Here is a 67,915-nt window from a genome sequence, read left to right as displayed (position 1 = left end):
GAGAGGGAGGGAGGAAGGAAGGAAGGAAGGAAGGAAGGAAGGAAGGAAGGAAGGAAGGAAGGAAGGAAGGAAGGAAGGAAGGAAGGAAGGAAGGAAGGAAGAAATAGTACCCTTTAGTCTGTATTCAGACAATATCAGGTTTCTCTAGAGGTGGAATGCACATTTCTCATAAGTCGTTTGGAACTGTCTTGGATCACTGTATTGCTGACAACAGTTAAGTCATTCACAGTTATACAATATTGCTGTTACTGTGTACAGTGTTCTTGGGTTCTGCTCACTTGACTTTAAATCAGTTCATGTAAATCTTTTCAGGTTTTTCTGAAATCATCCTGCTTGTCATTTTTTATAGTACAATAATATTCCATCACGATCATATACTACAATTTATTCAGCCATTCCCCAGTTGATAGGCATCCCCCAATTTCCAATTCTTAGCCACCACAAAAAGCTGCTACAAATATTTTTGTACAAACAGGTTGAGGCCAATTTTTAAAAATGTAATCCAATGTCATTTAATGTTTACATTTATGTATTGATACAAGATGTGCAAAACTTTTGAAATGTTTTAATATTTCATAGAATTCTCATTGTTAGATGTTATTATTATCCCCATTTGCAGATGAGGAAACTAAGCTCAAAAGATTAAGTGACTAGCTCACAGAGAGGGTCTGAGGAAGGACTGGAACTCAGGTCTTCTTGACACCAAGTCCAACTCAGTCTATCACCAGACCACTATCACAGCAAGCACCCCAGCACACCCAGGATGGCCTGCTAGCACAGGTTCTTTGATCTGCTTTTCTAGGAAAGACTGCTCAAAAAAGGGTTAACAATCCCACTTTTAATTACATTCCCTAATTCAGGAGAAAGGTCATCACCCTGAATGGCAAAGAAAAAAAAGCAGAGAAATTAGCATAAAGACCAATAGACAGGGTTCTGCCTGAATCAAAGCAATATTGCTATACCCTTTACATATATACGACTGCATAGAGAGCCTTTACATCTGAGCAGTTGAGGGATTGGGGGTGGGGTCTGAACATACGGCTGGCTACTCAAGAGTCTAGACCAGGAAATCAAATGGGCCTCATAAGCCAGCCCCCAAAACAAAATACCAACTCAGAGTATATATACACTTCTCAGAACCAGAAGGCATCACAACTCGCTGGACTCTGTGCCCAAAAGGTGTGAAAGTCTTCCTACAAGCAAGCCTCCCCCTAAGCAAGTTCCTCCTTAAGCAAGTTCCTCCCCATTGGGCTCTATGTGATTCAGGATGTATCATAGCTGGGCACATGGGCCTATTAATGGGCAGGGAAGATCTTTTATCCCATTAACCTTACATTAGGCCCTAAGATCTTATACGTCCATTACAAAGGCTGATGGAACTTGAGGGGCAACTTGTATCTGGATAGGCATTAATAACTACAATGTAATTCCCACAAAATAAACACATCATATTTGGAAAATATATAGCAACATAACAACTTATTACCAAGGTGGCCACATGGCCTTAAACAAACAAAAAAGTATATACATTCTTTTGGGGTCAAAATCTTTGCGGAGTGAGCAACCAGGTCCTCCACCCTCAATCCCAAATAAAGTTGTCCAAGCAAAAGTCCTCTTGGGGGTGTGTCCTTCTCCCCACACTGCCATTGCAGGATTCCTCCTGACACTCTCAGGTGCATGATCTAATGAGTGTTAACAGTGTTCCATCCCCTGCTACCAAGTCCTGAAGGGAGGCTGGGCAATAAAGTCAACACTGTAGGTCCTAAGGGGTCCACAGCACTTCCCTCCACCCACCACAGATAAATCCCCAATCCCAAACCATCCCAGGGAGATGCAGCAGGAAAGCACACAATGCTCCTTCCTTGCCATAAAATTTTTTATCTTACTCCAGGGCTGAATTCCTAGCTCCCAGGTTCTTCTTCTTGCAGGGGCAGACTACTCTGGCCCTTGCCTGGGTCTGCATGTGGGCAGCTTTCAGCTCCTGCTTCATGGTTCACCTCACCAAGGTCAGTAAGCAGCTACCCCCCTTCCTCCTCTCATTTTTCAAGGTCTTAATGCAGGTAGCTCTCTGCTACTGTCCCAGGACTCCATTCCAAGCTCTGCATCTCCTGCCTGGGCTCTGAATACAATAAACTTTCAGGGCCTGCACCCCTCCACCCCTTCACCCCTCAAAAGGGGCTACTCCACTCTGGCCCTGGCCATTCCCACCTCCCACCGGCTTGTTTTATTTCCACAGCTGCAGCTCTGACCTCTCTTCTCAGGAGTGCTAAGTGGAGTAGGGAGCGGGGAGGAGAGGCTATCTCCTAGGGGCTCTGCTCTGGGCACCAGGGAAAGCACTCCCATCATTGCTACTGGTTTGTTTCCCCTCAGGCTGCTGCTGCGCCTAGGGCTCCACAGAACCATGGCCACCACAACAGTGAAACAACAGACAATTATCAAAAACTAAACCCCATACTTTACTTTAGGCTAAGCAGATTCTGATGACTATGCCATATGTAACAGCAAACACCTAGCACACCCAGGATGGCCTGCTAGCACAGGTTCTTTTGATCCACTTTATGAAGGAAAGGAAGCTTTCAAGGGGTTAACACATACATACATACATATATATATGTATATGTATATATATATAGGAGGGCATATGGGCATATGAATACATATGTGAATGTGTGTATATATGTTTACAGGTATACATAGATAGAGGGCACAGGACCAGTTTAATGGGAAGGGATGATACTTAAAAGGTGAAATTAAGAGGTGAGAGAGGAATATAATGAGAAGAGATGGAGAGAGACAGAAGGGGGTAAACGATCTCATACAGAAGAGGTAAGGGAAAATGGTTACGATGGAGGGGAAGAACAGGAAGGCAAAAGGGAATGGGTCAACCTTATTCTCATTGAATTTGGCTTAGGGAGGGAATGACATACACACTAAATAGGATATCTCATCCTACCGGACAGTAGGGAGGAAGGGGATGAAAGGGGAGATGATGGAAGGGAGGGCAGACTCAGGGGGAGGGAAGTTAGAAGCACCTACTTTTGAAAAGGGACAGGATCAAAGTAGAGAATATAACAAGTGGGAGGTCGGATAAGAAGGAGAGAAATATAGTCATTCTTTTACAATATATCTACTATGGAAATGTTTTGCATAGCTACACATGTACAACCTATACTGAATTGCTTATCTTCCCAGTAAGGGTGAGTGACAAGGGAGGAAGGGAATGAATCTGGAATTCAAAGTTTTAAAATCAAATATTTAACAATTTTTTTTTTGCCTTTTGGAGGGCGATTGGGATTAAGTAACTTGCCCAAGGTTACACAGCTAGTTTTGTGTGTGTGTGGATGTTAAGTGTCTAAGGCCTGAACTGAACTTGGGTCCTCCTGACTCCGGGGCCAGCGCTTTACTCACTGCGCCACCTAGTCGCCCCTAAAATCAAATGTTTAAAATATATATATATATATAAAATATATATATATACATATATATATATGTACACTATTATCAATATTATTTTACATGTAACTGGGAAATAAGATATACAGGCACTGGGGCACAGAGATCCACCATGCCCTACCAGAAAGTTGGAGGGGGTATAGGAGAAGATATGGGAGAGAGCAGATTGGAGGAGGGGATATCCAGTGGGATCGCTATTTTGGGGTGGTATGTAGGGGAAAAACAGGGAGAAAATTTGTAACTCAAAATCTTGCAGAAATGAATGATGTAAATTAGAAGTTAATAAAGCATTTGATTAAAAAAGAATGAAAGAAAGAAAAAATAGATCCATAGAACCCATGGCCAAAAAGGAATTTATTTTCTTGTTCTCAGGACCTCTTAAAAATTAATGAAGACCCCTCCCCTGCAAAGAACTTTTGTTTATGTAGGTCATATATACTGATTCATTTCTAATTCATTTATTGAATTAGAAAATAAAACATCTTAGTGTTACTATGAAAATAATTTTGACCGCGAAGATTCCATTCCTGAAAGGTTCTTGGGGACCACATTTTAAGAACCAATGGTAGAGAGAATTTGTGGTGAGTCAACTATGTACCTCTTAATACACAGCTGCAACAAGAGTTTCAAATTGTGGGAGGTGGAGTCAAGATGGTGGAATAGAAGCAGGACCTCCCCACTGCTCCAGCTTCCACCTTCCCCAATCCATGTAAAAAGGGGACTCTAAACAAACTTTGAAGCTACAGAACCCACAAAATGACACAGAGAAGCTAACCTCCCGCTGAGGACAGCCCAGCAGGCCGGCAGCAAGTGGCCAGTGCAGCGCTCTGGGAACCGAGCCCAACCCCACACCAAGGCTTTAGCCCCAGGGCGGGCCTGACCAGCCGCTGGCCAGAGGGACTCCAGATCAGCAGCAGCTGTGGCAGTTTCCAGATTTATCAACACACAGATGCGAAGGACAAAGTGAGAGGTCAGTGCAGCCTGGACTTTGGGACCCAGGAAGTGGGAGTGCCGTGGCTTTTCCCCTGGGGCGAAAAGCCTCTGAGACCCTGCACAGCCAGACAGCGCCACCAGGCAGCTTCATCTCCTGGCCTGCAGAGGGTAGGGGGACCAAGAGACCAGTCTGAGGGGTAAGTGCTCTTGCTTTAACCTGCTTGGATCTGGATTGCAGTCTAGGGTGGAGGTCCTGGGGGGCGTGTCCAGATTGCCAGAGCATGTGGAGGAGACCTCAGAGGGGGCACTCATCTAATACCTCTGGCAGCTAAGAAAACCCCAGTGTTTGGGATGAAAGCTCCCCTGTCTGGTGGCAGAGTCCTACTGTGGCAAAAAGCCCAGGGGTCAAGTGACTGAGGGGCGACATGACCAGGCAAAGGAAACAAAGCAGACAGAAGATTCCAACATTAGACTCCTATTTTGGGGACAAAAAGGAGAAAAGCATGGAACAGAAGGAAGACAGTGAAGTCAGAACTCCTGCACCAAAAGCTTCAAAGGAAAATATGAGCTTGTTACAGGCCATAGAGAACCTTAAAAAGCAGATAAGAGAAGTGGAGGAAAAATTGGGAAGAGAAATGAGAATGACGCAAGAAAATTATGAAATGAAAGTCAGCAGCCTGACTGAGGAAAATAATACCTTAAAAAACAGACTAACTCAAATGGCAAAAGAGGCTCAAAAAGGCAATGAGGAGAAGAATGCCTTAAAAAGCTGAATTTGCCAGATGGACAAAGAATCTCAAAAGCTCAATGAGGAGAATCATTGCTTCAGAATTAGATTGGAGCAAATGGAAGCTAATGACTTTATGAGAAATCAAGATGCTTTTAAACAGATCCAAACAAATGAAAGAATAGAAGGCAATGTGAAATAACTCATGGGAAAAAACACTGACCTGGAAAATAGATCCAGGAGAGATAATTTAAAAATTATTGGACTACCTGAAAGCCATGATCAAAGTAAGAACCTAGAAATCATCCTCCAGGAAGTTCTCAAAGAAAACTGCCCTGATGTTTTAGAACCAGAGGGCAAAATAGAGGTTGAAAGAATCCACCAATCGATCACCTCCTGAAAAAGATCCCAAAAAGAAAACTCCTAGGAATACTATAGCCAGGTTCCAGAATTCCCAGATTAAGGAGAGAATATTACAAGCAGCCAGGAAGAAACAATTTGAATATTGTGGAAACACAATCAGGATAACCCAGGATCTGGCAGCTTCTACACTGAAGGATTGAAGGGCTTGGAACATGATATTCCGGAGGTCAAGGGAGCTGGGATTAAACCAAGAGTCACCTACCAAGCAAAACTGAGTATCATGTTTCAGGGGAAAATATGGTAATTCAGTGGAATAGAGGTCTTTCAAGCATTCTTGCTGAAAAAACCAGAGTTGAATAGAAAATTTGACATTCAGATACAAGAAGCAAGAGAAGGATGAGAAGGTAAACAGGGAAAAGGAATCATAAAGAACTTATCAAAGTTGAACTATTAACATTCCTACATGGAAAAACAATAATTATAACCTATGAAACCTTTCTCAGTAGTTGAAGGGAATAGAAATATATATTTCTATATATGAGGGTGTATGGGCATATGCATACATATGTGAATGTGTCTATATGTTTACAGATATACATAGATAGAGGGCACAGGACCAATTTAACAGGAAGGGATGATTCTTACAAGGTGAAATTAAGAGGTGAGAGAGGAATATAATGAGAGGAGATGAGGAGAGATAGAATGGGGGTAAACTATCTCATATAGAAGAGGCAAGGGGAAAATGGCAACAATAGAGGGGAAGAATAGGAAGACAAAAGGGAATGGGTCAACCTTATTCCCATTGAATTTGGCTTGAGGAGGGAATGAAATACATGCTAAATAGGGTATCTCACCCTCCAGGAGAGTAGGGGGGAAGGATATGAGAAGGGGGATGATGGAAGGGAGGGCAGGCTGGGGGGGAGGGAAGTTGGAAGCACCCACTTTTGAAAAGGGACAGGATCAAAGCAGAGATCAGAACAAGTGGGAGGTGGGATAGGAGAGAGGGAAATATAGTCAGTCTTTTACAATATATCTACTATGTTATTGTTTTGTATTAGCCATACATGTACAACCTATACTGAACTGCTTATCTTCCCAGTAAGGGTGGGTGACAAGGGAGGAAGGGAATGAATCTGGAATTCAAAGTTTTAAAATCAAATATTAATACTATTTTACATGTAATTGGGAAATAACATATACAGGCACTGGGGCATAGAGATCCACTGGAAAAGTCAAAAGGGGTATGGGAGAAAATATGGGAGAGAACATATTGGAGGAGGGGAGAAAATTTTTAAATCAAAATCTGGCGGAAATGAGTGATGTAAATCAGAAGCTAATAAAGCATTTGGGAAAAAAAAAGTTTCAGATTGCTGCCTGGGACTCTGAGAGGTTAAATGGCCTGCCTGAGGTTACAAATCCAATGTGTGTCAAGGTGATAATAGAACCCATTCACACTCTATATCTACTATGCCTCAATCTTACAGGGAAGGACCGTTATTATTATTCATTAAAACTAGTAATAATGAATAATAATAATCTATTATAGTATCTGTAAAGTATCACAAGAATACTAACTACATAAGCATGGAGAATTCTAATATTAGGTTTAGAGGAAATCAGACAAGAATGTAATTTAGGGAACAGCATTTTGTAGATGCCAATTATACACATACACACACACAAATACACCTTATATACACATTATATATGTATATGTATTTTTTTTAGCAAAATATAATTACAGATTGTAGTAATGGCAAATAGAGCTAGAAAGTTAAGTGTAGGTGCCCAAAGGCTTCATTGAGATGAAATTTTGTTTTCTAATAGGTATAATGTATATTGAAACTATAACAGGTATCAATATTAATTTTTTAAACAAAGTTGGGTACCAAAAATGAAAATTTCTTTGTGATATAATCTCTAAGAGCATGCTTGGATATTTGTGATAACCCACATTTAAAATACTACACAACAATGCACGTTTGCATCACCCCTTTATTTCATAACCAGAAACAATACAGTTCCATAGGGTAAATCATCAATAAATAATGGTTGTTTAATCATTAAACATAAAGCCCCACCACTCTTTGGCATCTGACAGTATTTTATTTCTTGTCAAACTAATGACTATATAGATATATAGTTTATCTTGGAGATTATTTCCTTAATGCAGTTAAGTTTTAAAAGGTGCAATTTACTTGAAAATGTACAAAAGCTGAAAATGTTTCCAGCAAAACAACTCTGATCAAATCAGCAGGATGTAGGCAAACTATTCCAAGGCTCTTTACTGTAGCTTACTACAGCGGAGGTATAATAAAAATGAGTGGAAAACATTCCTGGTATTTTATAGCCATGCTTAACTCCAGAGCTTGCTGGTTAATCTGGCTAATGAATTGCACCAGGAATGACCAATTCATCAATTAAAAGATGTCCCTATTTTATAAACAAGGTTCCTAACCCTGAAATCATTCACCAGCTTTCCAAAATAAAATGTTAAATGCTGCCAGAAATGCCACTTCAGTGATAAATTGCACCTTTAAGAGACTGACCCACCCACCCGCCAAAAAAAAAGGAAAAAAAGAAATAGGAACTTTTACAAAAAGGTTAAGTTACATACATTTTCAAAATATATTCAAGCCCAGTTTGAATAGTATTCATTATTAATGTTTGGACATTATTTTTTCAGCCACAAATTGAACCAGTGCATTTGACATAAATTGTTAGCTAATCCAGGATTAACCCATTAAGACTGCAGAAGCATTTTATGCCTTCAAACTAATCTTGGAAGCTAGGTTTTCAATAAAAATGTTCTGTGCTATGCACAGCTAAAACTGAAATGATTTAATGCCATGCTGAAAGATATAACTTCAATATTAATTTAAATATTCATTAATAGAAATTATGACTTCATTTCTAAAAGTTTCACTCATTGAAGATTCAGATGCAGTCAGTATTGTAACTATAATCCACAATCAAAAACACAAACAAAAATCAAACCAAATCCTGTACCTCATGATGTTTCAGGTGAATTTCAATTCAGAATTTGGATGTAAAAAGAACTATTCAACTTATGAATCTCATACCGTAAACTTCCTGAAGAAGTCTACCCTCATAAATGGTAAAAATAAATATTTCATATCTCAAATTTAATTTTATTAAGATATACTTTAAAGAAATATTTTACAACAGTAGGGAAGATCAATAAATTTCCAAGAGGAAATTTTTAAAAATTGTTCAATAACATTATTGAAGCAAGTGAACAAAGATTTTCTTGTTCATCAGAAATGTTATTTTTTTCCAGTGCAAAATCAGTTATAAAACATTTAAACTGAATTTTTAAAAATAAAAAGTGGTCCAATACAGCAATATTCAGGTTCTCAATTTCAAAAACATATCATTACCATACATATATATATATATCTATATATCATAGTAAAATACAGAAAGAAATTAAGAAGCAATTGAGTACTTATCTGATATAAATTTCCAGTATGTCATACCAAGTTAGCAACAACTGGGCAGATCCCATCTCGAAGCTGCATGTCAAATCATCATAAAGACTTTATATTTATCTATTGAAGTCTGTTTTTGCTACCTAAATAGTTATCCGAAGTAATGCCTACCAATTAAAGTCACTCTGATTTTCCTGGAGATCATTTGTTCTAGAATAACTTTCCCCCCAAATAACTGGAATTTTGCTTCCATATTCAAAATTTTATTCAAACTTTGTTGTTGTAGTTGTTCCAAGAACACTTAGCTGATTAACCTCCTCTGATGCTGGAGATTCATTTCTACAGTACAAGAGTGGATTTTTGCAGCCAAGTGAAACCAACCCAGGACTGGCTTACACTCCCCTAAGGGCAATTCATGTGTTGTTCCTAGCAAACATACGGTCCCCTCGGAGGGTCAGATGTTGAAGCTGATACTGCAGTACTTCAGTGTCAGCAGGTTCCTTGATGTTCATTTTATCTAGATTGAGGTAGTCCAGTGATTTTGAATGAGCCCTTTTACCTTTGAGAAGACAGAGAGGTAAAGGGCCATGGAGAGCTTTGTAAGGTTCATAAGGTAAAGCCTTAGTGCACTTATCTCCTGAGCTGGGCATTCGTCTTCGCCTCCTTCCATTAACAGCAGGGATTTCATATGGCTGGTAGTACCTACTTCTGGTTTTGTATAAACGAGATGAACGTGCAAGTCCTGTTTCAAGCTGTTTGGAACGCAAGGTGGGCAGGGACTCCCCCTTATTCTCTTCACCTCCTGAGCACTTTTGGGCTAACTTTAAGAGCTCTTCACCAGTTGTGAAGCCAACCAAGTAGTTAGAATCCATATGAAGGATCTGATAACCTGACACGGTCCGTCTCATTGGTGAGCAGGGAGTGCTAGAGCACCGAGGCTTTTCTGTCTCAGCTTTTCCGGGGGAACTCATCTCTGACACAGGTAAAGGAAGGGTAGATAGGGTAGTTCTGGAGTCTCCATTAATGTCTACTTCCATTTTAAGTGCCAGCCTGCACACCCCTATAAATAAAACAGACACAGAAAAATAGAGCATATGAAATTTTTAGCTAAGCTGGATCATTTTGGGAGGCTTAGGAAGCCTGAAATAACACTTGACAGAAACACAGTCAATATTCCTCTGACAGATTTCATCTTTCATTTCGTAAAACATTTCTGAGCAGCTATAAAGTTACTACTACATTTCTGCCTTCAAGTACTTATCAGTCAAGTGAAAATAAGGTCTGAAGTGCTTCCAAAATATTTAGTTCTGAAGCACAACAAAGAAGAGAATATGTCTCTTTACTGATTCACAGAAAGTAGAGTTCTTAGTGCATGCAGCATTCAATATCCTGTAAATTACTACTAATAATAGCTAACATTTATCTAGAACTTACTACTACTAATAATAGCTAACTTTATATAAAACTATGCATTAAACACTATGCCAAATTCTTTATAATTATTATCCATTTGGTCCTTACAACCCGTGGGAAGTAGGCGCTATTATTATTCTCATTTTACAGATGAGGATATTAAGGCAAACGTGTGAAATGATTTGTTCAGGATCACACAGCTTGTTAAGTGTCTGGGGTTGAATTTGAACTCAGGTCTTCCTCCCTCCAGGCCTGGTGCTCTATTTACTGCAACACCTAACTGCCCCAAATTAAAATGTAACCAAGCAAAACCTCAGAAAGGTATCAAACTGTATTCCTCGAAAACAGAATTTTAAATTCTCAGGGACCTATTTTTTTTTTAATTGCCTTGTCTTAACATCACAGTCATTTCTGGAGGGAAAAACCTCTCCATCCCTTCAGATTAAAACCTCTTTTTTTAAACAAAATTAAATAGTCATACATAAACAAAATTACCACATCTGACCAGGTATACAACATCCTGCCCCAAAAGCGCCCCTCTTATCTCTGTCATGAGGAGAAAGCAATGTTGTTTCACTATGTTCTCCAGAATCATCACTGGTTTTTCAATTACTTAGAATTCAGCTTTCTTTTTATGCATCTGTTTAAAATATAGATCCAGCTATTGACATCAACGATCATTTCCAGTTATTTATTTGGCAAGAAAAACCCATCCATGTTCAAAAAGGATCAGAGGCAGGTAATTTCTAATTGTGCTTATAAAGAGAAAAATAATTACCACCTCTTTAAATCTTTAAATTTAATTCTGCAACACTTAACCCTTTTCCAAATCACAGACACACATAAATCTACAAAGATCCTTTTTCCATATCCTCAATGAGTTATGAAAATAAAATCAAGGGGGTTATTTTTACTTTTATGTTTTAATATTATGTTAAAGTATTTATTGTACACCTATTTGCAAGGAATTGACACACACTACACATAATAAATGTGTTCTTGAAAAGCTGAAGTTCACGTAGAAGATGATACTTGAGTTACTTACATCCAAGTGGAAATAAAAACGGAGGGGATTCCAGGCAAGTGGGACGGGCAGTGAAATGCACAGAAATCAGAAAGGAAGGGTCTTGTGTGAGAGACGGAGAGAAAACCAATTTGCTTGGTTCAGAAAGGCCTGGAGGGGAAGTAATATATAATGTCCCCAGAAAGACAGGCTGGGGTCAGGTTTTACAGACCTTTAAAAGATCAACAGGGGAATTTATATTTTATCCTAGAGGAACTGGATGAGCAGGGAAACCACAGGATCAGATCTGAGCTTAAGAAAAATTTATTAAACAGCAGTCTGCAGGATGGACTGAAACAATGAGATACTTGAGGCACGGTGACCAATGAGGGGACTAGTTAGAAACTAAAACTATAGCTTTGTGAGTGGAGAGGAAAAAGTCAGATGTGAGAAATGAAAAAAATACATAAATTAAGAGAAATATAAAGAAAATACAAATGAAAAGAAATTAAGCAAATGTAAAAATGGCAAGATTTGGCAACTTTGACTGGATATGTGGGGGTAAGGGAAAGAAGCTCAGGATACTGCTGAGATTACAAATTTGAGATTCCAGTGAGACTCCAGTACTTTCAACAGAAATAGGGAGGCTTCAAAGAGAGGAACATTTAGAGAGAAGGATAATGAGTTTTAGGTTTAGACATGTTGAGTTCGAGATGGAACTTGAAATGGCTAATAAGCAACCAGTGATATGGGACTGAAGCTCAGAAGGGAAACTGGGACTTGGAGATAGAAAGACAGAACTGGGAGTCATCTGCAGAGAGATTATAGTTAAACTCACCATGGCTGATGAGATCACCAAGGGAAAGGCTAGAGAGAGAAGCAGGTTCAGTACAAACCTCAGTGAACACTCACCATTTGAAATGGCATATGAACGAGCCAGCAAATGGGGCTTACAAGGAGCAATCAGACAAGGAGAAGAACCAGAAGAGAGTTTATCACACACAAAAAAACAGAAAGAAAGAATATCCAGGAGAAGGCTGGCCACAGTGTGAAAGGCAACAGACAAATGGAGAAGGAAGCATTAAGACTGAGAAGAGATGATGTGGTTTGGCAATTAAGAGATCAATAGTAACTTTGGAGAGAGTCCCTACAGTTGAGTAACAAGGCCAAAAGCCAGAATGCAAAAGGTTGAGAAGTGAGAGGAAAGGTAGTGAGGGAAGCAAGTGAAGGAGTTTTTCAAGGAGTTTGGCTGAGAAAGGGCAGAAAAGGCTAGGATGGTGGTTTAAGGGGATTATAGGGTCAAGGGAAGGTCTTTTAAGGAGGGAGAGACTTGAACTTGTTTGAAGGAGGTAGGGAAGAAACCAGTAGATAGGGAGAAGCTAAGTGAAAAGGAAAAGCATGATTGAAGATGAAATCTGCTAAAGATGAGAGGAAATAGGGATCAAATGCACTGCAGAGGGAGTAGCCTTGGCAAGAAGATCTACCTCTCTGTCAAAGATTGAGGGGAAGAGAGGATAGGGGGAGCCAATATCAAGAGACTCTGAATAAGAAAATGGGAGGAAAGAATCTCCAAATCCAATTCTCCCAAAGATAACAGATGGTTGTCAATTGCACCCTTTCTAACAATACATCACCTAATTCTATTTTTTTCACATATCAAATCAAATCCTATGGTAACATCAAACGACATAACTTCATTATCCATGAGTATTTTTCAAATGGAATTAAAGACTAACATTTACAGCTTTAAGTTTCTCTGATCCTCAGCATTTATCTATCCTTCCAGAATTCATAGGCTCATGGATTTAGGACTGAAAACACCTTAGAGAGCATTAAGCCCAACTAGATCTGCTACTTGCCTTTGTTAAATCACTTTACCTCTATGGGCCTCAGTTCCTTCATTTATAAAATTAGGGTGTCTTCCAAATTTATTCCTCTATCCATTATACTAAACTGCAGCAATTTGTGAAACTTGATTTGGGGGAACTGCTAAACAAATTATGGTATACAAATAAATATATTATGTCGAAAGAAATATGATAGATTCAGAGAAATCTAAGGATATCTGTGTGAAATAAGCAGAACCAGGAGAAAAATTTACACAATGATCACAACAAAGTAAAAGAAAACAACTCTAAAAGTCTTTGGAACTCTGTCTGATCAATGACAAGTCTTGACTGGTCTGATGATGAAAACTGATTTGATAAAGCAGGCTTCCCATCTCTTTGCAGAGGTGACAGACCTGAGGTTCACACTATGTGCTGATTTGTTTTCGCTTGGCCATACATATTTACTAAAGGGGGGGTGGACAAGTGATAATGATGTTCACAAAAGGAAAAAGGAAAAAATAGCATCAATGAAACAGTTTCTAAAAGAAATAGAAGGAAGATCAGAAGGAGACATAGCCAAGCAGTGAAGTTTTTTTTTTACTACCAAGTTAAACATAAAATATTCTTTAAAAAAACAAAGCACATAAAAGAAATTTAGTCTCATATACAATCGCTTTTTGTTCCTACTTATTGAAATGTCCATATCTGTTAAGTTAATAATAAAAAAGTATATTAAAAAAAGAAACTGATGCTCTCAGATATTCTTTTTTTTTTTTTGGCCTTTTGAAGGACAATTGGGGTTAAGTAACTTGCCCAAGATTACATGGCTAGTTTTTTGTGTGTGGGTGTTAAGTGTTTAAGGCCAGAACCGAATTCAGGTCCTCCTGACTCTGGAGCCAGTGCTTTACTCACTGCACCACCTAGCCGCCCCACTGTCAAATATTCTGAAAAATTTTTTTCACAAACTTTCCAAGTATTTTTCAATAACTTCCCAACTAATCTTTTTTCTTAAATATAAATGTCAAATACACTAAACTCCCATATCAATAATCCAAACTAAAAGGTATAAATAACCAGAATCCTTCTTTTTTGCACAATTTTTTTTTTTTACTTACAGGAAGAAAAGCAACAGATATCAGGTCAGTACAGATTCAAATCAATCTCCTGGTATTTTTATATCTATAACTCAATACAATTATAACTAGTATTTATAAAAATAGCTGAAGTTCAGGGCAAGATCTTCTACTGTCATCTGAACCAAAGATTTAAATAATGTCCTGAAGAGTTTTAGCATGTTTTATGATATACTGATTTTCTGAAAATTTATAATTCAGTTTTGTCATATAAGATAATTCTCAGTTACCCAGAATCTCAGTTAACTAGAACGCACCATTTCCCCACATTCTGAATAGAATCACATGAATTTGGTGCTCCTCAGTTTTAAAATATAAATTTTGTCATAATTTTGAAGGTATTGAAAGTATTATTATACTCATTTTATAGAGGAAGAAACAGGGAGGTCCAAGATCACACAATATATGATGTGCCTAGGCCTCAAATTCATGTCTTCTTACTCTAAATCTAGCATTACCACTGATGGTGTTTTTCTTAAAGCAGTATTCACCTGTTTCTAATGGCATTTTAATGGCATACCACTGATATGGCATGGATAATAAAATAATATGATAGTGCTTGCTTTCAAATGCTATAAACTTGAAGATGTCTGGTTCTACCGAACCCCATTAATTGTCACCAAGGTTTTAAGAACTAAAGACACAAGAAAAAGATGCTTCCCTTGTCCTCAGCCAGGGAAGAACTTTATTAAAATTTTACTTACTAAAGTGCAAATATATTAAAAGACCATAAATTCAGATCCTCCCCATTCAGAATTTTAAGATAATTTAGACAAGGAAAGAAATTATTTTTATCTTTGCATTTTCTATAAGGGAAAAAAGTTTTATAAACATTGTACAAAGACACAATAGTCACTAATTAGCGTAATTTTTTTAACTGCCCTGACCCATTTATGGGGAAAAGAAAATTCTAACTATAATTCTTTTTCTAGTCATTTAAGTAAATTCCTTGAAAGTTTTTACTTGGCAACATTTTTACAGCCTAAAATCTCTGTATATGACTGAATGCATTTAAACTCTATTTATTCTGCATATTTTTGTTAATTTCTATACACAGTCTATAATTTAACAGTACTGCTTGTGTCCCAACTAAAATCCTATCTTCTACAGGAACTCCTTCCAGATCCTGCTTATTCTAGTGCTTTCCCTCTGTTAATTATCTCCAATTTATCCTTTTTTTTAAAAGTAATGATATTAAGTGACTTGCCCAGGGACACAAAGCTAACAAGTGTCTAAGGCCCGATTTGAAAAACCTATCCTTTTTATAGCTTGTTTATACATAATTGTTTTCATGATGTATCTTCCATTAGAGTGTGAGCTCTTTGAGAGCAAAGACTGTATTTGTATTCCTAGAGTGTAGCACAGTGCCTAGCACATGGGAGACATTTAATTACTGGCAACTGAAAGAATGATATTTTGATTGCAAGGAAAAAACAAAAAATGTTAATAATGTGAATTTGAAAAAGAAGATAGTTAAAAAAAAAACACCTAAAAGTCCAAAATAAGTTAAGTTCAGGCCTGAATAAACTATACCCCAGGGTTCTCAAAAAGTTCACCAGTGTAAAAGATCATGGAGAATAGGAGAGGTGCCTCAGGACTAAAGAAAGAGGAATCCAGTTAAATAGATGGTGTGTGAGTATTTTCAAGGGAAATGATGACTGCTAAGAGGTAATATAATTTTATCAACAACAAACCAATCCAGACTAACCTAAATTCCCTTTTTTCACAGGTTTACTAAACAGATCGGGGGAATGCTGTAGACAATGTAAAATGTGTTTCTGAAATCTTAATATAAAATATCTCTTTTTATTAATACAAATAAGATGGAAAGGTACAGGCTATCTGGCCAATTAGGTAGATTCAGAACTGGTTAGAAGATCAGACCTAATGTCAGTCCAAAGGTTTCTCTAGTGGAGTGTCCCAGAAATCTGTAGTTGGCCCTGTGCTATTTATTTACTATTTTTATCAATGACCTGGATGAAAGCATAAATGGCATGCTTATCAAAACTGCAGATATCACAAAGCTAGGAGGAAAAGAGACAATGGGGATCCAAGAATACTTCATCTACAACATATTACTAAAGAAATGGCTACACCATTTTATGAATACTGTAAAACAAGTAAGTTGAAATTTAAAAGAGAAAAACATCTAAAGTCTAACACATTCAAAAAATCAGCCTTACAAGTACAAGACAGGGGAGGCATACCAAGACAACAGTTCCTATGAAAAAGATCTGGAAGTTTTAGTGAACAACAAGTGTAAAATGAGTCAACAGTGCAACATGATAGAAAAAAATCAGATGCAATTAGGCAACATGTAGCATGTCAGTGATGGGAAAGGTCATTGTAATACTCTATCTGCCTCAGACAGAAAACATATGCAGTGCTGGGTGCAACTGGATACCATGTTTCAGGAAGAACATCGATGTGCAACTAAGATAAGGTCTAAGGGAACTAAGACATGAGGAATAAAGATTATTTAATAGAAAAGAAGCCTCAGAGAGAACAACAGCTATCTTCAAGTACCCAAAAGTGTCACATGGAAGACGCCTTAAGTTTATCACACTTGGCACTAGAGCAACAATGGGCAGAAGTTGCAGAAAGAGGGATTCTGCTTTAATAAAGGGAATCTTCATAATGCTTAAAAACAAAACAGCTTGCTAGGAAAGTTGTGGCCCCCTACTCACCCCTACTCACAAGAAGTCTTTAAGTTAAGGCTGAATGACTGTTTTGTCAGAAATTATATAGAGGTTAGCACTGTTCAACTATGAAAGACATTCTGGGGCAGAGTCAAGATGGCGGAACAGAAGCAGGACCTCCCCACTGCTCCAGCTTCCACCTTCCCCAATCCATGTAAAAAGGAGACTCTAAACAAACTTTGGAGCTGCAGAACCCACAAAATGACACAGAGAAGCTAACCTCCCACTGAGGACAGCCCAGCAGGCCAGCAGCAAGAGGCCAGTGCAGCACTCTGGGAACTGAGCCCAACCCCACACCAAGGCTTTAGCCCCAGGGAGGGCCTGACCAGACGCTGGCCAAAGGGACTCCAGATCAGCAGCAGCTGTGGCCATTTCCAGATTTATCAACACATAGGTAGATGCCAAGGACAAAGTGAGAGGTCGGTGCAGTCTGGACTTTGGGACCCAGTAAGTGGGAGTGCATGGCTTTTGCCCCCGGGGTGAGAAGCCTCTGAGACCCTGCACAGCCAGACAGTGCCACCAGGAAGCTTCAGCTCCTGGCCTGTAGAGTGTAGGGGGACCAAGAGACCAGTCTGAGGGGTAAGTGCTCTTGCTTTAACCTGCTTGGATCTGGACTGCAGTCTAGGGTGGAGGTCCTGGGGTGCATGTCCAGCTTGTCAGAGCGTGTGGAGACCTCAGAGAGGGCACTCATCTAATACCTCTGGCAGCTGAGAAAACCCCAGCATTTGGGACGAAAACTCCCCTGTCTGGTGGCAGAGTCCTACTGTGGCAAAAAGCCCAGGGGTCAAGTGACTGAGGGGCAACATGACCAGGCAAAGGAAATAAAGCAGACAGAAGATTCCAACATCAGACTCCTATTTTGGGGACAAAAAGGAGCAAAGCATAGAACAGGAGGAAGACAGTGAAGTCAGAACTCCTGCACCAAAAGCTTCAAAGGAAAATATGAGCTGGTTACAGGCCATAGAGGACCTTAAGAAGCAGATAAGAGAAGTGGAGGAAAAATTGGGAAGAGAAATGAGAACAATGCAAGAAAATTACAAAATGAGAGTCAACAGTCTGACTGAGGAAAATACCACCTTAAAAAATAGACTAACTCAAATGGTAAAAGAGGCTCAAAAAGGCAATGAGGAGAAGAATGTCTTAAAAAGCTGAATTTACCAGATGGAAAAAGAATCTCAAAAGCTCAATGATGAAAATCATTGCTTCAGAATTAGATTGGAGGAAATGGAAGCTAATGACTTTATGAGAAATCAAGATGCTGTTAAACAGATCCAAACAAATGAAAGAATAGAAGGCAAGGTGAAGTATCTCATGGGGAAAACCACTGACCTGGAAAAGAGATCCAGGAGAGATAATTTAAAAATTATTGGACTACCTGAAAGCCATGACCAAAGTAAGAACCTAGAAATCATCCTCCAGGAAGTTCTCAAAGAAAACTGCCCTGATATTTTAGAACCAGAGGGCAAAAATGAGGTTGAAAGAATCCATCAATCACCTCCTGAAAAAGATCCTAAAAAGAAAACTCCTAGGAATATTATAGCTAGGTTCCAGAATTCCCAGATTAAGGAGAGAATATTACAAACAACCAGGAAGAAACAATTTGAATATTGTGGAAACACAATCAGGATAACCCAGGATCTGACAGCTTCTACACTGAGGGATCGAAGGGCTGGAATATGATATTCCGGAGGTCAAAGGTGGTAGGATTAAAACCAAGAGTCACCCACCCAGCAAAACTGAGTATCATGTTTCAGGGGAAAATATGGTCATTCAGTGGAATAGACGACTTTCAAACATTCTTTTTGAAAAAAAAAAAAACAGATTTGAATAGAAAACTTGACATTCAGATACAAGAAAGACATTCTGTGCAGGCTAATTCATCCCAGTTAATAAGTTTATATTGTAGAACAAGACTTTCCAAGCAAAGAAGGAAAGTTAGGAGACATGACTTACAGGGCATGGAATGACAGTTCTTATGTGACAGTGATTCTGAGTCCAATTGATTACGATACATTTTCTTCAAATTAAATCTAGTTTTAACTTTTTAAATTTCCTCAAATAACTTTTTAGGAACTGAGACTTACACATTAAACAAAAGCAAATTTTAACTCCACTAGACATTTTTCATACCCATAACCAAATCTAAAGTTGAATTATTTTATCATGTTATTTATATACTTGCATGTTTCAATATCCATTTTTTAAAGTCCTAAGTGGAACTGATAATCAAAATAAAATTTAAAATACAGTACTTTTTGAATAATGGATACTGTGTCAGATTATGTGAGAGATAATAAAGTATAAAGCAGTTTGTGCTTTCAAGGAAGTAAAAATCTAGTTGAGGAAACAAAACAAATACATGAGAAGTTAAATAAAAATAGAAAACTTAAATAACAGTTCACAGTAACAATAGATGTCACAAGGCAGTATACAATTAACGGCAAATTGAATGGTATAAACAATGAGTGTTTGGGAGTTCAGAGGAGGAAGAGATCATTTCAGGATGATGTGGGTGTTTATGGAGAAAAGCATGATGGAGGAGTAGATTTTAAGCCAGATCTTTAAGGATGGATAGAAGTCAACTAGGTGCTAAGTGGGGAGAGGACTTGAGACAAGTGCAATGCAAAAAGTACAGAAGCAGAAAAACACAAGCAATGTTAGTGGAGAAATGAGAAATGACTGAAATGTAGGTTTCATGTAGAAGAGTAAAAGAAAATTATATGGAAAAACTAAGCAGACACATGAATATGAAAAGCCTTGAATAGCAGTTTAAGGAATCTTAGACTTTTATCTTAATATCATGGGGAATCACTAAAGGTTATATGGAAAGGAGACCTGATAAAAGTCTTTTAAAGTCTGAAAAAGATGAACCTGGCAGCAATGTGCAGTCTGGATTAGAGGAAAAGACAATATAAACAGGGAACCCAGCTAAGAAGCTATTACAATCATCAAGGTATAAATCAATAGGGTACTCATGGTAGAGAACAGAAAAAAAAATTCTACAGGACGTGATAACTGGATTGAGAGAAGAGAGAAAAAGTCAAAGATGATGCTACTATTTTGAGTCAAGTACACCTAAGGACATTCAAATGGAAATACCCAACTGGCACTGACTTGGTTAAGCTCTCTCCAAAGGAAAAGAATAGATGATACACAATGGATCTGAGAAATGAAGCATGAAGTTGGAAATCTTGCACTTGCTTTCCTCCAATGGCTTCTCTTTAAGAAGGCTTCAGACCACTGCTCTTACTCTGGTGCAATATGGTGGGCAAGTGCCAACAGTTTTGGCTTCCACTCAGAATCAAGATGCCAATCACGTCATTAGGATCCTTTTATATCTTCTATACATACACTGCAAGTGGACAGTGAGTTCAGTCCCAAATCAAAGTGAAGAATTAAAGAGAATACTGGGCTAGATCATCTTTGGGAAATTCAGAGGTCCTTTAATGGCTCCAAACTTCTCCTTGATATGAATGCCCATCTTTTTAATATTAGTGCATTTCTGGTGATGGATGGTATGTGGCTACACTTTAGAGAATGCAACACATCTTGAAGAATTAGAAATGAATGCCACTATGAGGAAAAACTACAGCGTACCAAATTAGTAAGCAGGCTTTAACAATTACCAAGTAGAGAATGCTAAAGAAGAACTCCACGGTAAAGGATGTTATCAAAAAATATGTGATTGAAAACAAAAATTAGCTTGCCAAAAAATAAAGAATAGTGATCGATGGACAGAACTGTCTATATGTACATTAAGGCCATTCTTAATGAGGATATCAGTAAGGAAAGGGCAGGCTTTTGCAAATATTATTTTATAAGAGTCCACACCTTTATCATCACACAATCAACTACAAGATATAGAAAATATAAGATTCTACTGTGCCTATTATTTGTTAACTATTAAAAAAACATTTGAGCAAAATATCACCTTTAGAGTTCCTCTTCCAACAAGGATTATGCATTCATCATGTATATGTGGCTCCCTATTACTTGCAAAATATCCCTCAAATCTAACCTCTTCTTTCTACTCACCCAGCCAACACCTTAGCCTAGCAGGCCCTCATCAGCTCTTGGCTTGATTATCCCAATGATCTCCAAATTGTTTTCTCCCTCTCAAATCTCTCAGCACTCCAATCCATCCTCCACCCTGCTGCCAAAGTGATTTTTTTTCTAAAATGGAGAATTGACTTTGTGACTCACCCTACTCAATAAACTCATTTTATTAGCTTTTAAAGCCCTGCCTAACCTAGGCGGAACCTATCTTTAGAGCTTCACAGGGCATGACTTCCCTCCAGCACCCTGAATGCAATACAACCAAATTTCACTCTGTTCCTCATACACATGCCTTTGCATTAGCCATTAACCATGACTAGAAAAATCCCTTCCTTACCTCTACTTCAGAGCATTCCTTTCTTTTCTCTAGATGAAGCTCAAGAGTCACTTTCTACAGGAAGACTTTTCTGGTCCCCCAAGTGCCCTTCCTCTTTATATTCATTCTGTATATACTCAGATATGCCCTTGTTGTCTTGCCCATTTGAATGGAAAGTCCTTGGAGTATGAAAATTTGCTCTAATAGTCTGGTGATCTGGTTGTTCACAAAACAGAAAACAGATGGGGGGTTGGGTGCGAGAGGAAATACCTTTATCAATAAGTAATAAGCATGCTCTTTCCTATTAAGAAATAATTGATTTCTTTTGTGTGATGTTTTTGGATGCTCACCATGTCAAGAGCCTTACAATTCTTTTCTCAAAGAATGTATTCATAATGTATAGGCATAAAGCTTCTTTGTAATTTTAGTGACTCCTCTGGTATGCCACCCCTGCCCATCCATACCTTCAGGTTGAGTTCCCCAGGCAACAACTACCCCAGGTTCAAAGTATTTTATGGGTCCACATTCCTAAAACTACAGCTCATGAGTTCCCAATGGTAAGTTTACATTTACTCCAGTCAGACAGGGGATACAATTAATTCAAAGCAAAGTCACGTAAAGAAATGCCATTATAAAAACAGTGAAGACAAAGCATTTCTTCAGAAGCCCTGGGTGTACTCTCCCTCAATTACATGTAAAAATAAATAGTATTCCTATTCAGCAATAACAAAATCAAGAAGTAAATCCTAGAAAGGAAAGGAAAATTTCATTTAAAATAACAACATGCATGGGAGTCAATCTACCAACAGAAGATAAAACTCAAACAAATACAATTTTAAGACATTCGTTAAAGAAATAATGACTTTAATTATAGGAATAGTCACTGAATATGACTGGGTTACAGCAATATAAAAAAAATGATGATGCTATCTAAATTAATTTACATAGTTGATACAATACCAAACTACCAAAGGGAAACTTTGTAGAGTTAGACAAAAGAATAACAAAATTTACTAGAAAGAACAAAAGCCGGGGTGGATAGGTGGCACAGTGAATAAGAGCACCAGCCCTGGAGTCAGGAAGACTTGTGTTCAAATCCAGCCCCAGATACTTAACATTAACCATGTAACCTTGGGCAAGTCACTTAACCCCAACTGCCTTGCCCTCCCCCCCTCCAAAAAGCAAAAAAAAAGGAACAAAAGGTCCATGATCTCAAGAAAAATGATGACAAAAAAAGTATGAATGAAGGGGACCAACTAGACCTCAAATTATATTATATTCATCATCAAAAGCATTAGGTACTGATTGAAAAAGAGAAAAGTAGATCAACAGAATAGAATAAGGAAGAATCATAAAAGCAATAAAACTGAATAACCCAGTGTTCAACAAACCTAAGAACTTAGAATAATTCTCTACTTGAATAAGAAATGCTAGAAAAACCAGAAAGCAGTTTATCAGAAATTAGATTTAGATCAATATTTTACATAATATTCGACAATAATCACAAAATATATCAGCCAACTGAATATAAAAGGTTACACCACTAAAAAATTAGAAGAGAACCAGAATAGGTACCTTTCACGGCAGCGGTTAAGGGGAAAATTCTTAACCAAAAAAGGCACAGTGAATATCAGAAAAGATAGAATATATCATTTTATTTTACATGAAATTTAAAAGTTCTTATAGCTAAGATAAAAAGGCAAAGCAACTAACTGGGGAGAAAAAAAATCTTTGTACCAAGTATCTCTGAGATCCAATATATAGACACAAATACTGTAAGATCAAGAGATTCTCTATTTCATAAATTGCCAAAGAACAAGTTCTCAAAAAATCACAAAGCATTAACAATCAAATGAAAGACTGCTCCAAATCACTAATAATGAAAGAAATGCAAACCAAAACAATTCAGACCAAGCATATAGCAAAGTAGCAACGATGACAACGCACATGCGGGAGACACTTCAGAAAAACAACCACACTAATGTAATACTTGGTGAGGCTATGAGTTGTCCCAACTCTTCTGGAAAGTAATCTGGAATAATGCTAAGAAATTAGCAAAAATGTCCATGCCTTTTAACACAAAGATCCCACAGCTAGGCACCAACCTCAAAGTGGTCAAAGCAAGAAAAGAAAGGTCTACTAACATATTTATGGCCACACTATTTAAGATGGAAAGGAATTGGGAATCTAATGCAAACTGGTAGTTACAGACTTATTTTACCAGAAGTGACACAATTACCAAGTCCTACTTTGATGCTTCTTCATGGTATGGAGATGACTCTGGGTTCGAGCTCTGCCAGGAGAGCATAAGCTATGAGAGATTCTACCCTGCCAGAAAGGCTTTGAGTATGGTCCAAGAGACAGACCAAGTCTATTTCCAAGGACCAACTTAGCTAACTAAAGAAAGGTACATCCCCAGTACACTGGACGCATCATAATGAATTTTTTTTTTTGGTCATAGCAACCCATGAAACAAAGAAAAACTTTATATGACCCTCAATCCTGCACGACCCCAGTCCACTTCAGGAATGAAAAAAGGGGCAGAAGGTGTTAAGAATCACACAGTTTTCAGACCAAACTTGAATTTAAAGTACCTGCATTTTGAATGTGGGATCCTTGTCCACTAACCAATGGGTAGACATGTTGGTTGAGGGAGTTAAATTGTGTCAATTTTGTCAATCTATAGCAATTCTCACCACATATGTAAGAAGAAGATAAAAGGAAATTGCAATTAAATGGAAAGGTGATCTTGAATTGGAAAAGAGCTGCTAGAATGGATTTTATCATATACCCAAAAGTAACCAAAAAAACCCCAACATATCAGGGAGATACTTGGTCATCACATATTGTAGTAAGAAAGAAAGGTAAGTGCAAAAAATTCCCCAAAACCCCACAGCAGACCACCATAAAAATAACAGCAGCTTAAGCTGAAGCAACATCCACTGAGACTTGGGAACTGATGCAAAGGTGAGGAAAAAGGAAGAATGGGAAGAAATATATAGGAAAGCATGATTCAAGAAAAAGAGATGCCAAAGTTCTGCAGATTACACAGAAGACTGACACCCATCATGAATATTTTGTTCAAAAAAAAGAACTGACATGCTGGAAATGTTGAGACCCAAATAACACTGAAAAAAAAAACAAAGTAGGTTATATTTTAACAGACAAGAAAAGACTTGTTATTGGTGTGGGAGTTATCCTAGGGGTACTAGTTTCTGCATAGTCAGACAACTGACTTATCAGAACTAACTTAAAAAGTAGTGAAATACAAAGAATAACAATAAAAGATGCGATACATAAAACTTAACCCTGAACTATTTAAACAAGTAACTGAGGGGCGGCCAGGTAGCACAGCGAGTAAGAGCACTGGCTCCAGTGTTGAGAAGACCTGGAGATCGAATCCCGGGCTCAGACACTTAGCACCCACCCAGAAACACCTGGCCGTGTAACCTTGAGCAAGTTACTTTACCCCAATTGCTTAGGGGCGGCCAGGTGGCTCAGCGAGTAAGAGCACCGCCTCCAGTGTCGGGACGACCAGGATCAAATCTGGGCTCAGATACTCAGCACCACACCCAGAAATAATAACTGGCCATGTAACCTTGAGCAAGTTACTTAACCCCGATTGCTTAAAAAAAAAAAATAAAAAAAAAACAAGTAACTGAAATTCAAAAATGGGAAATGGACAATAGAATGAAATGACATCAACAATGACTATAACAATTTTAACCAGAAATTTAGCCAATGTAAATAAATTGCCACAACAGAGATACCAAAAAAGCTCAGAAAGAACATTAGTCAGCAAATATCAGACATACTTGCCAAAATGAGAGAGATGACTGCCAATGGCAACACCAGGTTACAATATAAACTCATTTGTATAATCTTACAGAAGAAGAATAATGAATATTTATTTATAAGCAGAATCATTTTTCAAGGCAGAAAGAAGCAAAGGAAAATAAAAGTAAAGAAGTCCTGCCAAGATATCGAACTGAGCAAAGTCATCCAAAGGGTGCTTAAGGATGAAACTATATGGAGAGCAACAAATAAGAAAAATAGAAAAGATTTGTAAAAATCATAACTGCTTTCTCCATCAAGAACAGTAAAACTACTACACTGGAATCCTAATAACCCAATACCCACTATGCTTATAGAGGAAGAAGAACTAGCACAAAAGAGAGTCGAGACAGGAAAAGCAGTCAGACTACGGGACTGATACACAAGGCATATGAAGAAGAGTGAGATATCTGAAGAAGGGAAAAAAAATCTCAGACCTTATACAGAGAAAAGACGGCCAATGGAATATTAAAAACTACCAGTGTATAAGCCTACAAGCCCATCTAGGAAAAATCTTTACATGAATCATTTGTATCAGTTGATGTAAGGTATCAATAAGGAATAAGTTGGCTTTCAAAAACAGGGTTCAACAATAGACCACAACTTCCCCATCTCACAATTACCTGAAAAATAATCATTCAAGATTCCTTGAAAGAAATAACAAAAATTGCCCCTTTCAACAACCTTTGTATCATAAACATCAGGAAGAGATGATTTGCAATTATGATGGAGAACAGTTCAGGGTCCAAGCTAAAGAGGAATTCCCTTTTGATGGTGAGGTCTTCCGGATGATTCAGTTTGTGGATAACACTGTGCTAATTATATCAAACTGCAGAACACTGCCTGGCCTCCTAGAAGAAATCTTTAATCCATCAAGGACATCATCCACAAAGGAAAAACCAAGTAGATGAGAAATGTTTACTTCCCCAATCACAACATGCATTTGAATGTACGACCACAAAGAACATATTCACTAGTATGTATACCTGGAAAATACAATAAAATTATGTAACAAGATAGTACAAGAGTCAGGACACTGAAAAGGTCCTTTAATTATCCTAGTTTCCCATGAAAGCACGTATATGCAAAAGTTTTATTTCTGCATGATTTTAGACAGAAAAAAAGTTTCGTGTTGAAACAAGGAATATGTGTCTATTTCTTTAGACTTTTTTGTTGTATGTACAAAAATGGCTCATTAAGGGGAGGGCTAGGTGGTGCAGTAAATAGAGCACTGGCCCTGGACTCAGGAGGACCTGAGTTCAAATCCAGCCTCAGACATTTAACACAAAAAAACTAGCCATGTGACCTTGGACAAGTCACTTAACCCCAATTGCCTTCCAAAAAAAAAAAAAAGGCTCATTCCTAGGCCTGATCTGATCTGTGTCCATCTCCATGGTTTTGACACAGTCATGACTTCATCAATCTAAAAGTCCTCCTACCATAACATACCACCAGCCTTGGGCCTGGACTGATAAGGAAGATCCTTTGGTAGACCCACATTCAATGATAGCTAACTTTGATCTCTGACACCAGGAGCCACAGGAGATTCCCTCCTATGTATAAGATCAAAGCTTCACCTTCAGACTATTGGCTACTGTGAATTTCAAAGACATGAGAACCCAACTACTAAGCAGACCAATAGGGATCAATAAGAGGCCCTAAGCCAGAGACACCTGGAAGCGCTCTAAGTCTCTTCACAGCAATGTTCCTGACCATTTGAGACCAGGACAATTTTAATGCACCCTAAAATTTCATCCCAGTAAATATGGCTTTAGATACTTAACAAGTATTTTTGAGTTTACATGTGGCAGCTAGATAGTACAGTGGATAATTTATAGTCAGGATGACCTGAAATTCAAATCTTGCCAGATACTTACTAGCAATCAATCTCAGTTTCTTCATCTGTAAAATGGGGATTATATTAACATCCACCTCACATGAGATATATATTTAAAGATTTTTGCAAAACTTAAAATTCTACATAAATACTAGTTATTATTGCTATTATCATTATTTAGCTTTCTTGTATGGACATTAACTTACTAAAAAAAATCACCTAATTATAAAATATCTGCTGCTAAGAAGATAAGGAAGATTAATAATAAGCTCTACTTGTAGATCTTACCTCAAAGACTTGCCTAAAGCTTTAACCACAATATTTTGAGAGTTATTAAAAAATGGGGACACTTTAAAGTACCACCAGGATCTATGGATAGAAAAAGCACTACACATCTCATTAATACAAATCAAATAAAGATCAAAACTCAAATCAGTGATAAGACAAAGAAAGAACTCCTCATCCTTTTTTCCAAGCCCTAAATTCTGCTGTCATTTTTACATGTAATCATTCTTGAAGAATTTAATAAATTAGGCTTATAAGAGCATAGCCCTGACTACCATCACCTCATCTCACCCCCACAAAACAGGAGAGAGAAAGAATATACAAAGTGGAAAAGTGAATTTCATATTTTTTTTTGCCTTTTGGAGGGCAGTTGGGGTTAAGTAACTTGCTGTAATAGTAACTGAATTTAAAGATTCCCCTGTATTGGCTTGGTTTTTGGTTTGATTGTGTTAAAACCCAGAGCTTGTGAATACCACTTGTGGGATGGACTTGTTGACATGAAAAGAGAGGGCTGAACTGGGAGGAGCTGGTGACATAAATTTGGAGAGACACAAGAGAGAGGCAGAAGAACTTTTTGGAAGCAGCATCTTGGAGGCAGAGAGAGAATGAGAGGATTGCTGAGGGCCACTTTGAATTGTCCAGGACTTTTGAGAGCTGCCACCCAGAGCTGCCAAGGACTGAGGAGACATGGCTGTTATGATGTTGTTTTGCCAGATTTGTCCACTGGTGAAAGACGGTCCTGTTGTTGCAGAAGTTCTGAAACCTGGCTGTTGGTTTAGAGCTACTGAGACTGTTCTGCAGACAGAGAGTGAATACTGTCCACTGGTGAAGGACAGTGCTGTTGTTGCAGAGGTCTTGGAACCTTGCTGTTGGTTCAGAAGCCCTAAAGAAGGATTTTCTTGTTGTGTGTTTACAGAAATCCTGGAAGGGGGTTTTGCTAATGTTTTCAGGGGTCCTAGGACTGTTCTGCAGACAGAGAATGAATTAATGAAGAGACTGGCAATGTATCTTGTGGCCTTGCTAAGCTTTGTCTCCCCAGGAACAAAGATTGCTGAGAACTTGCCTTGTGTCAAGATGAAGAAAAGACTTCCATTTGGGTATTAAGTGCTGTGCTTAAACTTGTTGTAACTCTGGGGTAGATTCAGTTGTGATCCAGGGGTGGGGAACTTTTGACCTTTTTGTGTTCTATGATTGAACAAATGAATGTACTTTACTTATGATTGGAAACTAATCTCCATTTGAGAAGAGGACTAAATGATTGTACAGCCTAGGGGTGGAGTAGTACTTAGAAGAGGGTCTTTGGGATTGATTAAATGAATGTAATGTCCAGGGGTGGAGTAGTACTTGGAGATCATGAAATTACACTTGGTAAATGCTGTGTTTTGAATCATGCTTTATTTTGATTCTATCTATTCTTAATTTGTCACTGAATAAAATGGAGAGCACCTATGCTGGTATTTTGAAACTTGGGAAGTTGCCTTTGCTTGGCATTACACTTGCCCAAGGTTACAAGGTGAGTTTGTGTGTGTGTGTGTGTGTGTGTGTGTGTGTGTGTGTGTGTGAGGCCGGAACTGAACTAGGGTCCTCCTGACTCTGGGGACAGCACTTTACTCACTGCACCACCTAGCCGCCCTAGTGAATTTGATTTTTCAATAGTACTTAATATAGTTTCATCCAAAGAAGTAACTTCATGCCTGATTCCATATTTAAATAAAAAGTCAAAGAGTAGGAACAGTGGGGGTCATTTAAGCTACAAAAAAGTAGAAAATATCAATAAAATTGTATTTTTACTAAGTAAAATCATTTTTAAAATTTAAAGTAAGTCCCTCTCCCCACTGCATTCCTGACTTTCTCTATCAGGACCAAGAAACTGCTTTATTCTGGAAGCTCACTCCAGTCCTAGAGTTCACACATTGGAACTACCCTCCACATAATATACAGTGTGTGTGTGTGGGTGTGTGTGTGTGTGTGTGTGTGTGTGTGTGTGTGTGTGTGTGTACTAAATGGCTGTCTGATGAAGCCTTCCAAATAACTGAGAAAAGAAGGAAAGTGAAAGGCAAAGGAAAAATGGAAACATATATCCAACTGAATGCAGAATTCCAGATAATAGCAAGGACAGATAAGGTTTTCTTAAATGAGCAAAGCAAAGAAATATAAGACAATAATAGGATGAGAAGAAACAAGAAATCTCTTCAAGAAAACTAAGAGATATCAAAGGAACCTCCATTTAAGGAAAGCATCCCAGGGGCCAAGCAAGTCTCATTTCTCTCCAGACTTGACTTTGGACTTTTTCTAAGATGCCCCTGGCACCAGGTACCTCCTCTGGTCACCACTCTTCCCAACATTTCAATTTCCTTTTATGTGTTTCCTTCCCCCATTAGGAGGCAAACACCTCAAGGGCAGAATTTATCTGCTTATATGTATATCTCCAGAGCTTAGCACAGGGCCTGGGACATAATAAGCCCTTTATAAAGGTTTGTTGATGGTTGCTGACAGAGTGTACAAATAAACATCCAGATTATGGCAGCTCTACTCAATTGTTCCAAGTATAGCAAATATAAATTGTAAAACCTCATCTGTTATGCCCAGCACAATCAAGAGGCAATGATCAGGATGCGCGTGGAATGTGGACAGCTCAATATACAGTCACAGACGCTATGTATGTGAAACATACAACAAAGCTTTGAAAATACACCCAGCATGAAAACTCTTCCTGCTTCAACCAGATCTAAAAATCATCAATATGTTTTATACCTGTTTCAAGATGCTTTTGACAGGAACAAAAAGCTCCCTTTTCCCATCATACAGGTTCATGAATTTACCCTCAGAAATTTTTTAAAATTGTTTCATGTGCTTGGCTATATTCTTCTGCTTTTGCCCCCAAAAGTAAAAATATATCTCAAGAAGGCAGAAAATAAAAGAGCATGGCACAGGTTTATGCTGACTTATAGCCCTAAATGCCATATTCAAGAAAAACAGAGAACAGGTCATTAAGATGTCATGGAAAGTCCTTTAAAATAAAATTATTTCATATTTTACATAATTTCATATGTATAATGGTTGTTATTATTTCTTCCCTTCCTAAAGGGCTGGAGAGAGGCAGGAGGGAGGGAGAATTCAAAACTTAAAATTAAAATAAAAAAAAATAAATCTATTAAAAGGAAGCACCAAGCTTAGAATCAGTTGAATGTTCAGGCCCCAAGGGTCTCAGGGGTGAATGGTCAGGCTGGAAAGAGCTTTAAGGGATAATCAAACCCAGAGAAAGTGAAGTGATTTATTCAAGGTCACCTAGCTGGTTAGTGGTAGAAACAGAAATAGAATTCAGGTTTGTTTACTCCTAAGCATCTAAGTGGCACAGTGGATAGAGTGCCATGTCTGGAGTCAGGAAGACTCATCTTCCTGAGTTCAAATCTGGCCTCATACATTTACTAGCTGTGCGACCCTGGGAAAGTCACTTAACCCTGTTTGCTTCAGTTTCCTCATCTATAAAGTGAGCTAGAGATGGAAAAGGCAAACCACTCTAGTATCTTTGCTAAGAAAACCCCAAAATGTGGTCACAAAGAGTTGGACACAATTGGAAATGACCAAACAATTGCTAGCTCAACATCACAATGCCCCTTTGGTACACTGTTCTTAAGACAGCAATTAAAATCTGATCCCTTAAGAGCAGAAACATTTTTTATTTTAAGCATTTATGGAAATGTTTCTAAAAACGTATCACATATCTCCCTTCCTTCTTAAACAGAGCATAATGTACAAGCTAACCTTCTACCAACTTGATGTCATCCTTAGAATAACAATTCCAATACTGTCTCAAATACAATGTTTTCATGGCTAAAATGCATAAAGGTATTATGCTTTCTCAGTTTATCTGTTTATTCTCACCTCTGCTGCCAGCTTGCCTAGTTTCTAACAATCAACCAACAAGCATTTAGTAAACATCTACTTTATAACAAGCAGCATCATGCTAGAAGATAGATGCTGAAGATGGATAAAGACAAGAATATGAAACAATCCCTATTCTTGAGGACCTTATATCCTAACAGAGGAGGTACAGAAGTACATAGAGAGTAAATAACAAGATAATTAGGGAGGGATGGCACTAGCAGCTGGGGATGTCAGGACTCTTGTAGAAGGTTGTGCGTGAGCTCTATCTTAAAGAAAGTTAAAGCTTCTTTGAGGGAGGTGAGGAGATGCCTTCCAAGCATGAAGGATGATCTATGCAAAGGAATGGAGATGAGAGATGGAGTGACCCATGAGGAACATGGGAGAGAAGGCAAGTCTGGCCACACAGTAGAGTGAAGAATGGAGATGAATAGAAACAAGCTGAGCCCAGGTTGTAAAAGGCTTAAAAACCATAAGAAGTTCATGACTAAAGGCATTTGTACAATGGAAAAACACTGAATTTGGAGACATAAGACTTATGTTTGAATTTTGGTTGCAACTATCTCTGTAACTTTCAGCAAGAATCTCTCTGACAAAGTTTCTCAAACAAGTGACTGTACTAGATGAGTGACCACTAAGGTAGCTCCAATTTGAAATCTATGACCCTATAATCCTATTTGATCTCAGAGGCAACTGAGAGCCACTGAAATTTATGGAATAGGGGAGTGACATAGTCAGATATGCACCACAGAAAAAATTATTTGGCAGCAGTAGCACAAAGGGTGAATAAGAGTGGTGAGAGCCTTGTGACAGGGACACCAATGAGGACGCCATTGCAATGGCAAGGCATGAAATGATGAGAAGTAGCATGTGAGACGTGCTATGCAGATAGAAACAGCAAGATCTGGGGGGAGGAGTTAAGGATAACATTGACTTATGAACCAGGTAGGATGGAAGAATGGTGACCAAAAGACAGAAATAAGGCAGTTGGGAAGAAGATAGCGTTTGGGGGAAAAGATAAGTTCCATTTCACACTTTTAGAGTTTGTGATGTTTCCAGGACATTCCATGTGAAATGTCTAGTACACAGCTGTTACTGTGGTGCCAGGGTTAAGCAGAGAGATCAGGACTGTATACATAAATCTTAGGAAGACGTGTGCAGAGAGATCAAACCAGATCACCAAGAGAAAGGGAGTATAGAGAGATTCACAGGCTCAGAGATTTAGAGCTGGAAAGGACCTTACAAATCATCAAGTCCAACCCCCTCATTTAAAAAAATTTTTAATTTATGGAATAAAACAAGCATTTCCATAATGATAAACAATAAAACAAGCATTTCCATTGTGATAAAAAAAAGATTGCATATGAAACTGTTACGTATAACTTGCTATTCCTCTTAAATATATAATAAAGTTATCATATAATTTTTTTCCTTTTCTCCCTTCCCCACCCCAGAGATGGCTACTATTAGACACAAATAGGGGTGTGTATGTGTGTGTTTATGCATGCATGTGTAAAATTATTCTATGTATACTTCTATTTATCAGTTCTTTCTCTGGATGCTGAGACCCTCCTTTTCTTCATATGCCCTTTATAGTTAATATGGGTATTTATAATGTTCAAAATGACTTATTCACTCAAAGTTATTCTTAAAATAATATTGCTGTTACTGTATATAATGCTCTCTTGGTTCTGCTTATTTCACTCTCCATTATTTCATGTAAGTATTTCCATGTTTTTCTAAGATCATTGAGCTCATCATTTCTTATAGCACAATAGTATTCCATCACAATCATACACTACAATTTGTTCAGCCATTCTCCAATTGCTGGGCATCCCTTCAAATTCTAGTTCTTTGCCACCACAAAGAGAGTTGCTGTAAACATTTTAGAACCTATGCTCTTTTCCTTTTTCCCTAATCATCTTTGGAAACAGATCTAGTAGTGGTACTGCTTAGTCAAAGGGTATAAGGCAGCTTAATAACTCTTCGGCCTTAATTCCAGACTGCTCTCCCAAATAGTTGGATCAGTTCACAATTCCACCAACAATGAATCAGTGTCCCAATTTTTCCACATCCCCCTCCAACATTTGTCCCTTTCTCCTTAAATCATTTTAGCCAATCTGCTAAGTGTAAAATGATATCTCAAAGTTGTTTTAATTTTCACTTCTCTAATCAATAATGATTTAGAGCATTTTTTCATATGATTAAAAATTGTTTTGATTTCTTCATCAGAAAACTGCCTGTTCATACCCTTTCACCATTTATCGATTGGGGAATGACTTGTATTCTTATAGATTTGACAAAGTTCTTTATATATTTAAGATATGAGGTCTTTTTTTCTGAGAAACTGTTATAAATTTTTCCCCCAATAATGTTTTCCTTCTGATCTTGTATCATAATTGCTACCTCTGCCTTTTTTTGCATCAGCTGAAGCATAATAAATTCTATTCCAACCCTCCATTTTAACTCTGTATATATTTCTCATTCTTAATTGTTTCTTGTAAACATGTTGGATTCTGATTTTTAATCCATTCTGCTATCCCTTTCTGTTTTATGGGTGAGTTTATCCTATTCTCATTCAATGTAATTATAATAATAGTAATTATAATTACTATTTGTGAATTTCCCTCCATCTTATTTTTACTCACTATTTTCCTTCTCAGTCTCTCTTTGTCCTATCCCCATTACCTTATTTTCTCCCCTTACTCTCCTATGTCTTATTTAATCCACCCTAAAAGTCCCTCCCTTATGTTCTCCCCACCCTCCTATATCTTAATCTATACACCCTTCTACAAGTTCCTTGTTGCCCAGTTTTTTCACCTCCCTACAAGTTCAGAAGACTTCTCTACCCCTCCGGATGTACACATTATTTCTTCTTCAACCCAGATAAGAATGAGAATCACCCCATCACACACAACTCAGCCCCAACCTTTCATTCAAACTACCTTGGTTAGTAATGACAGTTTTAAGAATACTGATAATATTTTCATATGTGTATATAAAATAAGTAAACAGTTTGACCTTAATGAGTGCCTTATAATTAATTAGTCTTTAAGGTCTTCCTTATATTTTACAAATGAAGAAAATTAATCTAAGAGAAGGATTTGCCCAAGTTCCCCACACAGTACCTTAACTACTCAGGTCTTCCTGACCCTAACTCCAGCACTATACCACCTTAAAAAGGTGGGGCCCAGGACATAGCCTAGGGGAATACCAATATTTAGAGGGTGGGATATGGATGACAGCAAAGGAAACTGAAAAGGAGTGGTCAACCAAGTAGAAAAGAGCAGTGTCACAAAAACCCAGAGAGAAAGAGAGTATGTATCCACGAGGACAGGGTGGTCAACGATATTAACCAGGACAGGTAGGTTAAGAAAGCTGAGGACTGCAAAACCTCCATTTAAAGAAGGAGCTCAGTTCAGACATCTCCTTATTTCCCATCTGGATGCACTACTTTGAGACTTCTTGGACTAGTCCCCTGCTAGCTTTTCTGTTTTTTGTGTTGTCTTGCCCTATTAGATAACAAGGTCCTTATGGGCAGTGTCCTTTTTTTTTTTAAGCATTTGTATCCCCAGTCCTTAGCCCAGTTCCTGACACATAGTAGGTATGTAACAAATGTTGACTGACCTACAGGACTGAAGAGATCATCAGATTTGACAGTTAAAAGACTGTTGGTAACTTTGGGAAAAAAAAAAGTTTCAGTTGAGTGATGAGGTAGGAAGCCAAAATGCAAAGGGTTAAAGAGTGAGAGGAAAATGAAATGGAGGCAGCAACTGTACACAGTTCACTCCCTTTACCTCACTCTGCCCCATGTTAGTTATGGCTAGTTCTAATGCCTGGTGGGTTAAGAAATCAAACTTGCTGGAACTGCAATTAAATCAAACTTGCTGGAACTGCAATTAAAGTAACAGAAGGTGGTCCCTGAACTAGGGCCTAAGGGGCTATTTCCTAGGAAACAAAGAAAAGGCTTTATAATAACTACTTAAATTACTCAAAAGCCTTTTTTTTTTTACTTCTTTATTTACAGAATTACAGGAGATTTAGGCCTGCAAAGGATCTTCCACTTTATCCAGGCCCAATCCCTTCACTTTATAGAAGACAGGTGAAATCCAGTGAGGTCAAATAACCCAATTAGGTTCAAGGTCATACAAATAATAAGCAGCAGAACCAGGAGAGAAACCCAAATCCCCTAGATTTCTGCTGAGTTTGGGGTCATCTCTTACAGGCAGCAGTGCACCTGTTACTGATCAGTATGTGTAAATCAAAGCTCAACACCATAACAAGGTTCTTCCTATCTAGCCATTCCACCAGGACACCAAAGCCTAGCCAGCCTGGTAATACTTCCTTCTGCTCTGCTATCCATCTCTCACCTCCACAAGCAGAGAAGCTTGGTTTTTCCAGAAATCCTGTTCACATATACATCATCACCACTCACACCCCGGGAAATGAATCCACTGAGCTTTGGGTCTTGGAAGGGGCAAAGTTGCCCTAGCTTGATTGGAGAATAAATTAAATCTCACTTCAGTCTCAAAAAAAAGAGCTTTATTCCATCAGCACAACAGGTTCAGGCAGGGAGGACATCTTGCCAATCCCATCCCCTCCCCCTACACACAGACACTCTCTCTCTCTCTCTCTCTCTCTCTCTCTCTCTCTCTCTCTCTCTCCCTCCCCTTCTTGCTCAGAAAACAAAAAGATAAAATTTGTCATTCCTACTCAAAAGGGCATGATAACCTACTACCCTGTCGCTCCAATCCAAACCCTTGTGATTATAAGCTGCAGGCTTCCAAAACAAGTTCTCTTCCCTCAGTTATATTCCACACTCCCTCATCCATGACCAGGACAGCCCCAGCCCTCCCAGGTTATAACCAATTCAACTCTCAGCTCCTATTGTTCCTGTGGAACCTTCAATCTATTTTTACCCCACACATCTCACTCTCCTTCCATCTCCTAGCAATCACAGAAACCTGGTTTCCTAGAGATACTACAATCCTGGCTCTGTCTTATGAAATAGGTATACTTTGTCTCCCTTTTATTAAGGGGATTTGTTCTGTGAAGTTTGAATTCAGTCAAAGGACTGCACTTGAGGACCTGGAGGGCCACACGTGGCCTCAAGGCCGAAGGCTCCCCACTCCTGTTAGGGAGTCACACCACCATTTTGATTTAGGGTCACTACAGAAATTAAGCTGAGCCCTTACTGCTGCATGCTAATCCATTGATGCTCCAATGATGAACACCCAAGGCACTCCCCACAGTGGCTATTCCAAACCTTCTCTACTCAACTACCTATATTACCACCTCCAAAAGGAACTCAGCTCCTACTTTACTAAAACAAGCTGAAGCCATATATCCTGGAGGCAGCAACTGTAGACAGTTCACATGTTACTCCCTTTACCTCACTCTGCCCCATGTTAGTTATGGCTAGTTCTAATGCCTGGTGGGCTAAGAAATCAAACTTGCTGGAACTGCAATTGAAGTAACAGAAGGTGGTCCCTGAACTAGGGCCTAAGGGGCTATTTCCTAGGAAACAAAAAAAGGCTTTATAATAACTACTTAAATTACTCAAAAGCCTTTTTTTTTTACTTCTTTATTTACAGAATTACAGGAGATTTAGGCCTGCAAAGGATCTTTCACTTTATCCAGGCCCAATCCCTTCACTTTGTAGAAGATAAAAGTGAAATCCAGTGAGATCAAATAACCCGGCTCACTCTCCTCCCCAATTCCATAACCTCAAATCACCTCAGTTTCATCCCCCAGTCCTTTCTATCTTTAATTCAACCTCAGAGGATAAAGTGGCCCTTCTCTTCAACAATACAATGGTGTCCTCGTTCCCTTCCCCATTCATCCCCTTTAGTAAACTGCCTTCCATCAACCACCCTTTCTCTCTCCCCAATTTTCTACCTACCCTTATCCACTGGTTCCTTTCCTGATACCTTCAAACATGCCCAGATCTCCTTCATCTTTAAAGAACCCTCACTTGATCCAAGCATTTCATCAACCAATTATCTTCTATTTTACCTGCCTTTCACAGCCAAACTCCTAAAAAATGTCCTGCCTACTCTTTTGCCTCCACTTTCCCACCTCCCACTCACTTTTCTAGTCCTTGAAATATGGCTTTCTGCCATATTCTACCACTTGATGTTTCCCAAGGTCACCATTAACCAGCCTTTCCCCTTTGGGATTCTCTCTCCTCTCTAGATTTTTAATGAAACTGCACTGCCATGGTTTTCTTTTACCCTGTCTGGTCCTTCAGTGTCTCCTTTGCAGGATCATAACATCTCCCATCCTTATATGTACCCCAGAGCTCTGTTTTGGACTCTCCTCTTTCTATATACTCTCTGGGTGATCTTATCCATTCCCTTGGATTTAACTATGATCCCCATGAAGACAGCTCCCAAAACTACATATCTACCCCTCATTTCCCTGCTAAACTCCAGATCCTTAGCTCCAACTGTTTGTTAAACACGTCCACCAGAAATTCCTTCGGTATCTCAAAATCACTATCTCCAAAACAGAACTCGTCTTTCCTACTTCTTCTCCTAACTTCTATCGAGTGCAACACCATGCTTCTAATCACCCAGTTTCATAACCTGGGAGTCTTCCTTGAATCTTCAATCTCATTCATCCTCTATACCCAAATTCATCCTCTATACCCAATCAGCTCCCAAATTTTGTCTATTACATCTCTTGAACAACTCTTACACCCACACCCTTCTCTGTACTCTCACGATAGCCACCCTATTTCAGACTCTCACCACATTTCATCTAAACTATATTGGTTTAATTAGTCTCCCTCCATCCAGTGACTCCCCTGCCCAATCTATCCTACCCACCACTTCCAAAATGATCTCCCTAAAGCAAATACTGACGATGCCACTCTCCTAAGCATTTCAGTTGCTCCCTATTGCCTTTAAGATAAATATAAACTCTTCTGTCTGGCATCTGAAGCCCATTACAATAAGGTTCCAAGTTATCTTTCCAGATTAACTCCACATTGTTCCCTTCACAAATACATTTTCTCCAACCAAAAAGGTTTTACTGTTCCCCATATACTACATTCCATCTCTTGCCTATGTATCTTTGCACGAGCCCCTCCTCAATTCCTAAAATATTTTCCTTCCTCATTTCTGCCTCTTGGCATCCCTGGCTTTCTTCCAGTCACAGCCCAAGTCCTATCTCCTTTAGGGGGCCACAGGCTGTTAGTAACATCCCTGCATTCTTAGTGTCCCACTTCAAAAATGACTGTATTATTTTGTATATACCTTGCATTTATTTCTCTGTGATCTTGCTGTCTCACCCCCATTACATTGGAATGTACTTTAGCTACTTTAGCACAGGAAAGAGACTAACTTTTTTATTTGCATCTCCCAAACCTAGCATAGTACCTGGTACCCAGAATGCGTCTGATAAATATTTGTTGATCCCTGTTGCTGAGTGTCAGATGCCTGACATTAACAGAAGTCTGACTTTGGGACTGGCTGAAAGGAGAAGTAGGTGTTCCAGTATAAATGCCAAGTCACATACCAAGTCACAAACACCAAATTCAATCCAGCAAGATCTAATAAGGATGTTTTCCATTTGAAATTGCTTTCTTATCCTTTTTTCTTAAATGAAATTTTACTCCCTTATCTTCTCAACACTTCATGAAAAATTGTTACCCTACATCTGCCTTCTAAAGGAATTCCAAAGTAGCTTTTATATTTTGTTTTTTCTTTATCATTCTGCTACTAACTAATTGGGCAATGGTTTATTATTAAGCTGCTCTGCTCAAGGATTATGACAATATCTCTAAGTGGTTCTAAGCAATGACCCACAAAGACTTAGGTCAAGTGGAATGCTGCAATAAACAGTGTGATGTAGTATAAAGAAATTAACAATTCTGAAAAAGTCCTCTTTAGTTGCATTTAGTTGCTAACAACATGATTGAAAGGGTACAGGGGCATACTATATTTTTAATGTGTTAAGTTATGATGAAAGGAATTTCACAATTCCAATATATGTATAAATGACTGAGAATGAGGACCGTGTTAGTCATCTATTTACCCTGGGATTTTGTTTAATCTTTCAGCATATCATTAAATAAAAACAGTATTTCACACAAAACTATTTCACAAAACTTTGGCTAGGAGATCGAGGGGTAACATTTTTTACTAAAATACCATCTAAATTAATCTCCCTGAAAAAAAAAGTTAAGCTTTAGAATAGTCACATCATCACAAACTGCCGTACTCTGAAATATGGCCCATAAGACACCATCCATCTTAAAGCAAAAACATTACACATCAAAAAAAAAGTCATAATGAAAATAATTAAAGCAAACTAATTACAATATTGAATGTTAAAAAAAAACAGCAATTACAGGCATTCAATACATTAAAAACTAAAAAGTACTATATGTATCCATATTTGCAATAATGTCTGGTATTTTATTTTTATTTATGATATCTCAGAATATATGGTAGAACTATATTTTTGTTCAAGCACTTAACAAAATAAAAGGTAAAAATATGGCTCACCAGACTAAATCCCAGCAGATGTCACAGTACAGCTTCTAGTGAGTCCCAAGGGAGCACAGGCATACTAATTTTCTTGCTATTCTCCAGATCCTAAACATGAAATATAAAAATAAACCTTTAATTTAAACCTCTCCAAAAAATTCTAAGTTACAATTTGCAAAGCAATACATAATTTATAAATTCAAAATAAAATAGCAAGACCATAACAGATCAGCAGAGGGTAAAAATTATAGAGTATTTAGCATTCAATTACAATAGTTCTGAGTTTGTTGAACTAAAGGAAAACACAAAAGTTTTAAACTGCTAGTTGTTCTTTTTTCCGCTCTATTAAAAAAAAAAATCCCTGTGGAGATTCAGAAAAGCTGACTAGTCTAAATAAAGGATGAGAGTTCAAGTCTAGAGATTAGATGCTGGCTCTAATATCTTGATCCTTCTGTGGATTCATACAATTATCTTTTCTGTGTCTCTGCCCCCTTACCAGTAAAATGTAGGTAATTATAATCCCCTATAGGAGATTATTGTCAAGAATAAACAATGACTGTCAAGCACTTGGGAAATAAGAAGGAAAGTTATAATTTTTAAAAACAATAAGAGCAGTGGTTAAATTTTCTATCATATTTCTCTCTCATGTATATGTGTATATGCATATGCATATATGTCTATAAACATATACATATATAAATGTGTATGTGTATACACATACATATATAAATGCACATATGTGTATACGTATATAGGCAGGTAGGTAGGTAGGCAGCTATCTCCTCCTGGAATAGTTTAAGGCTTACCAAAACTCCCCAAAGTACTTTTCCACTCACAAATGACTTTGTTGTTGTGTTAAGCAACAATGAAAAGGAAAAAAAAAAAGTTATATCTTTGGACTTGGAGATGGTGGGGTTGGAGAAAGAGAGGAACCAAGGATAACTCTAAGTTTATGAGTTATGTTGATGAAGAGGATGGTGGTATACTCAAAAATTGGAAAGCATGGAGGATGGGTTTGTGGGGAAAGAAAATGAGTTGTTTGGACATACTGGGTTTGAGGTGTTTGTGAGACATTCTGGGGAAAATTTAATTTTAACACAATCACACACACCATCTATTTATTCATCCCTAATCTCCAGTCCCTGACTCTCCAACTGCCTATTTTACATGCAATTTGAACTGGATGTCCTGTAGGCATATCAAACTCAAGTCCAGAACAGAACTCTGTCTTGGACATATATACCCTCCCCTCTTCCTAACTTTCTCATCTTCACAGTCACTTCACAGTCACTCAGGCTCAAAACCTAGGTGTCGGCCTTGACTCCACATCTGCACTGTACTTTTGCCAAGTCTTATTGATTCTTTAAGGGCAGCTAGGTGGCACAACAGTCAAGTCCAGCCTCAAACACCAGGCTGGGTAATCACTGGCAAATCACTCGATCCTATCTGCCTCAGTTCCTCAACGGTAAAAAAATGAGCTGGAGAAGGAAATGGCAAACCACGCCAGTATCTTTGCCAAGAAAACTCCAAATGTCACAAGGAGTCAGACGCAACTGAAAATGACTCAATAAAACAAAACAAAACAAGTTTGATTCTATCTTCACAATATCGTTCACATATGTCTGCTTCTCTCCATTCACACAGCCACCTCCCCTGCACCAAGCCTTCATTACTTCATACCCAGATTCATGCAGGAGCCTGCTGATTGATTTCCCTGCCTGAAGTCTCTCCTTTACTCAATCGCCAAAGTGAACTTTCTAAAGCACAGCTCTGACCCCCTGCTCAATAAACTCCAGTGCTCCCTTTGATGCCAAGATCAAACATAAAATTCTACTTCACAACATGGCCCCTTCTTACTTTGCTAGTGTTTTTACACTTGAATCCCGTCCATACTCTATGGTCCAGGGGCACTTGTCTTCTTGCTGTTCTCCACAAAACAATCCATCTCTCAACTCAAAGCCTTCCTCCATGCCTGGAATGTTCTCCCACCCAGTCTTTGGCTCCTTCAACACAGTTCAAATATCTCCCTTTCTTCAAAGAGTCCTTTTTCCAATTCCCCTTTTCCCCTTTCCAGTGCCTTCCCTCTGAGATGACCTCCCAATTCAACTGTACATATCATCTATTTACATAGTTGCTTGCTTGTGGTCTCCTCCATTAGAATGGGAATTCCTTAAGGGCAGGAGCCATATTTTTGCCTGTCTTGGTTACACAAGCACTTAACACAGTGTCACACACAGTAAGCACTCATATTCTTCTTCACTTGACTTTAGCAACAATCAATGATGCCTAGGCCCTTCATAGCAGAAGAGAGCTTCTGATGTAAGGGTTACAAACACAAATCACAAAAGAGGAAAGTATAATAAAAAAGAGATGGGAGTACCAGATCATCTTACTTGTTTCCTGAGGAGCTTGTATGTGGGCCTAGAAGCAACAGTTAGAATGAAACATGGAACAACTGATTGGCTGAAGATTGGAAAAGGAATACAACAAGGCTATGTAGTATCACCTTATATTAAGTGTTAACTTATATGCACTAAACGTACAATGCCAGAGCTAGAATTAAGGTTACTGGGAGAAATATCAACAATCTCAGATATGCAGAGGATACCATTAAGATGGAAGAAAGTTAAGAGCAATTAAGAAGCCTCTTAATGAGGGTGAAAGAGGAGAGTGGAAAAGCTCGCTTGAAGCTTAATGTCAAAAAAACTAAGATGCTGGCAACTCACTGCCTGACAAATAGAGGAAGAAGAAATGGAAGCAGTTTCAGATTTAATATTCTTGGGCTTAAAGATCACTGCAGTAAGTCATGAAATTCAAAGACACTTGCTCCTTGGAAGGAAAGCTGTGGCAAATCTGGACAGCACACTAAAATGCAGAGATATCACCTTGCTGACAAAAGGCCATAGAGTCGAAGCTATGGTTTATCCAATGGCAATGTATGGCTGTGAGAGCTGGACTATAAGGAAAGCTGATTGCTGCAAAATCAATACTTTGGAATTGTGATGCTGGAGAAGACTTTGAAAGTCCCTTGGACAACAAGATCATCAAATCAGTCAGTACTTAAAGAAATTAATTCAGCTTATTTACTGGATAGTCAAATACTGAAGCTGAAGTTTAATACTTTGGCCACTTAATGAGAAGATGGGACTCATTGGAAAAGACCTTGATGTTGGGAAAGATTGAAGGCAAAAGGGAAAGGAGACAGAGAGGATGAGATGGATAAATAGTATCATAGAAACAACAAACATGAACTTGGACAGACGTCGAGAAATAGTGGAGGACAGAAGGGCCTGGTATGCGATGGTCACAAAGAGTTGGACACAACTGAACAATGATAAAAAAAATACTTAAAGGAGAGAAAGATCATTCTATCTGGTTGGGAGGAAAGAAAAGTCATTGAAAGTTGTGTGGAGGAAGTGACATTTAAGTAGATCCTGAAGAAAGAGCACTCATGGCAGAGCAAAGCCACAGGGGCAGAAAAGGGCCAGGTATGTTTGATGAGTGGCATTCTGTCTGCAGTATGTGCACGGAATAATGTCTTTAACTCTCTTATGTTTCCTCATATGTAAAGTGAAGGGGTTTACACCAGTTGGTCTCTGAATTTCTTTCTAGCTCCAGACTTATGGCCTTTTGATACTATGGCTTTGGCACTCCTACTAGTTATTATATCAGAAAACTGTCTTTGCCTCCTGGCTTCCTTCAACACAGTCCAAGAGGCTTTTTCCAATCCCCCCTCTCCCCTTTCTAATGCCTTCCATCTGAGATGGCCTCCCAACTAAATGGGACAGCATATGGAAGCCAATATACCTCCCCAAACTCATCTCATTCTCTCTTCCCCCCTGTACTTTATGGGTCACCAAGACTTATACTTAGAAGGCTCTCCCTGACCACAATTTTTAATCACTAAAATCCTCTACATCCTTGAATGCCCAGCTCCTTCCGTGTACTTGACACTGAGTTAATTCTCTGCCCAACTAGCCGTGAGGCTGGACTCTTCAGAAAACTAGTCCTGCAGTTAGCTATCTGTGAAAACATTTATCTTCTCTAGTAGACGACTACGTAGACTAAGCTTATCTAGTTGATAAGGTCCTTGGGGGCAAGAAGGTCTTGCTTACCCTGAACATCCTTTACATCTAACATAGTGGTTTATACATAAAAGTTGCGTAATAAGTACTGAATTACTTTCTTTTACTATCACTGATCTGTATTGAATCACTATCATTCATTAATGGAGGACTCATGAACCCTTTAGATAAACAGAGACAGACAGATATATACCCATATATGCATACAAGTATGCGCTGTTTTGTGCAATAGTTGATTTACTTTTTTTTTTTTACAAAACACTGCACTTAAAGAGCTCTATATTTTGAAAATTCTCAGTTTTTTCTTCTAGGTGTAGATGTGGACAGAATTCTAGACTTAAATCAAAAAAACCTGAATTCAAATCTGGCCTCAGATACTTGCTATGGTGGTAAATCACTTAACCCCTGCCTGTCTCAGTTTCCTCATCTGTAAAATGAAGATAATAATAGCACCTAGTTCACAGGGTTGTTGTAAAGATCACATGATTTCATATTTGTAAAGCACTTTGCCAGCCTTAAAACACTACATAAATGCTAGCCTTCTATAAGTGGATTTACCTACATAATAGCTAAGGTTCCTTCTAGCTCTTCCAGGAACTGTGCTAAGCACTTGAGATCAAGTACAAGGATCAAAACTATTCTCTGCCCTTAAAAAGCTTACATTCTAGTAGAGGGAGACAACATACAGGAGTGCTGGGGAATAAAAAAAACCACTAGTCACTTTTTCTAGTATTTAAATTTAAGTAAAGGGGCGGCTAGGTGGCTCAGTGAGTAAAGCGCCAGCCCCGGAGTCAGGAGGACCCAAGGTCGGTTCCAGCCTCAGACACTTAATACCCACACAAAAAAACTAGCCATGAGACCTTGGGCAAGTTACTTAACCCCGACTGCCCTCCAAAAGGCAAAAAATAAATTAATTAAAAAAAATTTTTAAGTAAAAATCATAAAATTTAAAGTCTGTTAACTGAACTTAAATTTCCAGATAATAAGCCATCTTATCATTGGGCACAACTGTGTTACATCATGGTATAAAATTAACCAATAACAAACAAGTATTTATGAATGAGTCTCATACTACCTTAATATATACCTTACATATTTCTGTAGATTATAAACTCCTTGGAAGCAAGAGAGCATGTCATAAACTTGTCTTTGCATTGCCTAGCACATTGCCCCAAATTATAACACAAATCAAAGGTTAACCTAGAAAAAAGAAAAACCAGGAACCCCTAAACATCATGCTGCTCCAGAATGAACTTCCATATGGTCCTTAGCCAAATTCCCTGGTTTCAGCCTTATAAATACAATCTACAATTTGTGTGCTTCTGGGATTAAATTTTAAATAAAGTGATTCCAAAATATATTACAAAGTTGTATATTTTACTACAAAACTTATTTAGTTTGACTTCTCAGAGGCTTATTTTGTCAACTTTATCAAGAATAGTACTCAAAACAATTATGAAGAATATTATAAAATATTTTAATTTCAACTCATTTCTTGACCTTTTATTATCATTTGAGAAGGGAAGAAGACAAATCAGAGAGGACCCTATTAACTAAGGACAGATGGCAACAGAGGGGAATGGTCAGTAATTTCATGGTAAATAAACCATAGTAACTGATTATACCTATTACTCCCTCACACAGCTAAAAATAGAACACAGAATCAAAGAGAACACAAGGTGAAACCAAGGGACTTTGTCGCCATTTTATTCGTTTATGATATGACTCATTATTTTGTGTACCTGAATGCCAAGTAATATGTCATTACACAGCTATTTTAAAAAGATCACATTTAAGATCACATTTCACAATCCTGAAAATACCACAGGAGAGTACATGAATGAACATTCTCCAAGAGTGACTTTCTAAAGGTAAATGCAGGTAAAGATACACCATAAAGTCACAGAAATGCTTCATCTCTGATTAGAGGTGCTATAGTGGATAGATGAGTCAGGAAAACTGGAGTTGGAATTCTAACTCAGACCCTAACTAGTTGTGTGACCCTGGGCAAGTCACTTAACCCATGTCACATGTCTGCCTCAGGATGTCTGCCTCAGGATCTAAACTATAAAATAATGATGATTTCATGATTTCATGATCATAGAATCATAGATGGAATTGGAAGGCAACTCAGAGGTCATCTGGTCCAACCCCCTCATTTTACAGGTGAATAAACTGAGGCCCAATGAGACTAGGAGACTCGACCAAGGTAAAACATGTAGTAAGTGGAAGAGTTATAATTTGAACCCAGGCTCTCTAAATCCAAATCCATTCTTTCCACTACTTCACATTTCAGACACTCTTGAAGAATAAGGCTTTTTTAGTCACTACTTTTAACTTAGAAATTAGCATCTACAATCCCATCAGAGATATAAAGACAGCATTTGGGGGGGGGGGGAACACAGCACCTTAGGCAATAGGCAAAATGCAGCAAAAAAAAAAGAAAGAATAGAAAAGGCAAAGATTTAATGCCCAGAACTACAAGAAATCATGCATAAACCATGTGGAAGCAGACATAAAACACTGTGACATTATCCTGGAAACTGCTAAGAATGGAAAAGTCTAAAGATGGTAAAAAGCAACCAGACTCCTGAAAAAGGAATTCATCAACAACAGCACAGAAGGCAAAGGGGGTGGAACTGAAAAGGCAAACAAAGCCCATTAGGAAACTGGGGGGAAATCTGCAAAGATGTAGACCCAAAACTACCCAAGGTATAACTCCCTAAGGAGAAGATGCTACACTGAAAACAGGCTATATATGTAAAGGTGAAGTAGTAAAAGATATCAAAGAAAATAAAAAGGACATCCATCTCTCCAAAATCAGTGGATTAAAAAAAAATTTACCTACTTCCCAAGGGTTTCCTAAGACCCAGGAAGCTCTTACACAGAGTGTTAAACTATATTTTAAGACAGAGAAGTTCAGAATCTCCCTGCCCCCCCAATAAATAAATAAATAAGATTTCAGTACACAAAGAGGAGAAAAAGAAGTAAAAAGCATTCACTAAGAAATCAATAGGGATACATTAACAGAAAAGAGTACTCAAAATAGGCAAGTACCCAACTCAACAGACATGCCCTCAAAAGGATAAGCTAATGAATTCTGTTACTATTTAAGGATTTATGCAGAGAGAGTTTTGAAGTACAGAAACTGTGAGGCTAAGACATAAATAAAATTCAAGGTCCAAAAGCAATCTTTTTTTTTCCCATGAAAATTGGTATTAGTATTTGTGAAGACTCAGAAGAGTTGTGAGGATTAGTCAATATTAAAAATATATATACTTAAAGGTGAATTCTAAAATAAATTCTAAAGTTCTAAGTGTAAGCATTCTAAGATAGTTCTAAAAGTTCTAAGAGTAGTTCAGACTAATGAAAAATTTTGTTAACTTGGAAAACAAGTGAAAAGGGGATCAAAATATTACCAACTGAGGCAATAATGTTGATAAAACATTTTACTGATTTTTTTAAAACCCACCACATATAAAAGAAAAAAATGTCTGTTCATATATACATGGTTGTTACTTTCAAACCACTCTCCTCTATCAAATACAGCATTTTTTCTATGCCCTAAACCTTTTAAACTTTAAAGGTAAGCTTCTGGTTTAATTAGAATGAAACTTTTCTGAAAATAATTTTGTACTTCCTAAAAAAAGAACTTCAAAACTACTGCTGGGCAATCCATATTTGATGAAGTATGACAAAATGTATCATTCTAATACTAGTTATTTGAATATCTAGTATTAGAAAAAGAGCACTTTAAATAATTTAAGGAGTCTAGCATTCAATCATTCTGATACTCTGAACAAATGATACTTTGACATCAAACTTGGTTATTTGAAATACCAAGCTCCTTAAATTTATTTAAAGTGCAGCATTATTTCATTCAGTATCTTTCAATGCTGCTAAAACTACAATCTAGGTTACCAATGTTGCCTTTAGTATTGATGAAATCCTCCTTATTTTAGAACAAGAAACTCAGTTCTGCTGCAAACATGAGGGACAATAACTGGAAATACAAGTCTGTCTGAAGTCTTTTTTGTAACATACATCTGTTCTGAAGGACAACCGAAATGTTATGATTATCAAAGTAAAAGAGCAGAATGTGCTATACTTTAAAAAAATGTATTCAAGATTTTCCTCACTGGTATTTTGTTGTTTTAGTTTACAGGATATAAATCTAAGAGGAAAAATAGTTCAAACTGTGTATCTAAGTAAAAGGGCTTAATTGCTGTAGCCACACTAAATTCCAGTGTCTTACAATGAAAAATAAGTCAGGAACCAGCATGCACAAAAATACTAAATAAAAATGTACTGACTTTCATCTAAGACAACAAATGACCTATATATTTTTACCCTGGGGTTTTCATCCCTGAACAATCTGTTTTGCCCATCTAAACAAATGAAAACTACCTCATTTTACATTTAATTTTCTTCTTCCTTCAAATGACACTTTATGTCCAGTTTCATAAACTACTGTGAAACCTAAAATATGTAACATTCTGCCTAGTTTCATAACCACGACCCCCAAATTAATCTAGAGTCATAAGATTTTGGGTTTTTTTGTTAACAGTACTTAAATCTGTAAAAACAATGGGACAAACTTCTGGGAGAGGAAGTGTCCTCTCTTTACTTTCCATCTCTTGAGCTTTACAAGAAAATTAAAAAACAACAGACCAGCAACAAACCCCACAGCATATGGTAACTCAAATGTGTGTGGGGAGGGGCGGGGGGAGGAGACTGTAAAACTTAGGCTGGATGCAGTGTCACGAATGCTTTGCAGACTGTCATTTTAGCTAAGGTAAAACATCTTCAAAGGGTGCTGTTATAAATGCCATCTCAGGGATTCTTCCTTCTCCCTTCCAAATGACTGAAAAGTTATCAGCTCCTGTCCTTCATTACTTATGTACCTTTAACCACCACTCACACGGCACTTTAAAAGAAGGCTAAAAAAAAGCACTGCATCACTGAGACTGAACTAGACTACCTGGGGCTACGTGAAAGCTGGGGTGGGAATAGAAGAAAAAGGTCCTTGAGAATGCTGGGCTGAGGAGAGGACAGGGAGAGCATCAGAAGGGGGATTCCCTCACCCACCTGCTCCTCTCTCTCCATCCTGGTGATGATATTTAGGCTCTACCACCAGAGAGTGCTTGGCAGCCCCAACAATGGGGACAGCAGTGTCCGCGGTCTCCGTCCCCATAGCTTCCCACTGCGTCTTTCAAGCCCTTTCATCTCACCTTCCAAGGTAACCCGAAGTCCAGAAGGAGCAGGAACAGATGCCAGCCCCGCCCGCAGCGCTCCGGTACTTTCACTTCTGGCCCGAGAGCGCTCCCACCCACGATTACCCCCCAAGGCAGGCAGAGCCAAAGGAAGCAGGTCACAGACCATCTCGCCCTCCTCCCCGTGCACAGGCGGGGCAAGAGGGCAGGGCAGCGGGAACTCCTTCCCAATTACACCCAGATCTGCCGGGGGAGGAAGACAGCGAGGAGAGGGAAGCTGGAGAGGGGAGGGGCAGGGCACGATAAGGACAAGGAGACACCCACGCACAAGTCACTATCTGTCACCCTTCCCCTCCCCCAGACTCTCAGGGGCAGGGACCAAGTGCAACCCGGGTGTAGCTGGGAAACGAAGCCGGAGGCAGAGCGGTCCCCCGGAAATACACCCTGCACACCGGACACACCGGTGAGTGTGCGTGACCGTAAAAAGTGTGGATGCATGCATTTGCATGGCTCCGAGGCGTACACAAACACAGACCCATAGATCTCAAAGGATGGAGAGCCCAGCGTTGGTGGGATTCAAAAGCACCGTTCCACACTCCCAGGGAACACACCCAGTTGTGGACACACACACATACACATGCACACACACAGCCCCACCCTAGGGCCGCTGACACACTGTAATCCCCCTCTTACGTAGAGCTCCCTACCCCCATCCCTGCAGGACCAGGTACCTATCCCCCCGCGCGCCCTCCCCGGGGCTGGCACAGGCCCCTTGGCCCCACCCCCAGATACTCGCGCGCGCCCTCGCCGCAGCCGGTTCGAAGCCTCCCCGAGGGAGCGGGGCCGGGAGCGGCCCGGGATCCCTCCAAGCTGCAGCCAACAGTCCCCGGGGGGCCGGACCCGGGCAGGCCGCCGACCAGGAGCGGGGTTCTGCGCCCGCAGGAGGGGAGGCGTTGGAGTGGCGGGGGCGCAGGGGCCACCCGCACCTAAGCGTACAGCCTTCTCTGCAGTACAAAAGGCAGCTCCAAGCGCCAAGGTCCCTGTGCCACCTACCTGAGTCCCGCAGCCCCAGCGCCAGCAGTACCCTCCTGGGTAGGGCAGGGCCTGACCGGGGAAGCAAAGAGACGGGCGCCCCGAAATCTGAGCAGCTTGGCGGAGAACCCCCCAGGAGCGGAACCAGGCGGCAGCAGTGGCCGCGGCAGCGGCAGCAGTCCCAGGCTTGTCTCCGCCTCCTCCTCTGGCTGCGGAGGCGCTGCCAGTCAGCCTCGCGTGCTCCGCCTCCTCGGGCCCAAAACAGAAGCGGGGTGGGGCCACCTCCGAGGGAAAGAGCGGGAGCCGGAGGAAGGGTGGAGCGGCCTCGTCCCAAACTTCAACTCCAGCTGCCGCATCCTCAGGCTCGCGGCCTCAAAGATAAACTCGTTCAGTGCTCATATGTCACCTCCCAGTTTTGCTCATTGTCAGGAATTTAAAGTTGGAAGGAATCTTGGGGATCATCTAGTCCCAAACCCTACTCCTACAGGCACCATGAGGAAACTGAGCTCAGAAAAGTGATTTGCCCAAGGTCACATCATCAAGTCTACCAGCACTTATTGAGCGCCTACTACGTTCCAGGCTTCATGCTAAACCCTGGCAGTGTGGGAAAAGGAGAAAAATAAACCCTAATCTCCAGTTGCTCCCTGTCTTTTTCTAGAGACAACTTGCAAAAACAATTTACAGACAGGACAAATCAAGAGATAAAGCAGCAAAGGGAAAATACTAGCAATTAAGGAAGGTAGAAAAAGATTTCTTGTAAAAGGTGGGATTTTAGCTGAGACTTCAAGAAACCTAGAAAAGCCACGGGGCACAGATGAGGAGGAAGAAATTTCCAGGAATGGGGGAGGAGGGCAGGGCTGGCCTGTAAGAACTCCTATATTGAAATGTGAGCTCCTTGAGGACAGAGACCAAGAAACCCATGGAGGAAGAAAAGAATAATGTTCCTTTCCTTTGGCAATTGTGAAATGACAGGATGGCAAAAAGTGCCAAGTAGAGTTTTTATGTTATCAAGAAACATTAACAACCATATACTTTTTCCATTGATCAATTTGTGTAAGAATATGCCCCTTTACAAGAAATCACTATTTGTCAAAAATTGCTGCAAAAATTGGAAAGCAGTTTGGCAAAAACTAGGTATGAATGAATATTTCACATCATAAACTGAGATAATGTCAAAATGGGCACATGACTTAGATATAAAGGGTGATATCAATATTTGTCAGGTCTATAGGTAAGAGAAGAATTTATGACCAGATAAGAAAGAGAAAGCATTGTTGTTTTTCTAATGTATCCAACTTTTTATGACCACATTTGGGGTTTTCTTGGCAAAGATAATGGAGTGGTTAGTCATTTCCTTCTCCAGTTCATTTTACAGATGAGGAAACTGAGGCAAACAGGATTATGTGACTTCTTTAGGGTCACAAAACTACTAAGTGTTTGAGGCCAGATTTAAACTTAGAAAGATGGGCCTTGTGATGTTGGAAAAGTCACAACCCCAATTGCCCTACTTTCCCCTCTCCAAAAAGGAAAAAAATAAATAAACTTAGAAAGATGAGTCTTCCTGACTCCAGGCCTGGCATTTTATCCACTGTACCACCTACCTGCCCTGATAGCATTGTGGGAGATAAAATGGATAATTATGAATACATTAAATTTAAAAAGCTTCGCACAAACAAAACCAATGCAGCCATTAGAAGGAAAGAAAGAAACCGATGGATTTTACAAGAAGTTTCTCTGATAAAGACCTCATTTCTCAAATATATAGAGAACTGAGTCAAATTTGTAAGAACAGGAGTCATTCCCCAAATGGTCAAAGGATATAAACAGTTTTCAGAAGAAGAAATCAAAGCTATCTATAATCATTTTTAAAATGCCCTAAATTGCTATTGATTAGAGAAATGCAAATGAAAAAACTCTTGAGGTACCACCTCACATTTGTCAGACTGGCTAATATTATACAATAATGTCGTTGTTTGTCCTTCATTCTTGAAGAGGATCCTGACATCAGGAAGATGATGCCATGACTTGCAAATGAAATGGATTTAAGTGAAGGAGGGTTGTGCAAGGTCACCAAACTCACTTTCTCCTCCTGAGCCATCTAGGTCCAGTGGCAAGATATAGATCAGGATGACAGAAGAATAATAATAGGAAAGGAAAATGACAAATGTTGGAGGGCATGTGGAAAAATTGGGACACCAGGGGTAGCTAGGTGGCGCAATGAATAGAGCACCGAGATCCTGAAGTCAGGAGGACCAGAGTTCAAATTTGACCTCAGACACTTAACACTAGCTATGTGACCTTGGGCAAGTCACATAACCCCAATTGCCCTGCCTTCCCCCCTCCAAAAAAGATTTTTAAAATTGGGACACTAATGCACAGTTGGTAGAGTTATAAACGGGTCCAACCATTCTAGAGAACAATTTGGAACTTTGCCCAAAGGGCTGTAAAACTGTATATACCCTTTGATCTGGCCATACCACTATTAGGTCTGTACCCCAAAGGGATCAAGGAAAAGGAACAATATATACAAAAATATTTATAGCAATTCTGTTTGTGGTGGCAAAAAATTGGAAGTTGAAGAAATGCCCATCCATTGGAGAATGACTGAAGAAGTTGTGATGGGATACTATTGTGCTATTGTACAGTTGTGATGGAATATTATTGTGCTATAAGAAATGATGGCCAGGGGGCAGCTAGGTGGTACAGTGAATAGAGGACCAGTCCTGGAATCAGGAGGACCTGAGTTCAAATCTGGCCTCAAACACTTAACACTTACTAGCCATGTGACCTTGGGCAAGTCATTTAACCCCAATTGCCCTGCCTTCCTTCCTCCAAAAAGAAAAAAGAAATGATGGTCAGGATGCTTTCATGAAAAACCTGGAAAGATTTACGTGAACTAACATAATGTCAAATTAGCAGAACCAGGAGAATATCATACATGGTAAGAGGAATATCGTATGATGATCAACTGTGAATGACTTAGCTATTCTCAGCAATACAATGATCCAAGACAATTAAATAGGACATATGATGAAAAATGCACTCCACCTCCAGAGAAAGAACTGATGGGAGTCTGAATGCAAACTGAAGCAAACGTTTTTTATTTTTGGTTATTCTTTATACTTTATTATTCTTGGGCTTTTTGTTCTGTGCTTTCTTTTGCAACATAGCTAATATGGAAATGTTTTGCCTAACTGCACATATATAATCTATATCAAGTTGCTTGCTTTCTCAAGGAAGAGGGAGGGAAAGAATTTGGAACTCAAAATTAAAAAAAAAAGAATGTTAAAATTTTTTGTATACATGTAATTGAGAAAAATAAAATTTTTTAATTTTTTAAAAAGGATATGCCCCTTTAAAAATTATGAAAAGTTGAATGCCATAGGGACAAAGACAGAGAGAATGAAATGTAAAGTCAAGTCCCTTTTCAGGTGTAAATGCCACATTTGTAAGAGATTCTGAAGCTTTTAATAATTCAATTGTATATGACAAGGTCAACAGAGAAAATGAACTTGCCAAAGGCACGAAGTTTCTCAGTATTTTTGTCCCCAGAGAGTTATTTCAATAAGACCCAACAGGAGTCTGGGAAATGTAACTATACTGTTAGGACTAGGTTTCTCCCTGAGAAAACCCAGCTCTGAACTAGGAAGAATTGACACACACAAAAGAGGGAGGCCTCCTACATAGGAGATGACCAGTCTCAGAACAGAGGTACTATTTTGCTATAATAATAAGTAAGCAGGATTGGAGACACTTCAGCCAATCTTAAGCTAAAGATCTCCAGGTGTAATACCCCAGTTAAAAAAGTACAAGAACACCCAGCCCAGCCTAGGTGGTGATAGAGATTGGAGACTACACTGGCTCCTCAAAGAACAAGCCCAGGAAGTCCAACAGATTGACCTGTCCAGCAGAAACACAGCACTCTGTGAATAACCAGCCCAGCCCAGCTGCTGAGCTACCTGCCACACCATGCCCAATAGCAGATCAACTCATCCAGCTTAGATGCCATGCTCTGTGGAAAGACAGCTATTTTTTCTGCCTAGCAGCAGAGTAGTTGGTACATCATCAACACCAATACCCCACACCACAGTGATCCTGAGGATTCTCTAGAGACAAAGAGCATTTGAGGCCCTCCTCCTGAGTTCAAAGGTTGTGTACCTTGCCCACAGGTGTTCTCTACACATCACTACTATTGTACTTTTCATCTATTTCTACTCTCTTCCCCCTCCTCCCACTCTGGACCCAATATTTTTGTGGGAAAGTGTGCTTCAGGGTGTGGAGGAGAAATGCTTTGTAATCACTGTTCCTACACTACCATTTGAGTAAATGTCTTTTCTAAGAGCTAATCAAGTCTATTCATTGATGGTTAATGGAAAGCACGCCAGTTATGGAGGTTAGGAATAGTTTCCTGAATACTTAGCCCCCGGAACTTCTGAGTTGGCTGCCACCTTTTTGGGGATCCATCCTGCCAGTGGGAGTGGGTGTTAGGGAAGTGAGACCAGAAAGGGTAGTAACTTTAACACACCTGGAAAAACTCTACCACATCAATATTGATATTCTCACAACGAAGTAATCAGATGCCCTCAATCTTTCATCCTACTCTCCCCTCCCTTTTACAACCAAACTCTCCCCAACCAAATACAACCAAGTCAACGAGCATTTATTGAGTACTTATTATATGCTAGTAACTGTGCCAAGTGCTGAGGGTACAAAGAAAGGCAAAAAATCGTCACTTTTCTCAAGAAACTCACATTCCAATGGGAGAGAAAATAAGCAAACAGCTATGTACGTACAAGATTAATACACATGCAGGACAAGCCCAGAGGAAAGGCACAAATATCGAAGGGGACAGAGAAAAGTCTTTTCTAGAAGACTGGATTTGAGGTGATCCTTGAAGAAAGCTAGAGAAGCCAGCAGGCAAAGACAAGGAAGAAGCACATTGCAGGCATGGGAGATGGCCAGTGAAAAGCTACAGAGTCAGCATTCAGGATATTGAGTTCGAGGACCAGCAAGGAAGCCATTGTTGCTGGATAATAAAGAACAGAGAGAAAAATAAATGTATTATTATAAATGTTTATTTTATTTTATTATCTATTTTATATTATGTTATCAGTATTTATAAAAAATAAATAAAATTGGAAAGGTAGGAAGGAGTCAGAATTTAATCCTGGAGATAAAAGGAAGCCACTGGAGTCTATTGAAGGCAGGGGAGAGGTGACATGGTCAAACCTGAACTTTAGAAAATTCATTTTTGGCAACTGAGTGGAGGCAGCTGGAGTGGGAAGAAACTTGGGGCAGGGAGGCCAATCAACAAACTATTACAGGTGTGAGGTGATGAAAGCCTGGATCAGGGTGGCAGCTGTCTCAGAAGAGAGAAGCAGATACATAGAAGAGATGTTATCAAGGTAGAGTCAATAAAACTTGGCCAAAGATTGGGTTTGTGGAGTTAGTGTGAGTGAGGAGTCAAGGATAGATTTCAAGCTTGGGTGACGGGGAAGATAGTGGACTTTCATTAGTAATAGGTTTTGGAGGAAAGGAAATGATTTCAATTTTTGACGTATTAATTTTCAGATATCTACAGGACATCTAGTTTAAGTTATAGAATAAGCAGTTGGAAATGCAAGACTGAACAGATCGAAAGAGAAGTAATTGTTTACTCTCCCTACTCTTGACTCACTTCTAATTCCTTTGCAATTTGACTTCAGATTTCATCACTCAAACTGAAAACTGCCCTCTTCAAAGTTACAATATTTAAATTGCCAAATCTGGTGACTTTTTTCCTAGTTTTCATCCTTGACCCTTCTGCAGCTCTTGGCATTGTTGACCATGAATTCTTTCCTCTAGGTTTTCATGACACTGCTCTTTTTGTTCTATTTCTGTCTGTTCCTTCTTGGTCTCCCTTACTATCACTCAGCCACCTAGCATCCTCTAAGCATCTACTGTGAGTCATGTATTCTGTTAAACTCTGAGGCTACAAAGAAAGGCAAGCACTGGATCATCATCTGTTACTGGACCATCTTCAGTCATTCAATAAACATTTATTAAGTACTCACTATGTGCCAGTAACTGTGCAGAAATATAGAACCCCTGACTATGGATGTACCACAAGGCTCTATGCTGGACCCTGTTGTATTCTTTTTCTACACTCCTTTACTTGGTTACCTTCTCAGCTCCCTAAGATTTAATTATGATTCACCAAAGTTCACCTTAGACTCTTTACTCTTCTTCAACTCACATATCCAATCATCTGCTAAGACTTGCTCATTCGGGGCAGCTAGGTGGCGCAGTGAATAGAGCACTGGCCCTGGAGCCAGGATGACCTGAGTTCAAATCTAACCTCAGACACTTGACACAATTACTAGCCGTGTGACTTTGGTCAAGTCACTTAACCCCAATTGCCCTCCAAAAAGCAAAAAAAAAAAATACTTGCTCATTCTACCTTAACAGCATCCCTCACATCTGACCTCTTTTTCCACAGACCCTCATCACCTCTTGCCTGAACTTTTCCAATAGCCTTGTAATTGGTCTCTTAGCCTTGTCTCTCTACTCTCTTTCATCCTCCATATTGTTGACAAAGTGATTTTCTTAAAGCGTACACTTTCCTGCTCAACTTTAATATTTACTTAACTCCCTATTACCTTAAAGGATCAAATATAAACTCCTCTGTTTGACATTTAGAGTTCTTTATAACCTGTTCCCAATCTATCTAAAGTCATCATACATCACTCCTGCTCCTGAACACTACGGTCTAGGCACATTGGTCTTCTATTCTCCAGACGCAATGTCCCATCTTGTGTTTCCATGTTTTTACGTTGGCTGTCCTCCACGCCTGGAATCTATTCTTTCCTTATAGACACGTCCTAGAATCCGTTGTGTCTTTCAAAGCTCAGTTCAAGGACCACCTTCTACATGAAGCCTTTCTTTGATACTGCTAGTACCTCACCCTCCAAAAGTTACCTTCTATTTATCTAGCAGCAGTGGTGGCAGGCTTCTAAGAGTGTCTAGGGTAGGTGAAAAGTTGGTGAGCGGAACTAGTTACTACCCTTTTGGTTGGCCTTAACCCAAACGTAAGCAGAGTGTTTTCTCCCCAGTCCTCCCTTAGGACCATTCCTTTCTATTGAATCAATTTCCTTTTATGTCTACCAAAGGAAGAACAAAAGAAAACAGAGATGTCAGAGTCCATTGCTTCAAAAGTCCAAATGCCACTCATTTGCAACACCTTCCCCCATAGGGATGTCTACCTCCCATTTTATGTTTAAATATTGTCCTAATTCATGATTTCATTATAGTTTGGGTGACCTATAAAACATATGGATCAATAAAATCTCTTTTTAATTGCTTCAAGCACCCAGCTGCAAAAGTCCTTGCAATTAAAGTCTCTTTCTCTCTCTGTCTCTCTGTGCATCTCTTTCTCCGTCTCTGTCTCTCTCTCTTTCTCATATATGTATATATATATATGCAATACATATATGTAATCTACTACTTCTCTCTCCATGTGATTTACTATCCATCTCCCCTCTCTGAACTGCATTTAACCTCCAAGGACACACACAAAAATCAGCATTGCAGTGAACATCAAGATTATTTTAGTAAACCTAATGCCTTTCAAAACAAGTGGCAAAACAGAAAATGAATCAACTTTTAAAGAAAACAGGTTCAGAGTTCCCCTAGAGCAGTGCAAGAGTCAGAATGATAAAAGGGATGGGATAGTTGGACATCACCAGTTCCCTTATTAGCAACTGGAATGTCTCCAGATACTCTGAATCTACTCTTTATGGCTTCTGCATAGCTCAGTTACAATCTTTATGTTAGCATTTTTGACATTCTCTCTACTGCCAGTTTTGCTTGGGGTCTCAGTGCCTGCCTCAGCTGCCTATCTTGGCAGCAGCTCTCGCTCCAGATCCAGCTCATTGTGGCAGTGGCAGAGTAGAGTGACCTATTCTCATCTTCATGGCCTATCTCTTGTCGACTATTACACTATATGATGTAGCTGCCTCTTGAGAGAATTCTGTTCTCCCCTCTGTTCTCTCTTAGGAATGAAAGGAGCTAAGCTGTCAATAAAAAATTTCAAGGCTCCTTAGAGACTCAAGAAAATAAACACCAGGAATTCCTGTCTGCCAGTAGATACCAATAACCAACATCCTGTTTCATTTGTTATATACACATATATATGTGTATATATATATATATAAACATACACACATGTGTATATGTGTACACATGTATATATGTATATGTATTGTGTATATATATTTATAGGTAATATAGATACTTACACATGTATATATCCATCATAGAATATAGGCCTCTAAAGTGAAAAGTTTATTTCATTTTTGTCTTTGTATCCTCAACACCTAGCACAGTACCTGGCCCTTAGTGGACACTTAGTGAATTGTTGTTGATTGGTTGATTGGTTTTATAAGATAATTGGTGGAGGTAAAAATATCATAAGAATAGAAAAAAATCAGTTATTATTCCAAGAAAGATGAATAAGAAAAATCAATAAATGCCAACCCATATGCCTACTTTCTCAGTTTGTTTGTTTTTTAAGCAATTGGGATTAAGTAACTTGCTCAAGGTTACACTTGTTTGTTTTTTAAGCAATTGGGGTTAAGTAACTTGCTCAAAGTTACACGGCCAGGTATTTCCAAGTAGGTGCTAAGTGTCTGAGCCCAGATTCGATCCCAGGTCATCCCAACTCTGGGGCCGGTGCTCTTACTCACTGTGCTACCTGGCCGCCCCAACTTTCTCAGTTTTATAAAATACTTTGGAAAGAGATCTATACATGTATCCAGAATATCTTTTATATAAGATAAAACCAGATAAATTTCAACTGGAAAGGAAATATCTTTCTCAAAACTCAAAGACATCACCAAAAAAATATTCCCAAGACTATGAACTCCCATATAACACCCATGTACTCTAAAGCAGACCTACTCAAAAACAAAACAAAAACACCAAGTCAAAATATTTTAATAGAGCCCCCATTTGTGACTGTGGCATGGAGTATATATCCCATGTTGCATCTGAGGAAATAGAATAGTTCAAATAACCCATATTGGTTCATGTGTCAACTATTTAGGCCTACAGGAAAACTTAGTGACCACCAAGGGAATGTGATAGCTTGCCTACTAGATGGGTACAGCCAAGCCACTAGGCCAGAAGGGCTCATTTTATAGTTGAGAGTACTAGTCTTAGAGTCCAGAAGACCTGTATTCAAATCGGTCCTCACATACTTATTAGCTGTTTGACCTTGGGCAAGGCACTTAACCTTCTCCAGATCTTGGGATCATTATTTGCAAAATGACATGATTTGACTTGACATCTAAGATCCTTTGTTTTGGGTTTTTTTTTTTTTTACAGCAATTGGGGTTAAGTAACTCGCTCAAGGTTACATGGCCAGTTATTTTGTGTGGGTGCTAAGTATCTGAGGCTGGAACCAATCCTGGGTCTCCCAACTCCAGGGCCGGTGCTCTTACTCACTGCGCCACCTGGCTGCTCCTAAGATCCTTTCTAAGCTTTAAAATCTATGATCCTGTGATACAGGGGCCTTATCAAGGCTTCCCTGATGAATCCATAGGACATCCTTTCTAGTGAGCCTCCCATAAATCTCACCCCATAAGTCTCATAACTTCAACTGATTGGGCAAGAAAGAAACTTTTGCAGCCTCAGACACTTAACATAAAACTAGCTGTGTGACCTTGGGCAAGTAAGTCACTTAACCCCAGTTGTCCTCTTCTCCCCCCTCCAAAAAGCAAAAAACAAAAAAAAAGAAAGAAAGAAACTTTTTCTTGCTGTTTTTTAAATTCTAGTTTAGAGTTCATATAAATCATTGCTTATAATTTGAAATTATTCTGTGCTAAGCCCTTTTAACAAATATTATCTTAATTGAACTTCACAATAACCCTGAGCAGTGGGTGCTATTATTATTCCTATTTTTAAATTGAGGAAACTGAGTTTAAATGACCTGTCCAGGGTCACACAACTCACAAGTATCTGAGGACAGTTTTGAACTCATCTTTCTGACTCCAGGTCTAGTGCTACATCCACTCCCCCACCAAATGTCTATTGATAGATGAATACAAAAATTAAAGTTGTTTTTTAATAAAATTATTCTTGAGATAATTTAAAAAATTATAGATACACCTTGATTATTCCCTGCTACTCCACTACTACCACATCTGAGCAAATTCCTAACAATGTTCTATATTTGTATTATGAAAGCAAACAACTTTTGTAGCTGCATAGTGAATTTAACATAGTAAAGTTGCAACGAAAAATGTTTCCGTGCTGCTATATGAATGCTCCTCCCATGAGCTGATGAGGTTTTCTAAAGTTGCCTATCTCGGCCTCCCAGGCTAAACTGACTTTTCTGCCTTCCTCGCTTAAATGGCAACGTTTCAATGCAGGACATTTCTCATTTTGTTACCATCTCTAGTTCCCAGTCTAATCTCAGTTCTAAAAGTCTCAGTTTGAAGGACCAAAGGCCCAAATCTGTAACACTTTTCTCTGCTCCCTACACCCAATGGAACAACTGACAAAAAGTCCTCCTCTAGCGCAAAGTAAAGGAACAAGAAGCTCACCTTCCCTTCCTCCTAAACCATGCATTTTTCTGGGAGTGTCTCCAATACAGTCCAGACATTTTCCCAGTGAGGAAATGAAGAAAACATGGTGATAATCATCAATGCTCTTTTCTTCCTCTTTCTTTTGCCCAAACTACCATCTCCTTGGATCTTGGGGCGAGTAATAATTTAGGATAGGTAAGAGGGCATAACATGAGCTCTAGTTATGTGTAAAACAGAAATAATTACATCTGCCTTACTTCACAGGATTGTTGTGAGGAAGAGCTTTGTAAACCTTGAAGTGCTATATAAATGTAAGCTATTTTCATCTCCCATGGAAACCACCTGCTCCCCACACTAACACTGCCTTTTCTGTATGCTCCACACCCAAATCTGGCAACCCTATATTGATGTATACTTGGCAGGCTTAGAATGTTTGTATTGCTACCTTTTGCTACAAAGATAAATGTAATGCCTAATGTAAAATTAGTTGTAGTAGAAAGAGCACTGCATCTGGAATCAGAAAACTTGAGTTCAAGTCTCTCCCTGCTAATTACTAGATATGTGTGACCTTGACCAAGTACTTCACCATTCTGGTCCTCTGTAAAGTGAGGGGGTTGTACTGGATCCTTTCCAAATTTAAAAAGAGGCTGTCACAGTATGCCAGGTATAAAGAGATAAAAGACATGGATTTCACCAGCAGAAATGGGAAGCAAAGGGGAATTTTGAGACATCATGGAAGAGGAACTGAATTGACAAGACTTTGTAACTGCCCGTATGTGGTGAGTGAAGAGGAAAAAAAATTAAAAATAGCTTCCTAAATTGGATGATGAACATGTGATATTGAGGATACTGGGGAAGTTTAGAAAGGAAACTAACTTGAAAGGGTGGGGTCACATTACAATGGCTTCTGTTTTTAACATGTCAAAATTTAGATGTAGGCAAGATTCTAAAAGGAAAATTGAATCAGATTCTATTTATTGCATGCCCAGATGGATTTTATTTCTTTAGGATTATAAGAGACAGTATTGCTTAGTAGATAGGATGCTAGATTTAGAGTCAGGAAGACCTGGAATAAACCTCTAATACAGGCAAGTCTCAGTTTCCTCATCTATAAAATGGGAATGTCTGCCCATAGATCTACCCTCACAGAGTTGTTGTAAGTTTCAAATGAGATAATGTATAGGAATATCTTTGCAAACTTTTAAAGTGCTATATAAATTTCAGTTATTACTGCTTTCATTTTTTGCAATGGAATTCCGATAGAAACAGTTTGGGGACAAGGTGCTTTCCTACTGTTATTCTTTTATATTGAATGGTCTACAGATTATTCCACTGATAAAAATAACTCGTTTCTGTAGTTGAATAAAAGTATCAGGATGTAACCTCATTATCTTATGAGCTCACTAAAAAAAAAAATCATTGTATAGTCACAGTAGATGGGATGATAGGAATGATGTTTTGTTTCATTTATTTGTTTTTTGTTTTGTTTTTATTTTTTGTCTTTGTATCCCCAGTGTCTAGCACAGTGCCTGCCATATAATAGCTGCTTAATAAATACCTATTGATTAATGATTGGTTGAGTTAGTGCTCTCATGATTTTGATTTCTTCTGCTATTTCTCTATATATTGAAAGCAGTTCCATATAGCTTAGAGATTATGAATATTTGGTATAGAAATTCTATTTAAAATGTTTTCTTTAAGTTTTTATATGTAAGTATTTTTATCTGGATGATTGTGAGCAATAAATACTTCAGTCTATGACAACCTAATTCTGGTATAGTTTATTGATTGAGCTATCCAGTATGTTTTGAAGTGTACATTTGTAGCGCAGGGATTTGTAACATTAGTTCATAAATATATAATTGTATATAAATGTATAATTCTAGCCTCCAAATCATATTTTGCTTGGTATTTAGCAGATGATAAATTTTTGGCTCCTGAAATAAAATGTTGCAATTTTTACCATTTCCTTTAATAATCTGAATTGATCACTAAGTCTGGACTCCTTAAAAATACTCCTTAATTTCCAGTGGGAACCACCCAGTTCTGAATTGCCATCACAAATAATCCTTTCCATTTCCATAAAACAAATTCCATTAACAGCTATTTGTTTGATGTTTATATTTGGGTGTAGTATTCACTGAATTCATGAGGATATTGCCAGTGAAGGCCCTTTTGATTCTACTCTTCATTCTTAGCTATCTTATAGGCTCCATCCAAAGATGCTTTTGCTTAGACTTGACAAATTCATTGGCAAGTACCTGTAGTCAATTTTTGTTATGCTTAGTGACATGTTACCTGTTTGTTCTTAAAGTGTATCTGTAGCCTTCTGACCTGTTTAATTATATATTCTAAGAATTTCTACTAATCTTCTTCCTTTTTATCAAGGAAATATTAATCTTTTTATAGTTGTCTTAGAGTCATGGACCTTATGGCTTATTAGTAGTGTTCAGATTTTTATGTCACTTATTTCTCTTGGCATTATTGTTTGGTGGCACATTATAGAGAATAGTTTTCCATCTGACTCTCAAATATAATAGTAAAGTTGTCTCTAAACTTGTTTGTGATCGCACACCCTTATCAATAAAAAGTTTTTAAGCATAGCACAAATATATACCTGTACTACTATTCTATTGAATATGTACATTGTGAAATTTAGGAAAAAACAGAAATTTTAAAAGGATGAGATACAGATGGAATAATATTTCATTTTAGAGTCAATAAAAAGTAACCAGAGTTTATTAAGTATGAGAGTTATATGGTCAGACCTATGCTTTAGGAAAACCACTTTGACAGTTACTGGAAAATGGGTAAGAATGAGGAGAGCCTTGAGACAGCAGGATGCTACTGCAGTAAACCAGGTGAGAGGCAGTGAGGGTCTGAACTAGGGTGGTGATCTTGTGATATAGAGGATGAGAAAGATGTGAAAGATGTATAAGGAGAACCTATAACATTTGGCAACTGAGTGGACGTGTGGGTATTGATAAGGAAAAATAAGGAGTCAGAGATGATGCTGAGGTTGTAAAAAACGATATAGCTAAAAGGATGATCACGTTGTCCTTAAAAGAAGTTGGAATAGAGAAGTTTGGGAAATGGATAGTTTGTTTTGTGTCTTGGTTGGAGGAGCAGTTGGGGGTGGGGGGGGGGAACAGTAATACCTATGATCTAAATCCATAGTCTGCAATACTTACTATGCCCCAGATAAAATGAAAAGAAGGGAGGAAGGAATGGTACTTACTGGTTGTAGCCCCTAAATACAAAAGCCCACCCATGTAATGGTACTGGCAATAGCCAAGACATAATTTAGGGGGCAGGAGATGATAGTGTCAGAATATTCCCTATGACATCTGCTCAGCTTCTGTGAGCAGAAATTAAATTTAGATTATTACTTCCTTGAGGGAGCAATACCCATATCAGAAGGAGAGAAGTTGGGAATTTGCATAGCAAAAGGAGGGGACAGACAGAGTGGAGAAGGGAGGGAGGGTAAGGCCGAGGCCGCCCCTGAAATTAGCTTTTGCGACTAGGGAAATATGTGGCCTATCTTTCCATAGCCCAAACAGTTGATAACACAATTGGGTTAGGCCACAGCACCCTGAATATGACACCCCATTCCCAGTTGGGAGACTACTCTAATGTTCTCACTATACTTGGGTCTATTTTGCAGGTTTGCAGTACATAAATAGTCATATGTGCCTATCTGAGTCAAAGTTGTGTGATGATAAACAAAGGAAGCCTAATTGTTATAATACTTTAGAGAGACATGTCTGATAATTATCTAGTGTATAATAAGTTGCTCTTTATAATTCCCCTGGAGCTTTGGGGGCATACCACTTTTTCTCCTTAGCCAGTACTGTTTTCTTTTAAGTATTTATTGTGTGTTTGTTTCGTTTTTAGTGTTACAAATTGTGACCTCTTACTCTCCCTTCACCTCTATCTCAACATCTTCTTTCAATAGTTAGTTAAAATGCCACTTCTTGCAGGGAGACTTCTTGGCTCCCCATAGTCATTGAGCCTTTCCCCTAAAGTTAACTTCCTTCTATTCTGAATCTATCACATAAAAACTTAATCATTTATGTAACTTAGGGGAAAGACTGGAATGTTTGCATAAGAGTCTTGGTAGAAAGTGATGACTCAATGATGCATACCAGAATTTTAAAAAGGACATTCTTCCTTCCTTCCTTTCTTCCTTCCATTTTTCTAGCTTTCTAGAGAGGGCACACAAAGTCATAGTCTCTTTAGGACCAAATCTGGTAAGAGATAGAAAGGATTTTTGGAAGGCATACAATACAGGTAGAGGAAAACTCTTCAACATGTCTTTGATTTCCAGCTTGCTTCCCTAAAGACTTCAGAAAATAGCCCCTTAGGTGTAATCTGTCCTCTCTTTCTTGGTCAAGATGAAATAGTTCACTCCCAAGTAGGAAACTTCATTTCTGTTGTGTATTGCCTAATATATTATCTATATAACTATATATTATCTTATACCTTCTTTAATTTCTGTTTGTTATCTGCCTGAATGAATGGGTTACTTGCATTCACTATTGTGTCTTTCTTTTGTGTAACTAGAATTTGATAAGAAGCAGTTGTAAAGTCAAAAACAAGCAACTTTCCTGCGGACTGCTCCTGTGAATAACTTTAAATGTGTAATTGCATAGTATAGTGAACTCTCTATTTATTCAGCAATAAATTAAAGCAAAACAAAACATTCAAGAAACTAAAGCACAACATTCACAATAATATAACAGGGTGGCTAGGTGGCGCAGTGAATAGAGCACCAGCCCTGGAGTCAGGAGGACCTGAGTTCAAATCTAGCCTCAGACACTTAACACTTACTAGCCGTAAGTCACTTGGGCAAGTCACTTAACCCCAGTTGCCTTTCAAAAAAAAAACTACAATAATATAACATAACTTATTACTAAGGTGGCACATAGACTTAAACAAAACATGTCATTCAGTAAGTTGTCTTCTCAGTCAATGCACAGTATTCAAATAAAGTCCTCTTTCATTTTGACTCCAGCATGACTTCCAATCATCCTTAAGCCAACCATCTTTAAAGGGTAGCAGAAAGTACAAAGACCATCCACCTCTAGGTAACAGTAAGTCACATTCTCATCAGTCAGTACAGATACCCAAATAAAGTCATCTTTCATTTTGACTTGAGGCTGGCTTCCAAACCCCTTGGCTCTTCTTCCACAGGCTGACCACTCCCAACTCTTGCATGGATTCACCCCACTCTTCCCTGGATTCACATGTAGGCAGCTCTCTACTACTGTTCTATATCTCAGTTCACAGGAACAGAGCTACAACAATATTTACACACATTAAGTTTAACATAACTACAATATTTAAACACATTACCGGAACTATCAATTCAATTCACTTTCTGTCCAATAAAGTAACACAAATCAACAGAGAAGGCTTCTGTCTGAGAAATCAAACAGAAATGAACAGTAAAGTCCTCTTTCAGGACTTCTGTAGCAACAGTAAAGTCCTCTTTCAACAGACAGAATGCTTCTGTCTGACAAAGTAACATCAACACAGACAGAATAACAGAGGGCCGACATCATAAACATTCTCTCTCTTAGCTCTGCTCGCTCCCAGCTCTGCTTGAGCTTTGCTCTGCTCTGCTCCTTCCTGTTCCTCCCTTTCTGTTCTGTTCTTTTGGAAAGCTCCTCCTACCATGGGCTCCATGTGATTGTGTTGGGCCTATTAAGGGCAGGAAAGGTCTTCAAACTCACTTAGGCCTAGAAGGGCAACACAAAGCATATTGTTAACAACAGAGACTCTTGATTCAATCAAAGGTGAGGCTCAAAGGCACTTGAATAGCTGAAACAAGCAGCAAAGTACTACTTTGCTTGCCATTACAGCAGTCAGCCCTTCAGATTTTAGTACCCCTTCCTCTTTAAAGAATAGCAACAAGGAAACTGTCTTGAAACTAAGGGGAAAAAATCCCTTCTCTAAACTAGCAACCTTAAAGGGGAGCAAATAGACATAATTCTTTTCTTTTAAAATCCTCATTATGATTTACCCTCCATAGCAGCTATAGGCTACTTCTATAAGCAGCTAGGTGGCATAGTGCAGAGACTTGTCCTTAGAGTCAAGATATTCTGAATTTAAATCTTCAGACACTTATTGTTGTGCCGGGTTTTCTCCATCCTCCCCCACTGGGTCTCTGCCCTTTCCTGGTCAGCTCACCTGCATGGAAGTGGGCGGGCTTCTGGGTCAGGCGCAGGAGTTTCAAGGTGTGTAGCGACCAATCACTGCTTATGTAATATCTGGCTGTTGGCCGAGTGGGCCCCCTTTATAAGCTGAGGTTTTGCCCCGATCGGGGCTGTTGCTGGCAGCTGCTACTGCTATTGCTATACCTGGGACATGTGGTAGTAACTGCTCAGCCCGCCATGTGGCCTGATCAGCCAACATGGCATTTTAATAAAAGGTCCATTCTGAAATTATTACTTGGGTCTTGCTCGTGTTAATCAAGGTACAGCAGTTGTTGGGCAACTAGGTGGTACAGTAGGTAGAGTGACTGGTCTGTAGTCAGAAAGACTCATCTTTCTGAGTTCAAATCTGGCCTGAGACACTTCCTAGCTCTGTGACACTGAGCAAGTCACTTAACCCTGTTTGCCTGAGTTCATCATCTGTAAAATGAGCTGGAAAGGAGCATCTAGATGGCGCAGTGAGTAAAGCGCCTCTCCTGGAGTCAGGAGGACCCGAGTTTGGTTCCGGCCTCAGACACTTGACACCCACACAAAAAAACTAGCTATGTAACCTTGGGCAAGTTACTTAGCCCCAACTGCTGTCCAAAAGGAAAAAAAAAATGAACTGGAAAAGGAAATGGCAAGCCACTCCAGCATTGTTGCCAAGAAAACCCTAAATGGGGTCATGAAGGGACACAACTGAAAGCAATAAAAATGAAGGTTTTTGTAAGGATAATATTTGAAAAGTGCTGTGCATACCTTAAAGCATTATATAAATGCTAGCCATCACTATTATTATTGCATTCACTTCAGACATTGATTAAAGTCTCTTTAATTAAATTATTAAAATCTTCATATTTCTTCTTAAGATAAATTGTCTCAGGAAAAATCTAGATTAGTTCTTCGTCTTTTCTTCATTAATTCCAGTAAATACTCTTTCTAAAAGGCACTGTACTTGCCAGCTCCTCACAGATCCTTCATAAAATTGTCATTATAGGGGTGGCTAGGTGGCGCAGTGAATAGAGCACTGTCCCTGGAGTCAGAAGGACCTGAGTTCAAATCCAAACTCCAACACTTAACACAAAACTAGCCGAGTGACCTTGGGCAAGTCAC

General features: G+C 38.9%; 1 protein-coding gene across 1 annotated transcript; it reads right to left on the bottom strand.

Annotated features, from left to right (window-relative positions):
- Nucleotides 1-7,453: 7,453 nt before the first annotated feature.
- Nucleotides 7,454-50,290, bottom strand: MACIR (macrophage immunometabolism regulator). The gene is made up of 3 exons (XM_069088120.1): nucleotides 50,065-50,290; nucleotides 39,732-39,821; nucleotides 7,454-9,988 (listed from the first exon to the last, which is right to left on the bottom strand). Exon 3 carries the CDS (start codon nucleotides 9,963-9,965, stop codon nucleotides 9,342-9,344), a length of 624 nt encoding a protein of 207 aa, XP_068944221.1. The 5' UTR covers nucleotides 9,966-9,988; nucleotides 39,732-39,821; nucleotides 50,065-50,290; the 3' UTR covers nucleotides 7,454-9,341.
- Between the last annotated feature and the right edge of the window lie 17,625 nt (nucleotides 50,291-67,915).

The sequence above is a fragment of the Petaurus breviceps genome, unplaced genomic scaffold (assembly GCF_028583685.1).
Source record: "Petaurus breviceps papuanus isolate PSGF00001 unplaced genomic scaffold, PetGlider_PUasm1.0 184, whole genome shotgun sequence".
NCBI lineage: Eukaryota > Metazoa > Chordata > Mammalia > Diprotodontia > Petauridae > Petaurus > Petaurus breviceps.
The sequence above is the reverse complement of the archived record's forward strand: the minus strand, read 5'-3'. Positions and strand labels throughout refer to the sequence as shown.

Excerpts from the sequence above, each read along its gene's own strand:
- MACIR (XM_069088120.1), bottom strand. The coding sequence starts at position 9,965 with ATGGAAGTAGACATTAATGGAGACTCCAGAACTACCCTATCTACCCTT.